The sequence below is a fragment of the Cyclopterus lumpus genome, chromosome 3 (assembly GCF_009769545.1).
Source record: "Cyclopterus lumpus isolate fCycLum1 chromosome 3, fCycLum1.pri, whole genome shotgun sequence".
Classification (NCBI taxonomy): Eukaryota; Metazoa; Chordata; class Actinopteri; order Perciformes; family Cyclopteridae; genus Cyclopterus; species Cyclopterus lumpus.
The window spans coordinates 6,791,879-6,863,967 of NC_046968.1; the positions used below are offsets into that span (position 1 = coordinate 6,791,879).

Genomic DNA, 72,089 nt, shown 5'->3' on the forward strand with positions numbered 1-72,089 from the left:
CGGATGCCAGGAAGACTCTTTTTTTCCCCTTTTTTTTTTTTTTTTTTACGATGACGCTCTGCCAGCTGAAAGAACTACAAAGTCAGTCAACTGGTCAGCCGACCTCACTGACGGATTAATTTTGCCATAATAATGAGACAGGTTTGTGTTGCAGCCGAGTTGAGTTTCAGCAACAACAGAGCGGCCGTCCAAGGTATGCGGTGCAGTCATTTCAGCCTGCACGGCCCGGAGACAAATGAGAACCATAACAGAAAGAGAACACTACGAACACTGAAACCTGACTCTGTGGCATACGGCAGAGCGGTCGATTTGGATTTCATATTTGGAAGTCAAATATGATGGGATGTTTCATTTACAAAAGACAAACTGTTTGGACCTGGAGTTTGAACTAGTGTGAGCTTTTCTGCCACAGATGTGTTGATTCACAACTCAAACACTCCTGTGCCTTCCCTATTCTTAGCCCATAGGGCAATCTCCCAACTGCAAAAGACTCTCCAGGGAAAAAGAGGGGGGGGGGGCATTTTATCTTTGATGCAGCCCCAACAGCAACAAGACATCGCCCTCACATGTTAAGATGCTCAACGGTTCTCGGCCTCGTGACTCGTGGTGGCCGTGATCCACATGCCTGTGGAGATCCACTAAAGCCCCCTTTGACATTCAAGATGATAAGGAGACGCGCACCCTCAGATCCTCGAGCAGACACTTTAGGATAGTCGTCGGTGCCCAGACGTGACGCAGGGGTTTCAAACCAGCATCTGTGGGGCCACATATAGCCCGGTGGCCACTCCAACCGTATAGACCCTTCTCTCCTGGGACTACGTTGTGCCCCCCCCCCCCCCCCCTCCCCCTCCCCCGTGCCCTCTTACTGTCCCGCTGTCCGTTCTGCTTTAAATCGGAGCCGTGTGTCCCCGCCCCCCAATATTCAAAGACACATTTGAAGCTGCCTGAGAAGGGTGTGGGACATTTAAAGACGCTGGTGGGATCACATGACTAGTAACAGCTGTCCTCTTCCCTCGCTTTTGGGCAAAAAGGTGAAGCTGAATCAGAGAATGAGCGCGGGGTAACACGCTTCTGATGCCGAGCAAACAAAACCTTTCCGTCTGTCATGAACTGGCTCAATTCTCCTCACGTCATTCATAAGGATCGCTGAGTCATATTGCGATGAATACCAACGCTGGAATGCTGCATTTTGCTCTGGAGCCGTATCAACTTACTGTATTGTTTACAGTGTTCTTGCAGGGCTTTTGCAAGTGGTGACTGCAATCTGCCATCTTTTTCCTGTTGTAAAAGTCACCGTCGGAGCGTAATCCTAAACGTATTCTCACATGAGACATACAGACATACATTTTAGTGCTTCTTGTTTATACCGACACATTCCAGTCTCAGCAGACGCCGTGTGTGACATCTCAATACAGGTGACGATTACCTGCGATAAAGCTCGCTGTGATTTTCTATTCGCTGTTCAAAATATATAGTCTCTTCCCCTTCACCTCGTGTGTCAAAATGTTTGTCATTTTTAAATCGACAGAATGTTTAAACTACTGATTTGTAATTCTTTTGCTACCTGAATAATAAATAATGCTGGCACGGCTGCCCAAAATGAGATGAAACCGGTCTAACGGCAGCTTCAGGGAAAGCTTGTCCTGAGTTGAACGAGCCAAACAAACACTGCATGTGTCCTAATTCAAATTGGCCGGCTTGATGTTTACGAGTGTGTGTGTGTGTGTGTGTGTGTGTGTGTGTGTGTGTGTGTGTGTGTGTGTGTGTGTGTGTGTGTGTGCGTGGAAATAACCAGCCATTGAATTGAGCATGTGACTTCTCTAAGGGATCACCAGTTGTTGTTGAATGTAGTTTCAGGCCCGCGATGAAAATAGACTCGCAAGTGTGTGCTTTTAAAGCTCCTAATAACTACCAGTGTCTGGGAATGCAGAGGACATGTGGTGGACAGGCAGTCAGCTGGCTGGTGTGCCGGACGCTCCTTTTCACGCTATGACGTGTAATGTAATGAGGAGCAGAGACGAGAGGGCGGATACCAGAGAAGTGATGTCATCTCGCGGGCTCGCGTGATGCCGGTATGATTTGATTTTTGATCACAGCGACCCCTGTACCGAAGTCCAGGTGCTTTACATTAACGTCTGTCAATTCATCCGTCCATGTTCTAAACCACCCTGATCTTTCTAAACCACCTGAACAACACCAGGAACGTATGTTTCTTGTAACGTTGATGATACATGACACATGTTGAATTACAAACCTTTTGGTTTTTCGTACATGAATGTGCGTTCCTCTCTTTGGACTTAACTGCGGTAATATTTGTTATATCAACAATGGTGAGTGCAACGTGAAAGATGTTATCAGACTTTGCAGTTCTCCTCCGTTCTACACTCCCATATTTTAAATGGAGTGTTTCTATACCTTTCATGATGACATACATTGATGACCGTTTTTTGGGGGTTTTTTTTGGGGCTCGACTTAAAAGCTAGTATGCTAATTATGACAACTTCACACAAATGTTGAATAGGATAAAATGGCGTGTTGCAAACTGCAACTGGACTGGTCGGCGCAGGCACACAGCGAGGCCGTAATTCTAGTCTCCACCAGGACTGCAGCGGTGTGGACATTTTGTCCCAGCTGTACCGCTGGCGGTAAGTCGATCCTCGGCAGATTTGTTTGTGCTAATGCATCTCATTTGAAGGCTTCATCTCTGCGGTGCTCGGGGATAGATTAACACCCGACGTTTCGCCTTTGATTTCCCTGTCTGTCCGCCCTACGCATCTTTAAACAGCCGAACAAACCCAAAGTTGTTTCGGGTTCGCTATAAAAGAAAATATCTGCTTACTCCAGTCCAGTGGGTCGGAAAGGCTGCTGTGAATATAAATGAGTAAGTCTGTGATGTGGAGCAGCGTCTCTCTAGAGGACGACTACCGTTATTGTGTGCAACACTCGAGAGAAGAAGAAGAATATATGCTCCGCGTGGGCAGATGATATTTGGCTCAAGCATGAATGCAGCTGCTCTGCTACTGAACATGCAAAACATGAAGCAGACGCCAATTGAACATTGAATTTGAGAGTGTAGGCCACTTTTTATACTGAATCTCAAAATATTGAATAGGATTGGAAACATTTTTCTAAACAAAATGGGAATAATTTGTAATGAGCCAAACGCCACGCAACCTTTTTTTGAACGTTGATTTTACCAGATGGTGAAAATGTGTTTTAACTGTATTGAGAATCGCAGTAAAGAAGTCAGCAGGATTTCGCTGACAGACTTGCAGCAATGTACATTATAATGTACATTGCTGCAAGTGCAGTGTTTGGGAAGTATCTGTGTGCTGTGGTTATTATTATTATTATTATTATTATGGTTTCCATTCTTGATAGCGGTTGGTTTTCCTTCCTTCTCTTTGACCGCATTTTAGACGAGGAGCAACCACAACCATAAACAGTCTGTGTTCTGCAAAACCTCAGCTTGTGATGTGTACAGATATTATTATACTGTATACCCAACAAGTAATGTTTGAAAGATTAAACTGGTCAGCTGGATTCTTTGTACATTTGTGAAGTAGGTACGTAGGAAGGAAGGAAGGTTGGTAGATAGGTGAGGAAGGTAGATACATGAATGATTGAATACTTGATTATTAGTTTATCCTTTAAAATATATATTTTGATATAAACAAGTAGCAGAAAACAACTGAAAGAACACATTTTGGTAACACTTTGGAAAAACCATTCATGAAATGCATAATAGTCAAGTTTATTAATCAAGAATAAAACCTGTATAACTGTGTTTATGAATTGCATACTAATGAGTGTTAATGTTGGAACAATGCTTTATAAATGACAAATTAAGTGTTTACTCATACGTAACTAATGCTGTGTAGTTATCATAAAGCGTTACCCACATGTTGTTTGCAGAAAGGCCCATAACCAACTACAGAAACTACATTTTCATTTCCAATGCAATGAGGGAAAGTAATCGGAAAATATGATGTGACTTTGTGAGGAAAAACACAGAATCCTTGTCTTTCGAAGCCGTAGGTTTTCTGTACATTCTAATTCTAAGATTTCAAACGGATATGCAAATCATTTTCACAACAAACTGCCGTATGGTGATTTACGAAGTGCTCTCTGCTCTCAGTAGTCAGCTCACCACCTTCTCTGGGGGAAATGCGGTTTCATAATGAATGTCAACTACAGGCCACTGGAAGCTGTGCCAAGGAGCTATTGATGTTGTTTACCAATACCAATTTTAATCACTACGGCTCTCCCCTGTGTTCTTCTCACCCGCAGGCCCTGAACAAGAAGGAGCACAGAGGCTGTGACAGCCCTGATGCTGACGCCTCCTACGTCCTCGCCCCCCACACTGAGGAGAAGTACAAGAAGATCAATGAAGAGTTCGACAACATGATGAAGAGTCATAAAATTGTGAGTTATGCCAAAAAAAAACACCCCTTGTAAGCCTTGCTTATTAATACCGGACGTCCGTTAAGACACTGTATGTAACCCATTGCCAGCTTCCCCACTGGATCTAAAATCCTATTGGTTTTGATTGGGATTCTTCCTCCCTTTCTTTCAGTTTCTATAGCACAACATGTTGCATGTATGTCGGTCAGTAGTTGATCGTATACTTGGCCTTTTGGTACCCGGTCAAACGAACACAAGAAGGCAAAATAAAAAGACCAAAACAGATTCTGGCTAATTCTTAAAAAAATGTATAGTTTCTGGGTATTGATCGAGATCAGTGATTGAGTTGTTTCTAATCTTTCACTCCCTTTCCAGTCCACGGGCCCTCCACAGCAGAACTTCATGCAAAGCATGACGTACAGCCCCGGTGCAGGAGGAGGAGGAGGAGGAGGAGGAGGAGGAGAAGCGACCTCCCAAGCTCTTGCTGCAGCCACGGCAGCTCTGGCCGACAGTGGGATCCTCTCCTCGCCTCACACACACCTCCACAGAATCATGAACCCTCCGCAAAGACCTCCCAGCACCGGGAACACAGGTGTGTGCGTGTGTGTGTGCGCTCAATGTTCCGGGGGAAGGCAGGTAACCGATGACACTGAACCATAGGAAACACAACAATTTGTGTATGTAAATTGAGAGGTTCACTTTTTGTCTGGAGGGTATTTAAGATTATGGGAGGAGCAACAACTGTGACCACAAATTACAGCAGGCAATTAGGACCGTGGTAGTTCCCGCAGGAATAATGACTTTAAAATCCTCGACCTCTTAATCGCACGTTGTCCTAAAGGGGCTTACTGTATATGTGAATTGTTTTCCTTCCAGTGAGGGACGTGGTCAAATTTAGCACTAGTTACGTTGGATACGTGTCGGTGGTTTGAGAGCACAAACTGGTGGGACAGAAGGCAAATATAACTGTGTGTGTGTGTGTGTGTGTGTGTGTGTGTGTGTGTGTGCGTGTGTGTGTGTGTGTGCGTGCGTCCTCAGGTGGCCTGCAGAGCAGTTCTGATATGTCTCTGCAAAACGGGTCTGGACCAGTCGGTATGTATTACTCAAGAGTCTCACAAACCCACTCTGACACAACTTTACCCTTGAGCCACACCATCACCGACAATATTTTATGCATGAATGCGTTACAATTTCATGCATGGCTTTGTCGTGTATTTCTGGGAACTCCTTAATTGCCAGTGCAGGTTAGATGCGGACCTGAACGATGAGAGATCTTTTATAGTGGCAAAACAATCTTCCTACCACGTGTCACGATGATTCTAGGGCCACAGCGACGGACCTGGTCAATCTGACCTTTAATAATAATACTTTGAATTCATATAGCGCTTTTCTAGACACTCAAAGACGCTTTACACAACGCATAGACAAACAGAACAAAACTAAATAGAAAGTCAAGGAGCAAACAAAACAAACAAACTTCTCAGGTAATAATAATAATAATAATGCATTTAATTTATATAGCGCTTTTCATAATACTCAAAGACACTTCACATAATTAAAACATCCTAAAAGCTAAAAATAAATAAATAAGAATAGCTAAAATACAGGTAAAACAAATAAATAGGGACTTTTGAGTCACTCGGACCCTGATAAGAAAGAAAACAAAAACAAACAATCACACATTAAAAGCAGTTCTGAACAGGTGGGTTTTGATTTGTGATTTGAATGAGGAAAGATCAGTGCAGTCTCGGATGAGTTTGGGGAGAGAGTTCCAGAGGGAGGGGGCAGATATGGAGAAGGCTCTGTCACCCCACGTCCGGTGCTTGGTCCTATGTGGGATGGACAGGAGATCGGCATCAGAGGAGCGGAGCCGACGGGATGGAGTGTGGTGGTGGAGCAGGTCGGTGAGGTAGGAGGGGGCCTGATTATGGAGGGCTTTGTGAGTGAGGAGAAGGATTTTGTATTGGATCCGTTGTGGGACGGGGAGCCAGTGAAGGCTCCGGAGAACAGGGGTGATGTGATCACAGGAACGGGAGTGGGTGAGCAGGCGAGCAGCAGAGTTCTGGATGTATTGGAGTTTTTTTTAGGATTTTGGAAGATGTGCCATAAAGAATACTATTGCAATAGTCAATTCTGGAGGTGATGAAGGCGTGGATTAAAGTTTCAGCAGCAGATGAGGAAAGTGATGAGCGGAGACGGGCGATGTTTTTTAGGTGGAAGAAGGAGGTTCTGGTGATTTGTTTGATGTGATGTTCAAATGAGAGGTTGCTGTCAAACATGACTCCGAGGTTGCGGATGTGAGGGGAGGGAGACAGAGTGGAGTTGTCAATGGTGAGGCAGAAGTTGTGACTGGTTTTGGTGAGAGATTTGGGGCCGATGATGATCATATCCGATTTATCACAGTTGAGTTTGAGAAAATTGGTTTGCATCCATGATTTAATGTCAGTGAGGCAGTTGGTCAGAGTGGAGTGAGTAGTAGTGGTAATGGCTTTTGTGGAGATGTAGAGCTGGACATCATCAGCGTAGCAGTGGAAGAGGAGACCGTGATGACGTATGATGTTTCCAAGAGGGAGCAGGTAGAGGATGAACCGAAGAGGACCAAGCACCAAACCCTGGGGGACGCCCTGAGACAGAGGAGCAGTGGAGGAGGTGCAGTTGTTGATGCTGCAGCTGAGAAGGCCCCCCAGGTCCGACGCTTGGTCCTGATGGTCTTCACCGGCGGGTTGGGGCTTGGAGTGGGAGGAGGTCTGAAAGGTAGGGAGGGGCTAGGTTGTGTTTAGGGCTTTGTAGGTGGTGAGTAATATCTTAAAGTCTATCCTGTATTTGACCGGGAGCATTGAAGGTTGCGTAGGACCGGGGTGATGTGTTCATAGAGCGGGTGGAGGTGAGCAGTGGAGCTGCTGAACATATTGTTTCCATGAGAACGCTATCTATCATCTTGTCTTGGACACGGTCTGAACTTAGCATCTTCCCTGATGGGGGGGGGGTGGGTTACCTGCTACAACCTCTCTTTCTATATATCTATCTATATCTTTGTATGACTGCCATTTGACGGTTGTGTTCATTGTCCAATAGATCATGCCCATTACTGTTTGTGGAAAACACTTTTTCATAACCATAAACAATCTAGTAGCATGCCTGACAATTATGTAAATGATTTATATTCACAATATTATACTGTTGCGTTTCATAGTGCACTCTTTTATTGTATTAGTGCTGAACACTTTAAAGAGTCAGTCCACCTGTGATCATCTAGCAGAAAAGAAGTCATGACAAAACATTAATAAGCCTGTAAGTCAAACCAGAAAAAAAATATAAAAATGCCACTGCAGTTTTCTTGTCTTGTGCAACCCACTTGTGCAGTCGTGCATAAGCTACTCAGCATCCAGGCTGATTACACTTTTCTTTTATCCACCACAAGCTCATTATATTATCTATCGCACACAGCAGGCCCTTGTACATGTTGTGAACTTCAATAAACAGAGAGCAATGCACACTCAGCCCCACCCAGTGCATATGTATCCTCCCGAGAAGGAAAGAGTCACACTTTGCTCATTATTTGCAATCTGAGGCTCGGATGACAGGGAAATGTATCATCATCAACCAAACACTTGAGCAAGAAATTATACCGAAGGTTGTTCTGTGGTTTCAGTTTAAATCCCGATGGAGGCCTCTGTGTTATTTCTCGGGTCCCGAGGTTCCTCGGTGTCATTTGTTCCTGGTTCACGTTCAGCTGTATTCGTCTTTTCTGTTGGATATTTAACCCTCGCACACAAACTACCCTGCCTGTCATCTTCGTGCTCTCCCTCCCAGTACAGCATGTCTCATAAGAACACTGCCGTTATGCAAGAGCCAGAACAGATCAATTATTCATTAATATCTCCTGTATAATATATAGGTGTACTTTCTTCATTCTCCACTCGGCATCTGGTAGTGGACAGGTTGATATAATGGATCTAACACATGGGATTGTAACTTCCCTCTCGTTTATAACGCACATTCCAAATCTTCAACTATTTTTAAATGTAGGTGCATTGGGCTATTGCACTAGACAAATAAAAAGGCTGTGAAAGGCTCTAAAATGTGACATACGGTTGAACAGATTGCACATACAGGGCTCCTGGTCCATATAGAAAAGCTCATATTTTCCAACAGTCAGTCCGTCAACCTGTCATTGAATTCTTATGGTAAGGTTGGGATTATCTTACCATCCCTTCTCAAATGTCCTTCCATGTTTCTGTGTTCAGTGAACGGTTTTGTGGGCTCGCCCGGTGGAGGCAAATCTCCATCTCCATCTCCTCTTCCACCACTTGGGAACAATATGGTCACGGCCAGCCGCAAGATAGACCTCCGAGTGGTCATCCCTCAGTCCAAAGGATTGATGCAAACGCTGGTAAGTGTGTGTGTGTGTGTGTGTGTGTGTGTGTGTGTGTGTGTGTGTGTGTGTTGTTCTTGTATTTAAGACCTCAACACAAGTCCTAATGGCAGGTAGTGATAGTTAATACATCTTTTGGCAGAAACACTCTTTTCGAGGCTGGTTGTTAATACAATAGCGCTTAAAACTACACTGTTTGATGTGTGGCCACTAGTGGGCAGCAAATCACAGAAACAAGTGGGACCATACTCAGCTACCACTTTATTAAAATATTGCATCTCTCTTCATATGCACAACTCTGTACATGGTTTGAGCCTTTTACTGCCCGAGTTTTGGTTTATCGGGAACCAGAATGGGACACACTGTTTTTGAAGCCTGAGGAATGTCGGCTGCAAACAAGAACAGAGTACACATATGATGCAGGTCGACACCATCTGGACCAGATGGTTGTTGAGTGTGCAAATTAAACAATTGTTATTGGCAAAGCATTGCTTGTTGGATTTCATCAATTGTCAGTGCTACAACCAGTATTCCTACTCATGAGCCACAGCCTCAAGTGACATGAGAGGGTGGAGCCAACTGAACGCTTAATACGACATTATTAGGTGACCAGAATATTACGATGAACTTTCACAAACTTTTTTTTGCCAGATTGAATTTGTCTCTATCCTAAATAATCTTATAAAGTAAAATGATGCATTTTGGCAAAAGATACACAAATCCTGGCACTGACAGTTAAATTAGTTTTGGAAGGCAACATGGTTGGACACACAAAAAGACTGACGATATTTCAAGTAGGCTGTCGACTCATCCATTCAAAAGGGAGTGCAGACTAGACTCTCTGTAACGAAACGGAACCACAAGAACTCAAATGCTAAAATGATATGCTGGTCCCCTCTATTCTTCTTTCAAATTGTGGCACTAATGAACCCTTGAAAAAGGGATTCTGGGATTAGATGCATGAAATCTAACCGAGTTGTCGTAGAAGGAGTCTCCCTTCAGATTGTGCATTCAGCAGCTATTGAAGGGATGGATTTGCCCTTAACTCCCTTACTGTTGCCCTCACCTCCCACACTATGTTAAAACATGATGTAACGATTAGCAAACAATGGGGGAACATTTGTTTTCCTTCTCTTGTCTTCACTTCTCTTATACTACGGCTGCATTACTCTGCTGTTTACATTTTGCAGCGATCCATCAGTGAAACGACAGCATTTATTATGTCTCCTGTTGATATCAAAAAACCATGTTAACATAATACTACAGTTTTTCTGTGTATATGAGGATACTTCTCTTTCACTTTTTGAGAATTTACACTTATTGAAAGCACTTAATATGCAACCTTTACAGCCTATTTATTAGATTACATTTGTATAAGATGCATTCAGGGATAATTATTAGTATTAATAAAATATGCTCTGACTTAATTCCAGGTGAATAAGTTATACATGAATACACACCCTTTCATACCATGTGTTAACAGAAATAAGTCAACATGTTGTACACATTTGTTAATCATCATAATTCCATAATTGCTGTTGATCACTGGATGACAAATAATGAATAGCCATCCTGTTTGCAGCTAGCAAGGCCTTTTTCACTTGTGTAAGAGTGTTACATGCCAGCTTTTAAGGGTTGACATGTGGCATGCAGTTGAAATATGCAACAAAACCATAAAAAACAGCATGCTAATATTTCCACAAGGTTCAAACCAGCAGAAGAGGCTGGTAGCTGCTCACAGGAGGACATGTGTTTGTTTCTGCTTTTCATTCACCGCAGTGAGAGATGTCGAGTTGTGGTCCGTTTGATCATTTTGAAACTGCCTTTCACTTCCTCCTTTCTGATGTGTGAACAGAACGCTCTGTGTGCTGTTTGTGTTGTGCACAAACGGGCAAGAACGACTCTCTTAATTAGCTTCTTTTTTTTTTTATTGTGTTTCTTTAAAGCAACATCCATAAATAACAGATTTTTTTCTCGGGCCTCGTGTTAATCATCATCATTACAGTGTTAGCCCAAACTTTCTATGCTACGGCATTTGTCTACCGTGGATAGGACAGGGAAATGTATATTTTTTTAAGCTTGTTAGTTTTAGGCATATATCAGTTGGTTAACCCACCATTTGTGCGTGTAGGCGTGCGTATAGCAGTGAATGACCTCATTCAGGGTGATGTCATTGCTGACATTATCAGGCTGGAACGGCAAACAGCCCAGAGAGTAACAACACACAACTTATGATGACTGTTAGAAATGTCTCAAGTTAAAAAGCAGATTTATCAAAGTATGCCCAACCAAATTGGGTTGTAACTTAATTTGAGACTGTGACTGATTCATAAAAGGAATTGCCTGCTAGTATTTTTTTTTTAAATAATTGTGAAAACACTGAATCAAATAAATGAGCACCGAGGTTGCAGCAGTAGAGCTGATCACAAGTCCTTAAGAAGACTGCGACCAGTTGAATCAACTGCCTTCTTCAAGAGCAGGACACTAAACACAAGTTGGGGGCATCCTGGGAAATAAATTAAATTCATTTAAGGATAGAATAAGTTGATGTTGCAGGTCAAAACAAAGTGGAACCAACAGATGGTATATTTGACATCATGCCTACAGTGTTTGAGGTTTGACTCTTTTTTTCCTTTTCTTTTTAAAAGGGAGATAGCTCTCATTCGCTTTAGATAAACTCCATTAAAACTGAGTTTATACTGACATCATGTGGTTGAAAAGGGACATCACAGCCACCCACTGTACAATAAAGCTGCAATTCAAGCACAGAAAAGCAACCGACAGAGAGAAGACCAGTTTCTTAGACTTGAATGAATAAACTGCTGTTCTATGTGTTTTTATGTAATTCCAGAATAACCAGAGGCAGAGTCAGTCCAGTCAGCCTCTGTCCACCCCGGTGGTCTCCATCAACACACCCAGTCTGCCTCACCAGAGTCTGGTCTACTGCGGAATCAGCTCTGCCTACGACAACGGTACCTAAAGATTATTAGAATTTGTACTGTGTTGCCGCTGACTTCCCCAAGGCATTGCAATGTCGCCGTGTTCCTTTATGTATTATTACACTTCATTTCATTTAATGGAACGGTTCGATCAGCTATTCTCAACCACTTTGTGTGCCGTCTTGCTCACATGTCGTCTCCTAGATTACTCCCTGAGCAGTGCGGAGCTGTCAGGCTTCAGCTGCCCTGCAGGCCCCTCTTTGGGCTCCATGGCGGCCTGGCAACAACACCAGCTGGGCTCACTGGGGTAAGTAACTGACACAGTCAGACATATATGCACAAAATAAATAAAGCACATGAGACGACAGAGATGTGATGTGACGAAGAGAGAGGCTTCTGACGTATGACATTTTGGTATTGCAGGACAAGAGATTGGCTACTGATCCTTAACTTAAAATCGCAATATGACACTGTGAACATCCTCTATTACAAATTAAAGCAACATGTAAAAGCCCAGGAGTATTTGGGGGATGTTGCATTATTGAAATCATGCTGATGGATTAATGTGCAAGTATTTTGGCCCATTTTAACTTAATAATATTATTATCATATTATTATTATTATACATTTGTGAAATCAAAACTCCTCTTATCTAATAAACAAAATGGAGTAAAAAGTCAAATATTTGCCTTTTGATTGCAGTAAAACTAAAACTTAAAGAAGAAGAAAATAACATGTGTCAATATTAGCCAACAAGATAAGAAAAGTGATCTCTTTTTTTTTTTTGTCGACCAACCTGTTAGTTTGACCAGCAGGTGGCGCCTTCACTCCACGGCCACAGCCTTAAAACACCCTCTTCCCTCTGTCCCCTCCTTCTGCAAAGGTCTGAAAGCCCCCATCTCTCCATCAACACCAACCACCACATCAGCATCAAAGCCGAGCCCATCTCCCCACCCCGCGACCACCTCAGCCAATCGGGCTACATGACCCAGGCCCGTGCCCCTCGTCCGCACCCACACTCGTCCGCCAGAGCCGAGATGGGGAGGTCTCCTGCAGACAGCATCGGCTCCTCCTGCAGCTCCCACGAGGGAGGCAGCGACCGGGAGGAGCAGCAGCAGCACCAGCAGCACCAGCGGCTGGACTTCCACACGCTCCCTGTGAGTCGGTCAGAGGGGGGAGAGAGTCCCACGGTCAAACGAATGAGGATGGACAACTGGGTGACATAGACCCCTGCAGTCACATGGCGATGCAGCACCGGGGCGAAACATAAGGAGGGACACTGTTATGCAAAAAGAAATTATTGACGTTTTCTGTTTTTTTTTTGTTAATTAGTGTGAAAAATCTGGATTCGTCAGAATCATTTCATCATCTTTCAGATAATCGTACTCAAAAAACAACGTGCCGTCCTTTTCAAATATAAATCATTCATGCCTCACAGACTTTCAATGTGGGTCCAATTGCAGTACAATCTGTCATTTTATTATCATCATCCAGTGGGAGTATAGTGTTGTCTTAGTCTCACGGCTTCAGGATTATGATGGCAAAGGAGTGACGTGCTTCTGGATGTCTCCCACTGGGTGTCACCCAGTTCATTTCTGATCTTCTCAGGGTTTAAAACATTGACTGAGTCTAACGTGAAAGCAATACTCCCTACCCGTCATCCCAGCGTCTCCTCTTTATGAAAACACGTATTTATATCAGCCAAAGCAGTATGCTGTTTGTATGTTGTTTGTGTGTGTGTTTTATATTGTGCACAGAGTAAGACAATGTTTCATTCAGAATTCAAAAAGTCAAAGCCATGGACACTTGTTCTGTATGTGCTACCCAACTATGTCGTTGTTGTTTTGTATATACTATCTTTAATATATATCACTTTTGGTGTAACTACGTATTGTTGGTCTGCCTGTTGTATCCGCCGTGGGTGAAAGATGACACCTCCAACTGATTTTACAAAAGTATATTTTTGTGGAGGATTCCAACATACGCAAGGTATTACCCTTTCTTTTCTCAACAAGTGTCTATTGATGTTTCACCTGTTTTGTGAAACCAACTGAAGGGAAATGCACAATGGGCAAAACAAATCTAGCTCTTTCCAGAATTATTTTACAGAAGGGACGTTTACTATAAAAGAGAAAGACGACCATAGGAACTAATAAAACATTCAGATTTTGTCCGACAGCCTCAGCAGGTTCGAGTCTGACCCAACTGATGAAGTCAGGTGAGGATACATTCAAGCAGGGCCATGGCAGGGGGCACAGAGAAAGAGGCAGCGCCATTTGGAAGGAGGCCAGGTTCAGGCCAGGGGCTGGATGCAGGAAGCAGGGGCAAGGGGTCAGGACCAAGGACCAGCTTCAGACAGACACGTCCCAGCAGCCTATAAGCCTATAGCAGCATATCAAGGGGCTCGACCAGGGCAAACCTGATTCAGCCCTAACTATAAGCACTATCAAACAGGAAAGTCTTAAGTCTATTCTTAAATGAGGTGACTGTGTCTGCCTCCCGGACTGAAAGTGGAAGCTGGTTCCATAAAAGAGGAGCTTGATAACTGAAGGCTCTTGCTCCCATCCTACTTTTTAGGAACCACAAGTAGCCTCGCATTTAGTGAGCGCAGCTCTCTAATGGGGCAATATGGTACTACAAGCTCCTTAAGATATGATGGTGCATCACCAATCAAGGCTTTGTAGGTGAGGAGAAGAATTTTAAATGTGATTCTTGATTTTACAGGGAGCCAGTGCAGAGCAGCTAATACAGGAGTAATGTGATCTCTTTTCTTAGTTTTTGTGAGTACACGAGCTGCAGCATTCTGGATCAATTGGAGGGACTGAAGAGATTTATTAGAGCAGCCTGATAATAAGGAGTTGCAATAATCGAGTCTAGAACAAACGTGTGAACCAGCTTTTCTGCATCGCTTTGAGATCATATGGCACAAGATAAAATCTGCTTCATTAATGACATAAGGAAGGTTGTGTCACATTACCAAGAGCAAACCACGCAAAGTAGAAATGTTGCACTTGTGTCATGTACGTTTGTACATAAGCTTACTTCCTCTGGTGTGTAATTAAAAGGTGCGATGAAGGAATTCAACTTATAGATGCAAACAAAATGACACTTGAACAGAAGTCCATACCTGAAGAGAATTCACAGGGTTGTGATGTGCATTGTTTTTATCATAACAATAATTGAAACATGAGAGTGCTCAAGGGATAGGTCGGAGAAGTAAAATTCCCAGAGCTTCTTGGAGATGGGATTTACTGAACAAGGTGTTGAGTGAACAGTCCAGCTTTGACACTGTGAAAATGGAACGTGTGGTTGAGGTGAGGAGTGCAAAAGCTGCAAGAAACCACAGTTCTGCAAACCACGACTTGAAGGAAGTCATGGTGCTTGCTTGGTGCATAAATGAATGCAAGAAAATAAAAGTTCCCGGTTGAGTGTCCATTTGGCCGTTTAGACACAGGAAGGAGGCATTGAATGCATCATACAGGGTTTTGATTGTTCGACTACAATCGCCTGCTGGAACTAATATTGTAGGATGTGTAGGCTACTCTGATGGCATCTGTATAAAATCCCACCTGGTTTCAGACACGTGCGTTGTGTGGTGCCCATCCAGAGGTAACATATGAAAGGAGTGGAGGAGGTCGAGGATTCATCAGTTTGACGTGAGAGGAGTCGTGTGCAACACCTGTCTGGTGGCTTTGTGGCTCTTTCAATGCACACGTATGAATGACGATCCACTCTATTGTGTGAACAGATATAGAGATAACTAATATAATATATTAATATATAATTATTTGTTTTCCTTTAAGCAGCACAGATGAGTCAGTGATTAAAAAGCACACATGTGAATGCCAACAGCAACAGGATTATACTAGTTCAGATAAAGAGAACAAACATGCAGACCAAGGCCTCATTCACTCAGCACACTGAGGTGGAGAAGTAGGGTGGAGGGATTACACGTACCAAGGTTAATGGGAAGGATGAGAGCGAAACAGCTGTTTGAGAAACGGATTAAATTCATGTGAGCCACAAAAGAGTGCTCTAGAAAAAAAGTCTGTTGTAGATTCACGCTGGACAATAGATGGCCTCGTGATTCAGCTTCACAGGGACACTTAGAGGTCCAAGCAAACATCACAGAAGAGATTTACATGATTGATCCGTTTTTGGTCCAATGTGTGTGTTTGTGTTTTTTCAACTGACATTTAAGTGAAATTGTGTGGATTCAAATCTATTTAAATGATCTTTCAGTAACTAGAAGTGACAGGATGTAAATGACTTATCATGACGGACTGCCAATGCACATACTTCCACTATTAACCTTCTTTTAAATTAAACTGTAGTTGGTAAAGATTGAACAAACGTGTGTACAAAATTAAATTAAATAAACATGCATTAGACTACTTGATGATAACTCTTAAAAGGTTTAGTGACGTGCAGTTTGTTTGACTGCTAAAACTATGTGCTGGATATCTTTAAAAACATAATTTGTTTAGCCGACTCGTATCACTCGACGAATTTGCCTATTTATTATCTCTCCTTTTCGCATCTTTTTTGGGGATTTTTATTGTGCGGCGCACGTGCTCGTGGGATTTTATTTTGAAAGTCTTAATCCAACCGCGCGCGCGTCTGGCTCGCGGCTTTCACGCGGACAGGAGGAAGTCCATATAAAGGGCTCGATGGTCGGAGCGACTGACATGGGTTTTTTTTCCTTTGGGGTTTTCTTTTTACCCCCGTGTTCAGCAGCCATGAGGTGAATGAGACACAGTAAAGCAGGAAAGAACAAGTCAGGACTGTCTTTGTTGTTCTTGAGGGAAGCAGGAAGGTTCCGGGCTTCGTTACCTGAGGGGGGTCTCTGACGCGGGGCTCGTCCGGTGCGCGTCCTCGCTGCCCGGAAACGTTTCCTCCGGCGGACAGGTGAGAACTCACTAGTTCTCGCGATGTCGCGTGAATGTCGCAGTTGTCCTGCTTCCTTGTGTATGGCCGGAGGCTGGTGTTTGTACAACTTGCTGTGTTTGCTTTCGCTAATCCATGCACCGAATTACAGATTTTTTTTTTTTAAGTTTCCATGTGGACAATAGTTGGTCGTCATTGCGGCATTAATATAAAACAAACAATACTTGTTTCAATAGAAGAGTGTTGGCTATTCCTGACCACCGGTCCGTCAGTATAACAAGGACGCAGCGAGACGTTACCACAGTAACGTTTGACGTCCGTTTTCTTTTTATGAACTGTGTTACATGTCGAAAGAAACATGCACTTAAGATGTTGAGGTCAAATATCACCATTAATCTTTTCCGATAAGGAGGATTACAACACACGCAAGGTCTTTTAAAAAAAAGACCTGGATGCAGATTTACACCTTCAGGGCACTTCAGACATGAGAGAGAGAGAGAGAGAGAGAGAGAGAGAAGAGAGAGAGAGAGAGAGAGAGAGAGAGAGAGAGAGAGAGAGAGAGAGAGAGAGAGAGAGAGAGAGAGAGAGAGAGAGAGAGAGAGAGAGAGAGAGAGAGAGAGAGAGAGAGAGAGAGAGAGAGAGAGAGAGAGAGAGAGAGAGAGAGAGAGAGAGAGAGAGAGAGAGAGAGAGAGAGAGAGAGAGAGAGAGAGAGAGAGAGAGAGAGAGAGAGAGAGAGAGAGAGAGAGAGAGAGAGAGAGAGAGAGAGAGAGAGACTTGCCTCGACAGAGCTGTGATGCAGTTGCTCAACTTGGCCCAACCAATTGAGAAAAGTAAAAGATCCCAGTTCTTTATTTCCTAATCAGTTTTGTTTGTGCTTATCTATTGAGGTCATTTTCAAATCCATCCACCTTCAGAAAACATAAATGCGTGTTCATTTATTAGGTCTCTAAAGTCAGTTTGCAAAGTTGTTTTCATGTTTAACGAAGGATTAACCCACTATTATTTTTTTTACAACGCCTTTTTCTGAAAATCTGTCTTTATTCGCATGGCGGTGACCTCATTTGGGGATGGAAGACGGGCACGGCGTTCTCCCAGTCATCAGTACATGTGTCGGCCTGCTCCAGCTGCTGCATCATCTTCCAACTCCCCTAATTGGTGGCAATACAATCCCAAATGCATATAGTCTCAGTGCATGTTCCAGCATCCCAGTAATGTGTATCACATTTGGATGCATGTCATATAATATAATTTTATTAAAATCGAGTTATAGACTTAAAAAAAATAATAATTCATATAGTATATGATTATGAATTAGAATGTGATTTGTTGTGTGTTTGTTCTCTTCTGTCCTCCATGCTGCCATGTTATGTATTACCGGCTCTTTCTATGATCAACAAATCCTATTTGTGTGCTTCTTTAAAAAACAACAAAGTACTTCAGAGTGATGGTCACGGCCATTTAGTGTTTTCCTTGGTAAGTCGTTTCATCCGTGGGTTCAAAGCCGTGTTTGTTTACGGCGCGACCCGTTGGACCCCTGCACCGCTTTGGTTCGTCCTGATCCACGAGACCCTCTTGCGTAGGAGACTCCTGATAAACGACTGAAACGCGACGCAAGGGAGGTCAGTGAGACAAGGTTGTCTGCGGAAAGGATGGATGCCTCGCCGGTGTCACCTTGACCTGGGCCGGCCTCTTTGCGTCACAGCCTTCACGAGTCCACAGATTGGGCTGGCAGAGGAAAGGGGGGTGATGTGCTCTGGAATGTGTGTTTAATTTGCCAATTAAACACACATTTAAAATCCGGATTTGATGAAAGTGCAGCTATCCACATTAACAAATTGGAGCAGAGGGCTCGTGTGACCGGCTGCCAACTGTGGGGTCAGAGCGTTCCCATTGTAACTGCGTAGTCCAGGTTAAGTCTCGCTGACCCCCCTCTAGCTCCCCCCCCCCCCCCCCCGCGCTGAGCTGCTGGCCACCCGGTTGTGTGTCTCCCTGCTGCATGCTTACACCAAGGCCCGGCTTTAACGGCAATGGACTGGCTCATTTTCTAGTCAATTCAAAGGTCCAGTAGTATTGTACACATGGTCACTGTGGTCATTTTGTGCTCCCATGATGCTCTCTGTTAATCCATAGCTGGTGTGAAAGTCCAGAACTGGGCTGTAAAGGACGTTGGGACTTTTCAGAGATTTATTGACGGGGGGAGGGGGTCTTTGACTGCAGTGTACAGAGCACTAAGCACTACAGTGTAGGTCGGTAAACAAAGTGTGCTTGAGAATAACGTAGTGTCATGGAGATGTTGGCTAGAACTGACAATATGTAAAACATTCGGATCAAACATCTGCCTCCAATACATAAGACGTATCTCCACTTTGCTTAGTTTCTTTTTCTATGGGTCATAAGTATAAATGTTAGTTCTATTGACCTCTGTTCCGTTAAAGTGCTTTAACACTACATCATTCACACACCGTATGCACAGCTACGGGAGCAATTTTAAGGGTTAAGTGTCTTGCCCAAGGACACATTGACATGGTCTAGCGGAGCCGGGGATCGAACCGCCAATCCTCTGATTGAAGGACGACCCTGCTCACCACTATGCCACAGTCAGCCCACAGTCGTTGATCCTAGTATACTATACATTGAATGTAAGATGCCCTGGGTGTAAGTAGTGAAACACCATCCCTTGCGGGCCCTTAAACCTGTCGGCAGTCATGCAGGTTAACTGGTTTGTCCGGGGCCGCCGCTAATGAAGGAGACATTCCATTGTATTATCCATTGTATTATTTTGAAATCGTAATTAAAGACTGGTGCTGCCTTCAGGGGCTCCTTTTTCTGAATTACTGTGGATTTGGGACGATTGCGCACAGTCACGCAGTTATTCAACATGGCAGTAGAAGAATGGTGGCTATATTTAAAGGTTATAATGTCTCAATTACCTGCTGTTGTCAAAATGGAATAAAAGGTTGAACAGAACATGACTGGTGCTTTTATGGAACACAGAAAGCTGTTGGTCGTAGCCGTGTGTTTCGGGTAGAGGTGATGTCTTCTCACTCGGGGCACAGCGTGAACAAGCTATGAAGGGCAACATTGGCACTTTGTAACCGCACAATGTGGACACGGTGAACTTACTGACGCACTCTGTCGACCCGGAGCAAACTATCATTTATTCCTCATTTCGTTTCTCCCCCGTCAAATATATACAATCTCCGACTAGAAGGAACACATCTGGCCCTTTTAAACAGCTGAATGCGGCCAAATGTTCACAAGCTCGTCACGAGCTGGGCCAGCCGTTGTTTGGCTCGGGTAGCAGAGAGTTTTGTTTTCAGCTTCACACACACACACACACACACACACACACACACACACACACACACACACACACACACACACACACACACACACACACACACACACACACACACACAGAGCAGCCGCTTTTCAATAGAACAGTTATTGGCTAGAGAAACTAGAATTTCTTTTGTTGATTTTGACAATTTCCACGTCCAGTGGCAGTAATAAAACAAAATGTAAGAAATACACTGGCAGACAGAAGGCCCTCCGCTACGATCAAATCCTTCAGTTGTGATTGGATCACAAAAGTAGGGCATATGGAGCACCTCCCTCCCTAGTGTTGTTTGCTCAGGGCGGAGCAGGAAGCGGGTGGAATTAATTAATCAAACCTCAGACATAATCTTTGGCAACGTGCACAAAGTTTTAACCAACTGAAATCAACACCCCCCAACCACAGGTCGCTGTGCTACCGACGAGCTCCAGGGAGATTTCATACGATCGCTTGTCACCCCGAATCACATTTAATTGGTCACATTCAGGAACGAGTTCAAGATGAGTCATCAAAAATTACAAAATACATATTCAATTTCACTGTAGCTTTAAAGTCCGAGGTAACTAAAAGCCACCACGCTTATTGTAGCCCTTTGAACACACGCTATCCTTTGACACACGAGTGGATCACGACAGACTTGTTTACTCTCAGTCCATCGGCACTAGAAGTCAGTGGCCGTCGTTCTTTTTTCCTCTCTCTCTCACCCTGTCAGCGATCCACAAAATCCTTGTATTTGGGTCAGGTTGGAAAATTCCAAATTTTGGAAATCCGAGTCTCTATATTCCTCATTTGGTTCAAACTAGATATGGAGAGAAAAGTGGTTGTAGAAACACTTCTGCCCACCTCTAACTGCTCACCTGAATCCCTTTCCGTGAAAAGCTCGATTACCTGCTGTCGTTGTTCACGTTGCACTTCGCTTCTCGGTGTCTGAGGTTCCCGTCTCGTTCCTTGATCTGCCACCTCGCCGCCTTCCTTCCTCCCCTTCCTCCCCTTCCTTGGACCAGCTGATAACCCGGTTAATGACGATACAAAGAGTGAGGCCGTGTAAGAGGCTTACTTACGCTTTACAAGATCAGGTTTTTGCCAGCAGCAGCTCTTGGGCAGCTACCGCCGCCGGAGATCATCGGCAGCGATGACGGCGTGAAGGCATCAAAGAAAAGGTTTTATTCACCAAAAAACAATTAGCGATGTTATTCAAATAATACGCCCGTTCTCCCAGTCGTGTGTTCACCTTACAGTCTCTGCGCAACAGCAAGATTGTAACGTATGAGAAGTTTACCTCCAGTCCTGCACATGCTCAGTGTGTGGTTGACGTGTCATTTCTTTTTTGATTGATAGCAGGTGGAGGTGTGTGCATGACTTAAAGAGCATTTGATGGACAGCTCCTTAATGAGGTTATGTAAGATCTGACTTTTCCCATCGAGATGGTGTGTGTGTGTGTGTGTGTGTGTGTGTGTGTGTGTGTGTGTCTTTCCCCACAGAGTGTGTGTGTGTGTGTCTTTCCCCACAGAGTGTGTGCGTGTTGCTCGCTAAGTAATGCATCTGTTATTTGTGGGTCCATAGTAAAGAAATTTACAAGGAGAGAATTGATGTTTGGATACATCTGATGAAAGAGTTGAATGACAACAATTATGTGACAATTATGCTTGATACAAAGGGGAGAGTAGTTCATGCACATCCTTTATTAATGTAATAAATCTAAATAAATCAATGTTAAAGTGTGACAACCTGAACACTGGAACAGAAGCATTGTTAACATAAGTAACCCTCGTGCTGAGCAAAAGAGAAATATCTGATGGTTTTTACGGATGATATCCTTGCAGTTTTAAGAGTTATTATAATTAAGAGTGTGTTCCAACTCTGCGTGCTGTAATCTGGTTGCTGCGGTTTGTTGCGTGTGCTGGGTTTCTGATAAGAACTCACAGTTGTCTTTTTAATGAGTGCATGAAATGGGAGTTTAAAGAGGTAAAGCGTCCTGCTGAAATCTTGACCCAGACAAATGAGTTCTTATTTTATCCAGAAGGCTCCTCACATCGATGCACGCAGTGGTCTCCGAGTCTGACATCAGCACCACGACAGACTGCAGGTATCCGAGCATCTGATCCAGAATTGAGACGTGTTGATTGCTGAGCGCTTCGATGTAAAGGTCACCGCTGAGTATTAGTGGAGGTGAAGATGGAAGCGTGTTGAGTGATGACCACATGTCTCAGGAACGTCTCGCAACAATTAAAGTACTTGAAGGAATCGTCACATGCGCCTATTTCCTTTCTTGGCTGGAGTTGGATGAGAAGAGGATCCGGTCTCATGCAGTTAACTTAGCTTAGCTTAGCTTAGCTTAGCATAAACAGCTAGCCTGGCCCTGCCCAACAGGAACCTCATGTGTACACGTTATATCTCGTTTGTCTCAAAGGGACCTCGGCTAACTGGTTGCAGGCTGTTAGCTTCACATTTAAAAGACAGATACTCGAGAAGACCATCTCGTCTAACTCCTTTCAAGAATTTAAGGTGAAAAAATCTTGGTAATTAGGAATGATATTTTTTTTGTTATTGTGTGACTTACTGTCTTCCTCCTGTGTGTTTTCTACCATAGCTGCCGGTGATGTCCAGATCTTAGAAGCCGACTGAAACACCCCCGCCCGTCATGGACTCCAAGAAGCCGGGCGTGCTGCGGCATATCCGCCAGAAGCTCGTCTTGCCCACCCTCCGGCGCGGCAAGACGAGCACAAGCGGGCATCTCGTTCATCTCGCTCACACCATGGACCATCGGATGAGCTCCTCCGCCCCCGACATACACAACATGAGGCAGCGGTCCGACTCTCCGTGCCACAGCAGCCCCTCCACGCCACTCGTCCAGTCTGCTCAAGGGCCGGGAGGAGGTGGGAGTGGTCTGGTGATGAGAGCAGCTGCCGGAGGGGAGTCATTCAACGGCCTCTGTGTGAAGGAGAAGGGCTCTCCAGAGAACGACTACAGACCCGGGAGCGGCATGGAGCCCGAGGAGCTGGCCCTGCCGGAGATGATGACCGTGTACAGCCCAGAACAAGTGGAAATGTCCCAGGACGGCTCACAGGTACGGACTCTGCATTTGAAATTGTGTTAAAAACAACAACGACAGCAGATCAGTCACACAAACATATTTATGTGATCTAACTAAGGTTTAAACTTCCAGACTTTGGCTTTGGATTCATTTTGAAGTTATGGTGTTTGTGAAATAATTTGACAGTGAAAATGACGGGAGAATAAGCTTGTATTGTATTTGTGTCCTGTGAGATGAAGTACGTGGCTGAGGGAACTGGCTGCTTTGTGTACATTGGTGGCAGGTGTATTTACACTAGACACAAAGTTTGACTTGGAGGAGGTGGAGTAAGCCAAGAGATTATTGTCAAATTAGAGGTGCCTCCAAAATCAATAGTCACTGGGCGAACTCTGTCCGTTTGTGTTGTCAGGCCAACGCACGGCCTCAGCATGGGGGCCCAACTGGCATGCTCACGCTTAGCACTCGCTCCAGCTCGGCCTGAGGGGGGATGCATTTCTGAGTTCACTGTTGAGGGCAGAGAAAAGATCAGTTAGAGGAAATCATCAATATTTAAGAGCGCCTATCTGAAATATCTCTTCTGACAACGTTCATGGCCGATGCGTCACGGTGTGGTGACCCACAGTTGTTAATTGATCACAGACTAAATAATATATGATGTTGTCATTCACGAGGTGTTAATGTCAGTGATCAACAGGTCGTATCAGCCACCTTTCCATAGAGCTTCATGATTTGGCCAATGCTCTCACATGGCCTGGAAAAATACATTTTCATGTTCTGCTCATTCTTTTTTGTAGTATATACATCTCTCTCTCTCCATTCATACACTGTAGACACAGCTACAGGGAACAATTCAGGGTTAAGTGTCTTGCTCAAGGACACATCGACTAGGGCGGGGATTGAACCGCAAACCCCCTGATTGAAAGATGGGCATGCTAACCACTGACCCACAGTCGCCATTCATGAATGATATTGGTTACGGTTTGGCCCAACTGCGTTTCTATCTCCAGCTCTAACGTGACGTGAGTCAGATCAATAATCTATATTGTTTTCAATAAATTAATGGAAGGAAACTAGGCCATTTGCTTATGGATGTCAGCAAATAGTGTCTGTTGTCTTTACTTGTGAGTCCTGTGATGACATGGCATTTGCTCCAGTACGCTCTTCAGTTAAGTACTCGTGACATGTTGACGTGGAGTTTATTTAGATGTTCCCCTCGTCAAGTTTAGGTTTATTTATTTGCACAATTCAAGCAATACAATTAAAAAAATAAACAAACATAATAGCGATAAATGAACATCACTGTGCAGGAAGAGGCAAAAAGCCAACTGGGCTTATTTGAAGCCTCCACCTAATATAATGTAAACAATATTTTACAAACATAAAATGGAACATGCATAAAAAGACAACAAAAGAAAAAGAAAGAAAAGAACTGTCTGACATGCTGATGGCAAATCGTGCAAAAAAACAACAAACTAAAAAGGTAAACATGGTAAACATCATTTGAGCAGCATATGAGCATAACTCCTGAATAAGATGTTGCAGCACTTTCTCAACACAACGGAGTGCTGTTCCTCTTGTTTCGAGTCAAAGGCTCAGGGTTGTAGTCGCTTCCCTTCTTTAGTTCTTTTGTGTAATGCTGTGCGGTCCCCAGGACACAGGAATGTTTAATAACCGTTCAGAGGATTTGTGCTGGTTTTAGAAATAATAATAATTAAAGAGTTCAGTTCCTGAAGCTTTAACAGTCATCAGACTCTTTTTTTTTTTTTCAGAGTACTCTTCATATATATCACGTGATGGATTTATGAAATGTGTTTTATCTTTGTCTCCGCAGTATAATAATCAGGATTTCAACGGTCACGGGGACAACCAACATGTAAGTGCCGCTCTTCCATTTGATTCTTTTGTTTTTGTTGTTGCGTATCGCCCATTGTGCTCTGGCTGACGCACACGGACACACACACGGACGCACACACACAAACACACACACACACACACTCACACACTCTTGTTTCAAAGTTTAAGTCTGGATTACTGTGTCGTGCTCAGGACATGGTGGGGCAGTAGGCGATGTGCGGTCCAGCGCTCGGCGTTGAGTCGTCCCCTGCTGAGCCGGGTGTTTATTCTCTGAACGATGGTTTGGTGGAGAGGCTTAATAAAGATTAAATAATCCAATGCCTGGCCATGAAGCATAGACGGCATTACAACTGCATGCAGCCTTCTGCACAGTGTGCCTTCTTTTATCTTGTATCCTAAGCAATAATAGAAACAACAGTAGAACTTAAAGACATAATGCAACAGGTGAATTCTGGTGTCATATGTCACAATGTTGTTGTTGTTGTTTTGGTTTCTCTAGCGAGAGCCAACGTGGACACTACAGATCATTTTACGTTATCGTTATAATAAACATACACACAATTACAACTTTACGACAGCTGACTGAGTTTACAGATTAGTTGCAGAAGAACATGAGACAAAGTTTGAAATGTGTCTGCAGCAACGATCACGAGCTGTCTAGCACTAAAAGTCTGGCCAGATTTGTAACCTTCTGCATACATTGTTTGATGGGGCACTTCCTTCCCTGTAGAAAAACATATTGTTCTTATTGAGGTATGGAGGGGTGTTAAAAAGAGTGCGGTTTTAGAATCTGCTCTGAAACCCGGGTAAGCTTGTTCAGAAAGTCTCGATCCAATGCAGTGCTCGCCGCACTGACACTAATGACGCTAATGTACCGTTTTTGTGTCCAGTGTGAGACGGGCAACGAGACCCAGATGTCGGAGAGCGTCAAGGACCACCACAGGTCCTTCCTGCTCACCATCAACCTGAAGGAAGGACACAACCTGGTCATCAGGGACCGCTGTGGTAAGAGCCTCTTAACACCATCACTGTCAGGCCTTCACTATCAACTCTACTAGCTTCATCATCTGTGTGGAGATGATGATGATGATGATGATGATGATGTTACACAACACGGATTTGCAAAGAAAGGACACAGGGCCCTTTTACAAAGGAAGAATACAGCAGCTCTTTCTTTGTGTATTCATGTCTGCATGTAGTCCGTATTCAAACAGCACTGAATCAACATTACTGAACAAGGAAGCTGTCTCCATGGAAACCATACGGTAGGACGCCCAATATGAGGAGTTCAGTCGCGGAATTATAATCACTTTACCTTCCTGTCATAAATCTGAAAATAGGTGTTTGGCGACAACAACATTTTTAACTTCTCTGCTTGTCGATCAACTGTTTCCACGTTGGTCTTCCTCTTCTATTCCGGTCCCCCTTTGACACTTGATTGACTTTTTTCTTTTTACATTTCGTCACCTATGTCATCATGTGCCGCGTACATTTCTGCCCCAGTGAGTAAGTAACCGAGAGCACAACGAGAATCAAGAAAGTACAATTTCTTCAAGAAAGCCAAACTACAAAATGCTTTACGTAAGTGCAATTCAAGTGATCATCATCATCATCATCATCATCATCATCATCATCATCGTCATCATTTCAAAATCGCCGCGTCCTGCTGTCTGACGCAACGCACTTTCCTTATTGCGGTCCGGTGGCCTAAATCTCCCAAACCGTTAAGCTCGTTTGGTGCCCAGCAGGGGGTTCGGTCTCCGTTTGTGTGTTTTTAGCCTCGGCTTGTTTACGGTGTCTCGTTTGATTACGCCCAACGTTATTGGCTCCAGGGACAACGCGGCCGAGTGTCGGGTTTGTCTGTGAAGCTCCAATGACAGCCGGGGAAGGATTCCACACTGCATATTTGGACCTGTCTGGGCCGCACCCTGCATTCGTCACAGCAGGCCTTTCACAAGAGGCATTTGTTGGGATTATCCTCTCTCGCATGGCGTTGTGTTCTCACAACCGGGCCCTGTGTGGAAAGATAATGCAGAAAAATGATTGTTGGAGGATGAAGGCGCAGGAGGATTTGGTTTCCCCTGTATTATTGTTAAGACCGTAGTCCTTTTCAAAAGCAGTGCATTAACAACGCTTATATTTCTGCTGTTTGATCAGATTATATAAACTGCCCGCGTAGCATACACTGACAGCGGTCTGTTGATGGGCATGATTCAGCTTTGTTGTCATTGTTTACCGCTTATGTCTATTTCTGTTTTATATTTCGAGGATTGAAAAAGTTCCTCTGATTCTGCCGGTCCATGAACTGTGATTGGTGGACTGCTGCCCTCAGGTGGTCGATTGCCAGAATAGCTAGAAAGTCACAAGATTGTACTGGCTTCCTTTTTCTTTCTTTTTTTTACAAGTGAAAAGGATTTAGGCCGAGCAGCATCAAATGTGAGATGTGAAAGTGTCCCATGTTGTCTTATCTACGTGTGACACAGTAGTCATGAGACACTCGTTGAACCCTCAGGTGGAGTTTTCAGCTGCTGTCACAGTGGAAGCCGAAATGTGATTGGCTATTGATTCAGGAAGCTGTGGCCCCATCGGTTGGGGTGGAAAGAAACCACATCCTCCACACAGACACATCAGAGAGATGACACGATGGGCAGGCTGGTCCTCCCTTTTACTGGAAACCTGCACATTTACTCAGAAGTGAAGAAGCCAGGGTAACGAAAAGAGACAGACACCTGTTAAAAGTGAAGATCTTAAAGCCTATATATATATTCAGTATAATATGATATATACATTTCTGTACACATGACATCTATTGAATCTGTCCATCTGGGGAGAGGGATCCTCCTCTGTTGCTCTCCTGAAGGTTTCTTCCCTTTTTTCCCTGTCAAAGGTTATTTTTGGGGTTTTTTTCCTGATCCGATGTGAGGTCAAAGGACAGGGATGTCGTATGTGTACAGATTGTAAAGCCCTCTGAGGCAAATTTGTAATTTGTGATATTGGGCTATACAAAATAAACTGAATTGAATTGAATTGAATCTTATATAAATATCATACATATACAATATAAATATCATGAATATCATATAATACAAATATATATATATATATATATATATATATATATATATATATATATATATATATATATATATATATATATATATAAAAATAAATAAATAATTTGCATTGAAAAATTGACAAAAATAAGTCTGTTAACCCCTCAGTAGCACCCAAGCCAATCCTCACTGCCCACAAGCCCTGTGACAGGGTTAGGAATGATACTAGCACCAAGCCATAATCCTCACTGACCATGGGTCATACATACATATATATATATATATATATATATATATATATATATATATATATATATATATATATATATATATATATATATTTTGAAAGGAACACTTCTCAAAAAGCAATTCAATTAAGTCCCCGTGCCCACACCTTTGTTCCAGTTAACTTTTTTGTTTCTGATCCCATAACTCAACCACAAGTTGTAAGGCCTAAACAAAGGCCAGCCACACAAACTGAATGTAAACCAAGCAGGACGTGTGCAGCCTCAAACCCAAACTCACTGAGAACTATCAGAATGATATTGTAAATGTTACGCAAAGACAAAATGACATCGCTGCTCTGCTGGTTCAGCAAAGTCTGTGCTCTGTCCTTCCTGTACGAACTATTCCTGTGTTTGATGGAGACCCTACATGTATGTGTGTGTGTGTGTGTATATTAACGAGTGTTACCTGCTTACATTCAGGTTTACATGTAAGTCCAGGTAGTTACAGAATGTGTCTGTCTGTAGTTGTTAACGAGTGTTACCTGCTTACATTCAGGTTTACCTGTAAGTCCAGGTAGTTACAGAATGTGTCTGTCTGTAGTTGTTAACGAGTGTTACCTGCTTACATTCAGGTTTACCTGTAAGTCCAGGTAGTTACAGAATGTGTCTGTCTGTAGTTGTTAACGAGTGTTACCTGCTTACATTCAGGTTTACCTGTAAGTCCAGGTAGTTACAGAATGTGTCTGTCTGTAGTTGTTGACGAGTGTTACCTGCTTACATTCAGGTTTACTTGAGGCAAATGAAAGGGAAGTTAGAAACTGTCTCCAGTGAGTGAGAGAGTGATTGATTGAATTCGTAATACAAGAAATAACTATCGACATCTCTCTATTCTTTGCATTATATATTATTATTATATTTGTTCCATTGAAGGGTGTATTTGACACTGAACTAGTTCATCTTTATCTCAGTGATCGTGTCCAAATTAGCATAAAATATCACTATGACCCTGAAATGCTGTCTCTTGTGTTATCGCACTCCTTCTGATTGAACCAATCTATGAACTGTCTGAAACAATGGATATCAGGGGGCCCAAGAAAAATGTGCACACATTCACGAAAGTGATGCTCCCCTTGGGGCTTAGCCCCCCTTTCTTTGAATCCTACAAACGCCCCTGACAGATAGTGATGTCCTAAATTCTGTCAACCTGTCACTATCGCTTCTTTTAGGTCTGATTAATCAAATCAGATCCTTATTAGTATTATTATTATTCAGTCTGAATTACCAGCTGCAGCGGGGTCTGTTAGTCAATGTGTTAACCCCGAGTAGCAGATCTCCATCACCAAAACCAGCAGGAGGGTTCAGTAAATAATCCACGCTGCATTGTGTTCTATCAATCGTCGCCAGGTACCAGCGACCCGTACGTGAAATTCAAATTGGACGGGAAGACGATCCACAAAAGCAAAGTGGTTTACAAGGACCTCAACCCCAAATGGAATGAGACCTTCTCCCTGCCTGTGAAGGACCTGAACCACAACCTGTACATCAGGGTAACTAAAAGTTCATCATTTTACCGCAGGAGAGGGGTGCCGTTGTTTTCGCCTTGCGGGGAGAGTCCTGCATCCGAGGTGCTAACTATGTGGGCGCAGCCTCAGAGCCATGCGTGCATCAGGGAAGTCCAATGCACGGCCCTGTATCACAATGGAGGACTCCATGATGCTCTCTGCATGAACTCTCTCTCTCTCTCTCTCTCTCTCTCTCTCTTGGTGTTTTGCAGGTGTACGACCGTGATCTGACCTCTGATGACTTCATGGGCTCTGCCAGCATCGCCCTCAGTGATCTGGAGATAGACAAGTGAGCGGCTCAGTGAGAGCACTGGAAGCAGTCAGAGGGTGCATTGTGTGGCTTGTAATCTGATACTGGGTTCTTGAGTTTGAAGAAGCAAAAAAAAGGATCAGTATTTTTCTCTCATAACATAACAAATATTTTTAGAAATATTCCTTAATCTATCATTATGTAACCATAATATATACTTAGTGGGACAGATTGCAGTTGACAAATAAACTCCTCGGTGCTCTCTAGTGGACAAATAAAGTAGTGTAATCCAAAATATAGTAATATACTGCCTTTTCTTATTATTTATTGGCTGAAATATACGCTAATAACTATAATTCTGGTATAAGCTATCAACCAATGTATTATTTGACTGTATAATTCAATTTAAAGTTTGTAATAAACCAGTTGTTTTACAAACCCTTTTGGTTTGTGTGTATTGGTGCGTTCTGGAGAACCGCTCATCCAAACAACTTCACACCGTCCTTGAGTCCTGAGCAGTACACATGCCAAGTGTTATGTCTTCTTTTTTGACAGAGAGTTCTTCATTTTTGTTAGATTTATTTTCTATTTCAATCAAAGATTCAGATTGTTTTATTTTGTCTCCAAGATGTTGACTTGTTTGTTTTTCACCAGAAAATAGCAAAGATTAGAAAAAGATTACAACTCTCCCCCCTCCCCCCTGAAATGTGTTGTTCTGCTTTCTCATCCAGTAACTTTAATTTAAGATTAAACCGTCTCCTTTTCTTTCAGGCACAGCGAGATGTCTTTGCCCTTGAACGACCCGAACAGCCTGGAGGAGGACATGGGCAACGTGCTACTGGACATCAATCTGTCACTCCGAGACGGAGACGGCAAAAGGCACATTGTAAATATATAACAGAGAGGACACTTGTCCTGCAATGTATTTATTGCACATGCGTGGCTTTTCCCAGCGTTTCTGTCCATGCCCTAACCCTTTTTGTTTTGTTGTTAACATGCATGCTCCTGTCGGCAGCGGTGGCCTCAAAAAAGAAGTCTTACGGTATGCTGGAGGGAACACACGAGAACAATATAAAGTCACATCTGCTTCGTTTGGTCCTCATTCTACAGTCTGATGGAAAGGAGAGAGCAACGTTTTGTTCAGTTATTTTGTCTCTTTGCACAAGAGGGCAGCAAATCACCACGTTGTCGTTTTAAAGAAATGTCTATAGCACCAAATAAAATCTGACAATTATCTCTAGTAATTGTCAGATTAAACATTCAGTGGTCACTGAGGTACTGTATAGCTAAAGCATATCAAATACTGAGTAGAACTACATCTTGACTCATTTAACCGAGTACTTTTGGTACACTACAGCTGCTGCCGCAAATACTTTTATAGGAAATTCATTTGCCTTTTTAAAGGAAGACTAAGTGTCTGTTGAGTCATTTAAGGGGGAACAGTCACATCTGAAACATAGAAGCAGAGTCACATAAAGCATAAACTCGAGCAGTGCGTATTCTCTGCATCACATGACCGAATGGATCAAACGGACGATAAATGGAAATCATACCAGACCAAGTGAGCCCTGAGCGTATTGCATTTAGCACTGATATGTATTATTGCTTATGAGTTCAACTTTTCATTCACAAGAAGGATATGTTATTTTTTCATTTTTTTAAAACATTAACTAGTGTCGCTTGAAAGAAATTCAATGACATATGTGTGACCCTTGGTCCAGGAGGAACCAATGGGCTTGGTGCCACAGAGAGGCCAGGGAAGAAGTATTGAGACTGTAGCATCGTTGACGATGCAAACAAATACAAAATAAAAATATTGTCAGGAATATCTATAAAATGATTGTGGTGGTTGTGCGTTCTCACTGGAGAGGTGTCTTCACCCACAGAGCAGCTGCTGAAGGCTTTATTTGGTCTCCTGGAACCGACGCGGCTGCACGTTGTATTGATTGAGTTTGCGGCCGCGTGGTCGTGCGTTTTGGGAGGTGGCGCGGTTTGTCGTTACTGAACCCGTTGCACCTCACACATCATCGGCCACTGACGCCAACTGTGCTCTGCCACGTGCGGCCCTGTTAATTGAAACACGACTTTTCTGCCGACGCATGTGACAGAACGGATTCAGACGGGGCCATCACTGCCGGCTGTATCTGCCTTTAATTGAATCTGGGTTAAATATATCTCCCTATAGTGTGGCGTCTTCATGTAAGCTTTCAGCTAATTATCTGACAATATGGCTCCCTTTTATATCTGGAAGAAAGACACTGCTCTGCATTGTAGCGACGGCAGGCTTTACTCTAATCTCTCAGGGAACTGAAGGGACAATTCGGCTCTCTTTTCACTGGAGGAGGAGGATAATGCTGCTTCATTCAGCTGTCTCTCCAATGGAAAAAATTAAAAATTAAAAAAGCACCGATTCGGATCATCGTCGCTCTCCGATAGTAGCTTTGTGTTTTACCGGTGGCAATCCCCATTTTATTTACTGCACTGGTTTGTGTTTTGTTCCCCCGTCTCTGCATGATGCATGCACGCGTCGTGATAAGAGATGAGATAATGGATTGGTACATAAGCATCCTGGTGTTGCATATGAATGTTCTATGTGCCTTCTGAATCTCTTTAACCCCCTTTCCCCCCCCCCCCCCCCCCCCCCCCGTGTTCCAAATCCCAGTCGGGAGCCCATCTTCCTCATAGCCTTCGTCATTCGGAGACACAGAAGAGTCAGCTGTGGACCTCCGTTGTGTCGGTGATTCTGGTCGAGGGTCAGGGACTGCCGATGGACACTCATGGAGGTCAGCTCTATGTTAGCTTCAGACTGGGAGACCAGAGACACAAAAGCAAGGTACTGGATGAAGGACTAATGCTTTTCATCTCCTCCCCCCCCTCCTCCTCTCGAATTGTCCTTGTTCTTAAACCCCTCTCCACCCCTCCACCCCGCCCACTCTCTTTTCTTCTCCTCACACTAACTCCTCTGCTCCTTTTCTCCTCCTCTCCAATCCGAAACACTTTTCTTTATTACTTAACCTTTACTTCTCCAATCCTCCCCCCCCCTCACACTCTCTTGTATAATCATGCTATTCTGTAAATGCATTTGGTCCCAACATGCAAAGTGATTGGGACGTTTAAAATAAAATTTAAAATCAGAAATCTTTTTTACGGATGTATTTATCAGTACAATTTACCTATTTTATGCGATATATCATATGTATTTAGTTTTTGCATTTCCATTTGCCATACTGTTCAGAGTGACATTAATACGGCGGAAGAATAAACGGTTCAAAAGTGCAAAAATCAATTCTCTCAATAATAGGTTCTAAATGTGTTATGTACTATGATGCATAAAATAACAGGGAGAATAGGGTATCAACATGCCGTGACTGTGTTATCTGCATTTGAATGGGCTGCTCAATGGGCTGCGCATGGGAATGAGAAATATAATGTTGTTTTCATTCAGAATCAATGCAAAGTGTCCAACCCTCAGTGGAAAGAGAAGTTCACCTTTAACCAGTTCCCGGACAGGCCAGACAACCTGGAGGTGGAGCTCTGGTCCAAGGATGGACGAAGGCACGAGGAGTGTTTGGGAACGTGAGTCTGCCCTCTGAACCCGTGTGCTGCCCGTGTGTCTCAGTGATCTGTCGCATGTCGAGTGTCCCGCCCTCATAATGTAGCAACGGCCCACTGAGCCCCACCGTGCAGCAGTGAGCAGCGCGAGAAGGATTAAGTGTGTGTGTGTGTGTGTGTGTGTGTGTGTGTGTGTGTGTGTGTGTGTGTGTGTGTGTGTGTGTGTGTGTGTGTGTGTGTGTGTGTGTGTGTGTGTGTGTGTGTGTGTGTGTGTGTGTGTGTGTGTGTGTGTGTGTGTGTGTGTGTGTGTGTAAAATCACACAGATCGATAGTCACCTCTTAAATTGCCAACATTGCCCAATGATCTGGCTCGTGACTATACGAGTACATCGGGGTGTCTCTCCCTCTATCTGTGTGTGTGTGTGTGTGCGCGCCGCAGTATGTGAAGGCCTGTGTTTGTGTGTGCAGGTATGGCGTTGACCTATCCAGGATGCCATTCAATCAGAGGCAGCTGATCACATACACCCTGGACCAGGGGAGTGGGCACTTGGTCCTCCTGGTCACACTGTACACGTGCAGCAGCGCCTCCATCTCTGACCTCTGTGCCGCGCCGCTCGATGAACCTCAAGCACATCAGACCCAGCTGGACAACTATGTCAGTACCTGCGCTGCTGTTTGTATTCTATCTGTACGGTGTGGCTGCATCTCTTCACCACCTATTTCTCCCCAGTTTGGAAGTGTCGGCGTATCTGACACTTCCTACTGGATCGTTAGCAGCCGCGACAAGGCGTTTCTTCACCTAGTGGGTCTGTGTGTGAGTCATGATGGTGGAATGTGTTCACGTATCTGTCCGTCTCTGGATGGTGTGGAGTTGAGAGCGAGGTGAAGGCAGAGTTTGAAGATGGGTGTTGGTCTGAGCAAGGGAAGGGGAAAGCCCCTCCTTCCCCCCCCCCCCCCCCCCCCCATACACACACTTTACGCCCCTTGCTCGATTGGATGTCGCGGCTTATGTGATCCCATCACAAGAAGGTCTGTCGCTATCAGGAGAATCTCTTTCCTCTATTTAGAATCTGTGTCAGTCTGAAGATTGTTAATTAAGGCAAGTGAAAGCCCACTGTGGCAATCTGTGATAATGAAGTGAACATTTAATCCAAAACAATGTAGTTATTGTCTGAAGCTGATAAAACGTGCTTTGATTTTACAAATGGGCGAGGGGGGGGGGGGGGTTTAACTTTAAAATATATTTTTTTTCTTTAACGACATTTAAGTTTACGCTGCTCCCAGGGTTACTGCTGTACTCTCCATGTTGAGAGGCCAAGAGATGGCAGCATCTGCCAGGCAATGTGCTGGGAGTCGGTAACAAAGATGTGTGCTTTTTTTTAGGGTCGAGCTGACGGTTTAGACATCCGGTCTCACGAGGCTAGGCGGTCATGTACTGGGAAGGTCTGTTGTGTTGTCTGTGATCCGACGGGAACCCCGCGATAAACCGTGCTTCATGATGTACGGATGGTCTGTGGTCATAGATACCGTTATCAAAAGCTGCACTTAAATCCTGGGGGTTGTCTCCAAACTAAAAATCTTTTTAATTTTACCATCAATCATCTTTCCAAATCAAAACATAGATATTACTAAGCGTTTCTTATCTTGTCATATCATGCCTGTCTTGCAGCCGCTGGTTTGAGTTCATGCCAAAAAAAGTATGAGAAGAAGAACTTGCTTGGTGACTAGAAACGTGCCCGAGAAGGATAATCGATCACGGCAATGCAATTAGGAGCAAGGCCTGTTTTCAGAACATATGTCTTGTTTGTGTATTGAAGTTAAATATTGACTTTCCAAGTCCGCCACCGAAGAAAAAAAAAAATCCAGAATCACTGGATGACGTCTGTGGAGCAAAATGCTGTTTTCTACAAAAATATCTTCTTAATGTTCCAAAAACATACTATAGCATGCAAAAGCACTGCTTTTTGTTGACTCGCTCTCAAATCTCAGATGGCATAGATTCCCCGAAAAATATTTTTCAGTGACCCAACAACACTTACCATATCTTCTTTAAATTAATTTCTTTAAGATTAGCAGCGTGTCTGTTTGAGGTGGGAAACATCTGCATTAAATGCTGTGGATTTATCTTCGAATGTCCAAATGATATGGATTACATGGCTAATGTGTACACATGTACAGACTCTGTTAATATATGTTCTTTATGTTGTGAATCAAACATGTAATACATTTTAAATCTAATGGAAAGCTGGGCCGAGAAACACACGGTTAGTTTTTAAATGTAAATATCTTGATCTTGGTTTTCGTATTGCAGTTTTTAAATTTTTTTATTTCCAGGATTCCCAAACATTGTTTTGAACAAGTCTTTTTTTCTCACTGCTGCACTTAAAAGAAAAGAAAGTCTGGCTCTTGTATCTTATGGTTATTTTCTTTTTTAATGAAGAAAATGGAGTACCGTGCAGGCTTTTAGTGGCAGTAGGTGCTCTCTGATGTTTTCTATTTTATGTTAATGTGTCCAAACGCCCCTCCCACCCCCCCACGCTTTCCTGACTGTCCCCCACAGAGTTTGAAAAGGTCCCTGAAAAATCTCCGCGATGTTGGTTTCCTTCAAATCAAAGTTATCAAGGCTACAGATTTGCTGGCTGCGGATTTAAACGGTACGCCACACATTCTGATTTATTTCTTTGTTCTTTTGTTCCATTAAACGGGACAGAGGGAGCCGAGTGTGAAAGTGTTTTATTTTTTTCTTCTGCTGTTGTGTTCTGCAGGCAAGAGTGATCCCTACTGTGTGTTGGAGCTGGGGAACGACAGACTGCAGACCCACACAGTCTACAAGAACCTCCAACCGGAGTGGAATAAAGTCTTCACATTGTCAGTTTGAGTCTCTCTCTTTTTCCACATTTTCTCATCAACACACACACACACACACACACACACACACACACACACACACACACACAACGTGATGTTAATGTTCTGTTTTAATCACAAAATATGAAAAGCAATCCTGGAACATTGTGGCCACCGTTTGTGCTGGTTTGTGAGGAGTATCTGGCCTCCTGGTTTGTCTCCTCAGCCCTGTCAAAGACATTCATGATGTTCTGGTGGTGACCATCTTTGACGACGATGGAGACAAGGCGCCAGACTTCCTGGGGAAAGTTGCCATTCCCCTGCTCACGGTACTCACTACCTCACTGGCCGACAATCAGACTCATCTATTTACACTCTGCGTCTAAATTAAAGTGAAGAGGGCAATGACACTGCGGCGCGTTGAAGACTCGCTAAGACGTAATGCAGCATGACTGACGGTCAGGTTCATGGATGAGTTCAGCACCTGACGCCCTTTCTGTCCCGCAGATCCACAAGGGACAGCCGATCACCTTCCCGCTGAAGAAAGCGGACTTCGATGGGCTGTTTAAGGGGTCCGTCACTCTGGAAATGGAGGTTATTTTTAACCCTGTAAGTAAAAGTTCAGCCTGCAATGAGGACATGAGTGCACGGCGGCTGTGAAGCAGAGGCCCCCATTCTGTCTGCTTCTCATTGCTTCATGATTTTTCTTTCTTCTTCTTCTTGTCCTTCTTCTTATCAGGTCAGAGCCGGTATAAGAACCTTCCAACCAAAGGAAAAGAGATTCATGGAGGATAATCCCAAATTTTCCAAAAAGGTTTGATGCAGCTCCGATACCTTTTTATTTATGAAACAGGATTGGGGAATAATCATTTGCCATTAAGTCAAAAACATACATTTGGTAGCACACATACATGGTACTTATAGATTTAAAGTGATTTTTTTTGTTCCTCCGGAGCAGCGTACAAAGGGTAGAATATCCATCAACTCCATTAGTGCTGGATCCATTCTTTGATAAATCAATTAGTTGAATATATGATATAAATGTTCGGCACGTGTGCTGCTTTACTTTGTCTTCTGATAGTGAATTGAATATTTTTGGAGAAAAAAAACAAGAGGTCTAAAGAAGTTGGAACTTTTTGACATTTTATTCACCAAACAATGAATAATTGTATGAGCAGATTAATTGCTAATGAAAAATGATTGTTTGCAGCTCTAAACTCCATAGTGTCAAATGTTACAATGGACGACCTTTCTAAAGAGTTAAAAGAGTGTAAGACAGGATGTATGGTGGGGGAACGTCTTATTAACCATCTGATCTACCCTGACGACTTAGTGGTCCTGCCCCCTTACAGCGCTGGTTTACAACAATTGCTCAGAGTCTGCTCAAGATATGGGGTGCACTATGATATCAAGTTCAACGCTAAAAAGAGTGTTATCATGATAGCTAAAACCAAGGAGGATCAGAAGCTACATTTTCCTTCCTTTTTTTTGGGAGACCAGGAGCTAAATGTGGTGCAGCAAGTCAGATATTTGGGTCACATCATCAGGAACGACCTCAGTGATGATGACGATGAGCAGCGGCAGTGTTGCAAACTTTATGCACAAGCCAACATGCTGGCACGTAAATTTCATATGTGTACAGAAGATGTTAAAACTGCTCTCTTCAGAGCCTACTGTACTCCTCTATACAGCCCACCTGTGGTGCAGTTATAGTAAAGCGAAAATGAAAAAGATTCAGGTGGCATTTAATGATGCTTTCAGAATCTTGCTCAAGCTTCCCAGATGGACGAGTGCAAGTCAGATGTTTGTGACTCGTAATGTTCACACTTTACATGCTAATTATAAAAGTCTTAACTGAGCCAACACAGAGTGATACAAGGTATTTTTCCTGTTTCTGGAAAGTGTTTGTATGTTTTTAAACCACAAGTGACTTTTTAACTGCAGTAATTGTACCTATGTCCCTGTATTGTATTGTATTGTATTGTATTTTATATATTGTTGTTGTATTGTTTGTTGCTTTATGGACTCATGAGTCTGGAATAAAATAAATATATTACAAGCAACCAATGGTAAAGAGGGCGAGGGTCAGAGGTCGCTGCACTTTTGACGATAATCATGTGATGCTTGGATAATTGAAACTTCAAAAAAAGGGAAAAAAAGAGCTAAGAGAGAGAAAGAAGTAGAAGACAAGTTGTCCATGTTTATTATCAATTGACTCTTTATGAACATAAAAAAAAAATGCACATTGTTAATGAACATTTTGAACATTTTCCTTTTTTAGTTTCCCCTGAAAACCAAACGCCTGCACTTTGCCTGAATTAGTTGAATTGAGCTTTAATTGACCCCAACTGTGACTGAGTTTGTGTCCGCTGTTCTGCTACATTAGTTTGATATACAGTGTGCAAGACAGGGTGCGAGACAGGGTGCCTGACTGTCTGTACTTCCCACAAAGACTCATTGTTGTCAGACAAAACATCGCTCGCGAACGCCAACATTGGCTTACACACTGAGCACTCGGATCGTAATGTGCGGGGTTTCCTTTCTGTTTTCATGTTGAAAGTCTTGGTTGACCAAATCAGGTCAAATTACTGACATTTCTTGCCCCCTGACCACAATGGCTCATGCATGCCAGCTACTCGACTATGGCACTAGCTGCCTGGACGTTCCCTTTTTTAAAAACAACAACAATGTTTTACCTATACGCGATGAAATCACTTTTATACACATTCCAAACATAACTACTGCAATATGTCTGTGTATCTTTTCCAGGTGCTGGGCAGGAACGTGACGCGTGTTCAGAACCTGTTCAAGGACGTCACGTCGTCTGGGCAGTACATCAAAAGCTGCTTCCAGTGGGAGAGCGTTCAGAGGAGCCTGCTAGCCTTCCTGGTGAAGTGCTTATCAACATGCTATCTGCATTACCCTCCGTGTTCCCTCCGAGCTGCGGAAGACGACCGCAGTCTGGCTATCCCCTACTTGAACTCTCCCAGCGAGATTATTAATCAATGCGGCGTTTGGGCTCAGCAGAAAACGCCGACTCGACCCCGTCTCTGCGCTGGAGCGGACGCTCTCGGTGTTTGTGTGTGTGTGTGTCGTGGATCCAGAGTTAAGCCTCAGTTGGAGAGAGTGGAGTCCCAGTGGAGTCGAGATAGAGTCTATTTTTGTTCTCCTTCCCTGCCAACTCATTAACCCTTCGTCCAATCTGCGCACGGTTTGATTTAGACACCATTATGCAGACAGAAGTCCAATTAAAAGGCTCTTCAGAGATAAGGCTTATTCTCCATCCTCCCATTGTTGGATACAAGTGTTCAGCAAATGCGGAGACAGACGCACGGGCGAAGCCTCTCAGCCCCTTGTCTTTAAACTGTAAAGTGGAGTGGGCGCTGATCTTTTTGACATCGTTCTCTCCCAGATCATAGCTCGATTTGAAATGGCACACAGCAAGTTGTGCATTAACTATGCAGGCAATCAAGGTCATGCAAAGTTCTTTTTGTTTTTGCGACCAGCGTCCTGTAGATGGCACTAAAGTTTTGCAAAGACTAGTAAAAGAGATACTGTACACCAGCCAATAGTACAGTTTGTTCAATTTGCTGTGAGGAACACGGCTGCTATCTGGACAGAAGCCGCGTGTTAGCTTTGAGTCGCTCATTTAGTTTTGGAGTTTTGGATCTCTTGGACCTGTAGAAACTGTGTCGTCCAGGCCGGGGTCAGTGTGCTGTCATCACAAAGTGCCTACAAGGGAAGTATTTACACTATAGTTAATATAATGTAGTTCTCAATATAGAACCCAATCCCTCCCTCTTGTATATAAATAGTTCAATATTAGGGATAATATTGTGGTTTTGCTTGACAGATCACACACACACACACACACACACACAATCATACAAGCATGAACAAGCGCACAATGTGCACACACGTCCTCCCACTGCATCTCAGTGTTTGAGAGACAGTGCCATCTGTACTCGTGTTTTCACACTAACGCGCCCTGCCATTTCAAGCCTCAGTGAGGAGAAATAAATGCCTGCTTAATATCTCCACATGAGAGTTGTTGAAGCGACGCTTCGCTCTCCGTGACGGGACACATGCAACATCTGCCGATTGTCAGACTCCAAGCGTACGGGGCTATCCCCTCTCCCCGTTGACCTATAATGTACCACCAACGTGAAAGGGGGGCGGGACTTGCTGTTTAACTTTTCCTTCTTTTGACTGTGACTTAAAACCTTTTTTTTTTAAAATACAGCATCAGTCATCTGTAAGACATATTTGATGTCATTACAAATATTGTGGACAAACTTCGTATACAGGGGGAGGTAACCCCAACAAAAGCACTATTTCCCATTGTAACTCATGCAGGGGTTTTGCTGCTGCAGCCTCATACGATGGTTCACTGCCTTTATGACTCTTGTCCACTTTGAGCATCATCCCATAGTTATCCAGAATAATCAGAAGCTGCCGTTCAGCAAGAGTTCTATGGCTTTAAAGCAATGAATGTGGTCCTGGATTAACGCCGTGCCATGCGAACCCTTCCCCGAGCATTAGTGTGGAAATCCCGTTGATTTCTGACTATGCGTTACCCTCCAGTTCAGTAGCTCTAGGTTAATTCCCCCCTCCCCCCCCCCCCCCCCCCCCCACCCCCCACCCCCAGTCTGTGATCTGGATTGTATTTCCAGAGCTCTTTTTGCTGTCGAAGACTGTGTAATGCCTCTCGATCTGAAATGGGCTGCAGTTATCGCAATCTTTATGGGCTGGGTATACATTTCCACCAAAGCGTGACTTGGCTTTCCCTCTGTCCCGGCTCTCCCAGTCATTACAAAGTCCTCTCTACTAAAACATAACCCTTTCATTGAGGAATTGGTTTCATGTCCTCTCCCAGGCCCGGTTTTGGCGTGTGATAACAGACAAGAGCATGCTTGGCTTTTTGCACATTAAAGCCGATGTTGGTATTGGCGCTGGTGAATGGGGGTGGGGGGGGTTGGGATCTGCCATCTTTTATGTCAGTTGGTGCCTCAGAGGAGAGCGATGTCTTTACCAGATGTTCACTTCTATTTTTATTAGCGTATAAAAACCTGTAAACCCTTCCCCACGCCTTGTGGCGCTCTGCCATTTTGGCCGGCGCTGCCTCCCCGGCAGGATTATGTTATCGGTCCATTTATCTGTGCCAGTGAGCTGTCGGAAGCTTTTTTTTTGGTATGTGTCCGTGTCCCTCTTATCCATTTTACCTGAGCCCCGCACAGGTGGAATGTCCATCGCCAGTGCCATTACGGATGTTAATGACATATTTGCACACAGACTCCCCGTGGCTGCAGTCCATCGCGTGGTTGGCTTTAATGTACACGGGATGAGAGGGAGGCAGATCAATTAGACGTGTGTGGTTAATGTCAATGCATATACAGGGGGTGGAGGCAGAGTCGGTCCAGCTGAGCGGTTAGGAGGCCCTGCACAGCGTAAGCAAAATACCAGAAAATGTACGGAGGAAGCAAGGCTTTGATAGTGGCAGGGTAGCCTTCATCAGCTTGACCACTGCTAATTAAATCGATAGCAGATTGGATCAACCTTTACCTAGCGGGGACTCTGGAACTATAGAAAATGTCTTTGGTTGTGACTTAATGAAGAGCAGCCTGTTTCATACTGCCACCCCCCCCCTTGTGTCCGACCTCACTGATATCTGACCGCTGTGGCCCTGTGCCTGCAGGTGTTCGTGGTGACGGTGTGGAACTTGGAGTTTTACATGCTGCCCCTCTGCCTGGTGCTGCTCATCGCGTGGAACTACCTAAAGATCCGGACCGGTTGGGCCAGTCAGGACTTGGTGAGTCCAGAGCCGCCTCGTCCGTCTTCTTCTCCATCGGCCAAGTGACCTGCTGGTTCTTTTTTTTCTTTTTTTTCTTTTTTTATTTAGTAGAAAAACAGCCACCTCTGCCACATTTTGTTCTCCTAATTAAACGCTGGTTTGTTTCCATAGCAACCAGATGCACAAGGCTACATAATAATACAATAACACATAATACATAAGCATAGAAAACGCACTGAATAGACTAATGTGTCATATCATTATAGACTAAGCTAATTTGCCCTTACTATCACTGCTATTTTCTTTAATTTCTTATGTGAAAGTCTGCTTCCCATATTGTCCTGAATCCTGCCTCCTCCTCGCCGTAATTGGTCTGTTGCCCTCTTCTCGTTGTGACTGGTCAAATTAGACAAAGTTGTAAGCACTCTGCTTTGAAAAGGTCACAATTCACAGTGCAGTTTTTAATTAAATTTTTCCCCCCACTGAGACGGTCTCCGTTTCACAGAAGAAAAGGATGTTGCATCTGGTCTGTGCTCGATGTGGAGTGGCAGCTGTATTTACTGTACACGCTTAGACACAGACTATAGGTTATAGCAAATTACATACACAGCGCACTGTTCAGACAACAGTGCGCTTTATTGTGTCGTGAAGTATGTGAAATATGTGCTGGTTTACAACCATGTAGGGCCGCGACTGTAATGATTATTTTCATCAGCGATTAATCCGCTGGTTATTTTTTTTCCATTAATTAGTAAGTTATTAAATCTACAATCATTTTTAAAACAATGATAAATAAGTTTTATCTTCGATTGTTAAAATTGTTGGCGGTCAATTTTGCCAATCATCGAATCCATTCGGCGTTAATGAATATGCTGCAGAGCCGTTACTACAGAATATTGAACCGTTTACAGCAGCAAACGGGCGACATCACGAGACACTGAAAAATGATTTGACACTGCCAGACGATAATGGGGTGTGAGTAGCTGCAGCCGAAGACGAGGCGGTGAGAGAGAACGAGAGCTTAACGGTGCTAAAACTGACGGGGAAACTGCAGAGTTCTCCGTGGGTTTGTCACTTTGAGCAACAAACACCCTCTAACACACAAGTGATCACGTGAGCCGCCGTCAATATCAATAACATCGATCATCGACGCGCTGGCCCATCCTGGTAGAGCGGCGCGAGTTGTCCTGCAGCCGCCTTGGCTTGTTGGGAACAAAGCCGACACGGCCCGTCAGTCAGCTGTCCTGCAGAGTGTTTTTGGAGGCTGACCTCGGGGTCACCGCAGATCCCTGCACTTTGTCAGATGACGACCCCGTGAGCACACGGGAGTTAATACCGAGTCAAAGTGAGAGTGTAGACATCTCGACTCGACAAATACACTTTGTTTTCAATTTTTTTTTCAGCACATGGATTTGGGGGATGAAGATGAGGATGATGAGAAGGTATGTATACACGTTTTTTGGGGTTGATTTAAAAAAAAAAAAAAAAAATGTTAACAGTTATTTGTTGACTAAGCATCTGTATTTCTATATACCGATAAATAGAGAAGAAGTTGGCTTCATTTGGACATGTTGACAAAGGTGTCTGCCTATGATCTATGATTTTATCTATAAGCTCTTTATTCAGTACTAAATCCTCTGAAGCATTGTGGTTCCTGCCAGCCACGAATTTGTATTTTCTCTTTTTTTACTTAGCGAAAGGCATTTGGGCTTAATGAAGACCTCACCAGCTCGTTTCCACATGTCACAACACATTCATATGCTAATGGCGGGGTGGGGGGAAAAGGTTCTGCTGCATTTGGGAAAGTCCCTGAGCTTAACGCACCATATAATACCATCAATATGGAACTAATGACAGCACTTAGACATGCTTTTTCAAAGCTCATTTTGAAAGTTGGTGTCGAATGTGTGACAATGCTTTGAGGCAATGAAATATTCCTTCAGAATGACAAGCCGTTTTATTGTGGCCGTTTTGGGCTGGCCGGCGTCGCCCCGATGCAAAGTGGTTCTCATACTGGTTTCAGTGGGAACGTGACCCTGGAAATGGCTGAAGTGGTTCAGGGCAGTGAGGATATTTGACTGAAGGTGAAACTAAATTGTCTTCCATGTGGTTTCTGAGCCTGATAGCCACTGTGCATGTGGGACAGCCCAGGTCTGATCCCCTCTGCAGCTCTTTTCCCAGGCTCGTCTCCTAGGAAGCAAACGTATATCGCAGCAGAGATCACACGGTGACAAAGACCATGGCTTTGGCCGGTAAACAATCCCCTGATAACCAGCCGATCCCAGCGCCCTTCCTTTGGTCCCCTAACCCTCGCTCCGTCTCCCTGTGTTTGATGTGGACATGTGGCGGCGTCTCCATCCCATCGTCTGTCTCTCGCTCCAGAGATCTGCAGAGAGTCTGGTCTCCTCGCTTTACTTTGAAGCCGTTCTGCCCTCCTGGGATCTGGACTAGCCTGAGAACCCCGTCTCTTTCTCTGAAGAGCATTCACTTGAAAAATAATGTTTCAAAAGTAAAGTATCTGCCTTCACGTTGACGTTTTGCAGACGCTCTTATCCTCAGAGGCATTTCCAGTCTTTCAGTGTGTTTGCCGTCTTCCTCAGAGACACTTGGATAGGCATTATTATTATTATTATTATTATTGTTAAGTCTGTTTAGGATGAAATTTGTGGCCTTGAGAGAGCATTTACAGCTTTATCTGGTATTTACATTTACAGCTTTATATTGATATTGGAGACATTTTCCAATATCTCATCTCTGACCATATAAAGCTGTAAAAGCTCTGTTGTTGTACAGTCGAGCTGACAAATTACTACAAACCAATTAAAATAGAGATATTCATGCGAATCACATTTGATCTACTTCATATTTTTATTTATTCAGTGTGATAAATAACACTTTAACCCTTTATTTCACAAAGGGTTTATTTTTGTTTCTGGAAGTAGCTATGACCAAATCATCTTTGTAATACAATTACATTGATGTAAACTAACAAAAGTGCTTTTTAAAAATTGTTTGTACTTGTATTGGCGTTTTACCTCCTTTTATAATCTGTGTTATTTGGTATTGATGATACTTTCATGAGTAATTTAATGAGCTGCGTGTCTGACAGTGTGTCACCAGGTATTATAGAAACAATCTTTTTTTAACCAGCACAAACCTTTCATTCAATTCATGAAGGCACAACCTTTTTTATTTATTTAAATTCTTTAAGGTGTACTTTTTTTGAAATTCTAATACAATTATCTGCTGAAAATGATCTAATCTCCCCTCAATACAATTCCCCACCACTACATACCAAAATAGCAACAAGGAGAAGTCAACGCACCTTTCTGAACTTTCTGTTGTGGACTATATTTGTGTTTTTTGTTTTTCTGCTGAAGGAGTCGGAGAAAAAAGGGCTGATAGAGAAAATCCACATGGTCCAAGACACCATCGTCATCGTTCAAAACGTAATGGACGAGGTGGCCTCCTTTGGGGAGAGGATTAAAAAGTACGAATTTCAGCTCGCCATATTTATGTGTATTTCAGCTCGAGGCATCAAGTGTTTAATGGATTGCAATCATAAAATCTTCTTAAAATGTACCATTTCCTGAATATTTAAATCGTTCTGTCATTATTCAACATCAAATGAAAAAAAGGTCGTCATTAGAGGGGCCTCAATTCCATGTTCTTATCACGCTGGGCTGTATTTGATGTGCAGAAAGTAATTGGTGTCTTTATTCGGCAGCACGTTCAACTGGTCGGTGCCGTTCCTGTCCGGCCTGGCTTTCCTGACCTTTGTCATTGCAACAATCCTCACATACTACATCCCTTTGCGCTATGTCATTTTGATATGGGGTGAGTCTCCCTGTCTGTGTTTCGTACGGATGGTTGTCTTCATTTCATTTTGAGTGCATCATTCCATCTGTCCGCGGACTAGTCTAGTCCCCATTTGTACTTTGGGTAAAAGTAAAAGAAGGATTAGAAAGGCACAAGCTGTAGTCTTGGACAGCGTGATTCTCCTCCGCCGGTATTTGTTTGTGTGGAAACAAAGAGCGCAGCCACAAGAGACTAGTGCTAATGATATGTTGGTGTGAATTTCTGTTTTAGGTATCAATAAATTCACCAAGAAATTACGGAAGCCGTACGGCATTGACAACAATGAGGTGCTTGATTTCCTGATGAGGATGCCTTCAGATGTGCAAAAGGTAAGCCCCCGCTGGATCACCCGGCCAGGAAGCCCCAAATCCCAGAGCCCGCGAGCTTTGCATTCTGCTAAAACAACTCCCAGGCATTCATCACCCGTGTCTGTATAATTAGCTTCAGCTGTATAATTATGTAGCCCCGTATAATTTCTGTTGTGTTTCGGTGGTGATACATCCCTGGTGGAGGTCTGCTGCCTGGCTGCCTCGCAGGGCAGGCTGTTCCCAGGCCGGGACAGGAGACGCTGCTGGTGTCTCCTGTATGAACCCCCCCCCACACCATCAGTCTGCTCCTCCAACGCACATCCACCCAGAAATACCCACTAAATAAGTTTGAGACGATTTTCTAGAATATTTTTACGGCACCGTAATAGTAAAAGAATAAAACACTTTGTCATAAAGGTGGCAGGATCTCTTCCCTTTCATGTGTGGCCTCTCCTCTTCCTTTATTTCCTCTGTGTCTTCTCTCTTTTTACCCGCAGTCGTCTCTCCTGCTCGCCCTCGCCCTCTCTTTCGTTCTCCCCCTCTCCCCCTCTCCTTTTCTCTCTAAGCTGTTTGACCCCATTTGCCCCCCCCCCCCCCCCCCCCCCCCCCCCGCTCCTCCCCTCCTCGGATGCCCTTGGGCCTCTGAGTTTAGTGACTGTGACTCTCTTTAGTTTCTCAGCTGACCACTGTTATTCTGTCCGTGCAATAACCATGGTCACCCAGCTCGGTAGCGGCAGTCCTTTTTTAATTCCTCATTGAAAATGGTACATGTTTTTGCAATAAATAAATAAAAGCAGCGCAAGTTGAACCAAAAAAGTGCTGCCTCATTGGTGTCCTCTCCGAGTGACTCTGTTTCTTATCTCCTAATAGGTTCACTACAGTGAGGTGAGAGACAGCAAGAAGAAGAAACGCGTGTAGGCGTCCTACTCCAAAACCATTTCCAGAGGATGTGCCCGTCTCGGGGGGGGGGGGGGGGGGGTTGTAGGTTTGAATCCTAACCCGCTGTCCGCCGCTCGGCACCGCTCGTATCCACCAGCGCCTAAAGACTCTCCGACCAAAGAAGTCCATACGGAGGGACCGCGCAGAGATTACGCAAGAGCAACTTGTAATATTGTTTTGGAAGATGTTGTTTGTACAGATAACTGTTTAAGCCAATCAACTCAGGCCCAGGTTGTGTGTGTCCTCCTTGAAACCAGCTGAAATATCCATTTGTGTTATACTGAATGTATATGTCACATTTGTGTGTATATTTTTTTACCTTATCTACATTGACAGAAGTCAATACTTTTATCCAGTATTTGAAAAGAAAGATGAAAGACATTTCATTATGGATGCTTTAATGTCATCACAAGGCGTTTTAATACAAATCGGGGGGGAGGCATCTTGAAGTACAAGGTATTTGCGAATTTTTGAACATTATGATGAATTGATGTAACAATTATTGTGCCTTTTGTCCATACAGCAACAGAAGTTGGTAGCAAATAATATGCACCGTATTCTTCTATTTCTTACATTATCCTTTTAAAGAGCTATGTGCATACAATATTGACTGCCTGATGCAAAGATGAGTGCCTACATTAAATTTTTACTTTTCATTTATACTGCGTGGAGGGTGCTTGTATTTGACTCTTTGCTTGCAAGTGGGATGGGACCAGTTGTACACTGTTAACTGTATTTATTATTGACAATCACTGATGAAGACTTTGTATCTCATTTTCTAGCAGCAATAAATGCACACAATCACAATTTACAATATTTTCCGCCCCTGTGTCTCATCTCTGTGCCGCGTCTCCTTTGAATTCCCCTTCACACACTGTCCTCCTCCTCCCCGTGTTGCAGGATTGTGGGCGTCTAGCGGGCACTTTTTTTAATTTTTTTTTCCAAGCCCCGTCTCTTCATTAGGCTTTCATGAAGCGAGGCTGCGCGAGACCTCACCGGCACCCCGGCCTCCCCGCTGTGCCGACGGGCCCTTGGGCGCCGCCGCGAGCAGGAGGACCTCGGCGACCTCCCCTCAGCTGCTGTGACGAGATGCCCGCAGCCAGCATCCTATCAGGCACGGCAGACAGACACTTCTCCGGTACCGGGCTGCACACACCGCTCGGGAGCAGCCACGAGCAACAACAGCCGCACCAATTTAGGGATTGGAGAATAGGAATAGTTAAGATGTTGGCGTTCAGAGTAATACCCTGGGATTTATGGCTTGTAAGTCAGAGCGCGTGGGCTCTCAGTCAGCAGCCTCTTGAATGAGAAATTAGAGGAAAACTGCTCTCCTGCAATACAAAAGCCCATCATTTTTGTGTCAAATGCTATACAAATGTATTGACTGGATTAGAGACCAAAGATGTCAGCATTCGGAGTTGTCTATTAATTGAGAAATACTTAGAATAACATGAATCACATCTCCAGAGAAATAAACTAAACATTGTAATATACAAATATGTGTAAACCATATACGATAATTTGATGATTTGTCTTGAGGACGGAGGGTATGGATAATGTGGCAGACGATGACCTGTGTATCTCTTCATCTAGTTATAATGTTGACTTCAATGGTATTCAATATTAATAACCCGCTGTCAAGGACACAGGAAGGACATCTCAATCTGACACCTATAGGCTCAGCATGAATATGTATAGGCAGCCAGACGCCTCAGAATTACCAAGTAAAATCACGGTTCACACGTGGGGACTAACGTGATGTGGCACATGCATTCTGATGAGCCACAAATAGAGCGGCTGATCGGTCTCAAAAGACTTGTTATAACTCAATATCGGACCTGAGAATGCCCGTGTGTGTGTGTGGGGGGGGGGGGGCATGAAGGGCTCTAATGGGCAACATAGTGTTTAACTGGTTACCAGCATAAAACATTGCTATTGAGCAATGCAGGCAGCGGGTTCCACACTGTCAGCCTGATGGGTTGGTTGCTTACTTTTGCTGTTGATAATGTCTTGTTAGCAACTGTTAATCTGCTAATGAGTTTTAATAAAGTACACAGCGTTTCCGTCTGCTTTGTTGTGATTGAAAAGAAGCAGAATATAAGCATATTTCCCAAGTGTTCTGTTGTCGTATACACACACAAAATGTGTTGTCCACATCGTTCTAACGTCTCTGGGATCATAAGTGTGTATAAGTGTTGATCATAAGATCTCGTCATAAGTTTCTGATGTTCTAAAATGTTTCATCCTCGTTAAACAAGCGCCACTCTCCGTAATGAGCTTGGCTTTGACCGTGTGACCAGCTCACATGCACCCCACCGCTCCCCAGAGGGTGGACAGTCCTTCAGGGAGTCGGGGTCCAGCCAGGTAAATCACAGGCGCAGTGTGTACTCGCCGGGCTGCTGCCCAGAGGCCGCGGGGCGACTGTGTTTCCCCGGAGCAGGCCGATACCGAAGCCCTTGATCCAGAAGAGCCCGAGGCTGATTGACAGAGCAAAATGCGGAAGGATTTTGTGAGAGAGACTCCGATAATAAGTTGGCCCTTTTGTTGGTGTTTTGTTTGGCTTCGCTTCAGACGCCTCTTCACTCTTACTAATTTGTAATCAACAATCTTTCTTTCCACTGTCGTGAGTGTCCGGCATGAATCTATAAAGAGTTCCCAGAAAGTGCATATTGACTTGTATAGTTAAGGCCTACAGGGCAACACACTTCAAAATGCCCTTTGAGAAACGATTGCAGGGTTATTTTATAGTTGCTGCTATATTTAAACCTTTTGAAGGCAATATTGGTCCATTCCTCTGTTTACAGTTATTATATCAAAGTAAATGTGAAGAGAGGAGTTAGTGGAGAACTTCACCAATAGATAGCTGTATTGTGCAGCGGGCCCTGACCTTATTTGTCAGACGTAGCATAGCCCCGCCACAGCCCTGTAGAAGACACCTCCCGTTTTGTTCCAAATGTATTCATTTCCATTTTAAAACTGGATTTTATGAAACTATTGATGATATAAAAGTGGATATTGTCGCAATATTTCTTTCATTGAACTGAACTGTCAATATTTCGTTTTGGCTAATCTTGCATTTTGTAAGCTGGACGTTAGTTTTAGCTAACTTTGATCAACCATGTATCATTAACTATTAAGTATTTGTTTAATGTTTAGCCTATCCGTTGCTTTTAGATAGCTCGTCTGCATGCTTGCTAATCATTTTCAAACATTCTTCAATGCAAGACATTTCGTTTTTTTATTGAGTCGTTTGTGTTTCCAGATGCTCATTGGAATCTGGAAGGTAGTCTAACCCCTTTAGGGCCAGATAAACAGTGTCCGTGTTAAATTATACATAGTTCCAAACTCATAGTTTAAATGAAACTGGTTGAGAATTAATTGTGGAGGTTTTATTTAGTGCACCTTATTGTGTTAGTGTATGCAATAAATGTGTTAGCTGATTTGCATAAGTAACAAATAGATAAATGACCAACACAATAAAAAATGTAACACATGTTTTCTGTTTTATTACAAATTCATTGACTCAATTTTATATTTTACTTTCTGTTTATCGCACAATATTAGGCTATAACAGAAACTTGCTTTCAGAAATTAACATTTTAATCAGATACGTTGTTATTAGCACCCGTAATGATCCTCACGATGTCCCAGCAGGACATGCCCTGCCTCTGGCTGGTGTGGACGTTGGGGTTGGGGAGGGGGGTGATGGGGTCCTTCCCGTACTGGATGGAGAAGGATGTTCTCCCGTAGTGCATGATGGGGGAGTCGTCGTAGGGAGTGTTCAGGTTGTTGGCCATCAGCCGGTTGATCTGGGTGCTGGATGATGTTCGAGGTCAGAATACTGGTGGTGATGTCGACGGTGTCTTCTTCTTCTTCTTCTTCTTCTTCTTCTTCCTCCTGGAGAAGAAGTGCCTGAGAGATGCCCAGCAGCAGCAGGCTGGTAGAGGGAGTCGTCTTCGGGCTCGGTCTGGAGGAGCTGCTGTGGAGAAACTCCTTGAAGCTTGATGTCTGACTGAGTTCAGTCGGTCTTTATTCTCTCCTCTACAGGTGTGTCTGCAGGAGGATTATGGGTTGAGGTCTACACTGCTAGGCCTGAAAAACCTTCTGAAGGGAGGAATCTATAGACAAACCTACTTTTTAAACAAAGCATCTAATCCCCCATAAGTACCCCAACCCCCTTTATCCTCTTTGTGGGCCACATTGCTCTTCAGCTACACTAATGGCGCTCGTTTACAAATGGCTTTTTAGCAACCTTCACCAAAGTTAGCAACCTTTACCAAAGTAAATATGTTAAAATGAAACGTGTGTGACCCAAAAACATTTTTTTCACTCTGTGATGACCTGCGTAATTGAAATCCCGTGTGCGCATTTTATGACAAGCTGTTGAAGTTGTAGCCAAAGCTGCGTGTCCCTCTGTGAGGATGATAGACGGCTGATTGAAACTCTTGCATATGTAGAAGATGGTAATAGGTTCCTGTGGGACAAGTTGCTGTGGACGTGTCTGAGACTGCGCTCTCGTCGGAAAAAGAAAAAGAAGAATACTAAATTGTATGAAATAGTCAAAGCTATTGTACAAAAACCATCGTGACAATGCCAGTAACAACATTTACTGATGCATGCATGCTAATTTATTTAGCATTTTCACTTAATCAGTTTTATATCAGTTTGATGCAACTGTAGTAATCCTTTCCAGTTTCCTACTTTTCCTCGTGTTTTTCTTCATTTAAAAAGGCCGGATAAAAAGCATTCCTTTCAGTCTTGAAAACAGCTTGATTCCGTAATACCTTTTAAAACCCAATGATATATTTGTTAATTGGTGTTCAACTAGGTACCCAGGATGTGATATGTCCTCCTATCACAAGAAAATATGGACTCTAATTTGTTCAATTTGATTATGGTATACAAACCGACTACACCTCCCTTGAATCCTGGCTTCATATAAAGTGTAAAGATGAATCGTGAAAAGAATGTGTGTTTTCTCTCAAACCCCCACCATCCCCTCCCCCTCAATCTCATCAGCCACCGTGATTAAGGTTTGGCATTGGGGATTGTGCTGTCTTTTTGGAGAGATATTTCAGCTGCATTTCTGACACTCTGAAAGGAGAGGAAGATAAAGGAGGCGTCGGGGGAAAAAACTCCTTCCCGTTGTGTGAGTCCTAGAGAGGGCCTTGAACCCTGCCATTCACGCCTTTCTCTCCATCAGCTGAGTCTAATTGCCAGAGAGGACAGGAGACCCCAGGCCCGATCGTTCCTTATCCTCTTTAGCGCTTTCAGGCGAGTGAAAGGCGAGCTTCTGCTTTTGATCTTTTCTCTGATTTGCTTTTTCTTCTCTGTCATCCCTACCATCCTCTCCTCAGGAGTGACACCAGCTCCTTTCACTGCCTGCCCCCGTCTCCATCTGCCCAAAATAATGACCAAGGCCCAGGCATTATTAAACAGAGGTGGAGAAGGGAGGTCAGCACTGGGAGAGGGAGAGGGAGAGGGAGGTCTGGATGGGGACTCCAAACTTGTCTAAGGAGGGGTGCCCCTATTCCAAATCTACTCCGTAGCCTCTCTGTGTTCCCCTAGATTCATCCCTTACAGTTTTCATGGCCTTAGCCTGGAGAAAGCCCATTCTTTAACAGACTACGGACGTGAAGGCCCGTCCTTTCCCAGAGGCGCTGCCACAATGAGACCCCAGACTGCTTGAGACAATGGGGCCTGTGTGATCTCTCAGCCAGACTCAGGATGAGACGATGCCTTGCCTGCCAGTCCCATGGGAGGGTAGACCCAGTGGTCATTGTTGACAGCTAATGGACGGCATCTTTCCACTGGCAGGCCCCCCTGCAGACTGTGTCATTTTAGGTTGCTTAATAACAACACTCAGGCTGGACGGACTGAGGAATTCTATCAAGACCAGCAGTTTGTTTGCAGATGAAAATCATTCCCCTCACAAATCTGAAAAGCTAACACTGGGGGGTGATTGGATGAATGCAGCCGGCGAGCAAAGACTGCATTCAGCGGGGGAAATTCAATATAACTTGTGAAAAGAGAAACTGGTCATATGTCTGAAAAGACCAGAATTAGAATCACTTCTTTCAGCAGGAACAATACAAATACAGGCATTTGTTTTTCTATACCAGAGCAGAGACAAACTGATCACTATGGCCTTACAAGACAAACAAGGTCCGAACAGTGTTGGAGATCCTGGAAGAGCCGCCGCCTCTCTGATCACCACGCTAGGTTCCCATATTTATACTGTATATATAGGCTAAACTTGTGTACGTTTCATATTGTAATTATTGATATGCGTGACCTCTTTCTCGGCACCATAGGGCACTCGTAATGCTGTTGAAGCCATTGTCATGGATACAAACGGTGAAGTGGACTGTGTTGTTGTCGTTCCTTGGTGCACTTTTCAGACTGTTCATCATAAACACGGAGTGTGCTGAAGAGGACATATTACGAGTCTGAAGGGCAAATATGTGGCATAATTTCTATAATGTGTGGCCAAAAATACCAATAAAGCAGAATACAGCAAGTCAAAGTATTGCAATCGACATCAGCATGTATATAATAGCATTTGTTAGACTTATTGTATTGAGCATTCATTGTAACTTTATAAGATAATAACCAATGATGTTTGCAGGGATCAGGCTAAATGATGATGTTTTCTTCCGCATGAAATTACGAGGCATGCTTATTATACTCTACTGACTTGTTTGACGTATTATAGTATTAATATCCGATACTATGACTTTTTGACATGCTACACATCCCTTTTTTGGGGACTTTCTACAATATGCTGTACAATGACTTTTCTATTACCTATTGTGACACAGTACTACTACCGGTACTAGTTTCAAAATACTATACTATACTTCTTTATGACTTTTTCAACATAGGACATTTTGATTACTTTTTTAAACACCCTATAATGATGTGTATGACTTTTTCGAAATACGAAACTATGACTTTCTTTAAATATTACACCATGACTTTTTTACCAAATGCTATACTATGACCCAGATGTACAACCATAACCAGAGGTTGACGCGTTGAGCCCTACTGGTGTAAGGTTTTCAAATAGAAATAAAGCACAGGAAGAGGGCAGACGAATTGGTGGTCCCGTGGGTGACTTCTTTCTGCTCTCTCTATTTCTTTCTGCTCTCTCTCTATCTCTCTCCATTAAGGTGCCAACTTTCTCCCTGCCTAGCAGCTGCACAAGCTGGGCTCAGTCGCCGATTAGTGCCGTGGTGGTTAAGAGTCCGGGAGATTCAGACAGACGTGGTGGTCCACGTGGCATTGCTCGAGCTGTGTGTGTTATTAGATGTGGTGATCTCCTCTGCTCTAGCCGTGTGTGCTGTTGTTGGTAGCATGAGCCATTAGTTAACTTATTCCTGCTGTTAATTAGTTTTGCTTTCAAAAAAATGCTCTGATGTTTTCATCACTTTTCCAAACAAACTATACTGTGACGTTTTTAAGGCTTTTTTCAACATACTGAACTATGATTTGTTATGGCCTTTTTTGATGACTATAAGATGACCTTTTATGGTTTTATTCAACATACTATAATGTGATATTTTTGACATACTATAATATTACTTTTTCATTACTTTCTTTTGACATACTATATATAGTATAACCTTTTCGACATACTATAGTATCACTCTTTTTGTAAGTAGTTTTGACATACTATGTTATGGTTTGGTCTATCATCACTTTTATCAACGCATAAAGCTATTGCTTTTTCATAACCTTCTTCAATCTACTTTAAAAATAATTGTATGACCTTTTTCGACATACTATGACATTTTCACTACTTTTCTCAAATTACTTTTCTGTGACTTTTTTCGACTTCCTATATTTTTTGAATACACCATACGATGAGGTTTCAACATACGTTATGAATTTTATTTAATTGATGTTGACACATGATAGTTTTTTTCTTCTGACAAAATACAATACGACATTGAATTACTTTTAAGGACTTTTATTGACACACAATACTGACAAATAAAGTAAAGAAAAAACAATAATACACTTTTGTAGAAATTCTAGTTATATTTGTAATTAGCATTGTCACCGGAAAGTGTATAACAAACTAATGTAAACTAGATCCTGGTCTACATACTCCAATACTCGGTGGCAGTATGCACCCATAAGCTGGCAGTGCAATCCACAATGAAGAAGTAAACATTTGAAAGAGGATAATTGCATAATGTTCATGAATAAAATGACAAAGATACGCAGGACAAACTTGAAGACTCTTTATAGTTCCCATGGACCATGTGAAATATCGCACTCAGCAGAGAACACACTGAACTGAAATGCACTTGTCATAGAAAATATATATATGAATATAAAGTGCATATTGTATTCTCATTGTGTCACTGAACACTAAAAGCACTAAAATGCACTTGCCACAACTTCATTCAAAAATAAAATACATAGTGTATTGTTTTCCTATTGTACACTATACAGCCGCATGCTTGAGAGACACCATGTTGTGATTTTGACAGATCATGTGACAGGTCGGGAGGTCACTGGCCTTATCTTAGACGGCTTTAGGCAACGACATCTAGTGTTACGCACGCGGAGGAGAAGGCTGTTTGACACACACTGGGACAATTTAAAGGTTTTAAATTTAAAATAGTATTTTAAAATATATATATATATATATATATATATATATATATATATATATATATATATATATATATATCGTGATAGTAAGCTATATCAATATAGTGACTTTGTTATTGTACACATAACTGTTGCCGCTCTAGAAACAATAATTACATATATTTTAAATATAAATTTGAATCCTGCTCTGAATTAAAAAAAAATGTAACCTCTGTATATATTTTAAAAGCAATTGTTTATTCATGCAGAAAAGCAAAGTATTGATAAGAGTAGCTCCTAGTTGTATTAAAATCCTAAAGATAAGTCTCTCTACCTGAAGGCCACCGTAGTTTTCCAACACGCTTGGAAAGGGAGGTGTGATCAGAGGGGTTACCACTAGATGCCAATACATCTTACTCATGGGGCCTTTCAATTACTGAACAATCAGATAGGCCATTACTAGTACATTTCCGTCTCCTAAAATTAGTTAATTTTCATTACAAGAGCAACGTTACAGTATAACAGCAGTTATTAATGAGGCAGGAAATAGGCCATAATTTGCTGTAAATCAAAACTCTGTCAAAACTAATAAAACTGGTGCACAACAGGTTACAAATGAATTGATTAATTACCACGAGAAACAATATTTAAGCAAGAAATGAACGTGTTAGCAACAGAACAATGTCTGTGCAGTAACTTACTAATTATTATCACACAGCCAGGGAAATAAGACGACCATTAGCGAAACATATTAGTCATTTAAGCACCTTATCTCAATAAATTCATTGTTGAACTCAATTTTACAATAATTGTGATGATCATACTTTTGTATCCGCCACTCTTGTCGCTTTTACTAAGTGGTCATCCACAAGTGGCATTGATTTGACAAGAACAGTAGGAAATTTAAAACAAAAGAGATATAAATCGACTTACTGACGTCACCTGATACATGGTTGAGTGTGAGAGACTGTAAGGGCTTGAAATTTTGCTGGAACATATCATATAAAAAAATATCACGTATAATTGTGGGTATTTATTTACATGTTTTACTCCCTGATTTGTGGCTCTTTCCTCACAAGATGAGAGGTGATTTCAAATAATCGATTTACTCGTTTTTGTTTTTCATTGACACAATGAAATGAGTGATGAATACATCTGTGTGATATAATATCTGCTTCCATTCCTCTGACTTCATATGTCTTTAATTCTTAATGTTTCCGAGTAAATGTAATTTGCCAGGCTGAACGCCCATGTGCCGTCCTCTCTGTTTACGTCTCAATGCTTCCTCTGGTAACCCCATGTTTGACGTCACATTGCTATGAATTATGGGTAATTCCCTCGGGCAAAGTCTGCATCTAATGCTGATTTACGGAGAGGATTCATGAAGGGTTCAAAATGTCTGCCAGAGATCCCTCAAACACTCGACAATCTGACAGTGGGACAGTCCTAAACCCTCACGGACTTAGCGGGAGTGCGCCTCAACGTCTATGAGTGCGTGAGGGTGATTGGGTCTGTGTTGGTTTGACCTCTGACCTCCATGTGACGTCTTCGTTGTCTTCTTCTTGTTCTTGTTCTTCTCTTTCTTGTCCTTCCTCTAAGGTGCACCCCGCCACACACTGTATCGGAGAGTGTCGTACGTGTAGTATGAGCTCATTGTCCCTTCATGAGGTCGGCCTAAATAAAGTAATAGTTAATTTATGATAGTATTAATAGTTAAAGAAAAACCAACCAACCAACCAACCAGACTAAAGAAAACTTGAGCACTGCCTCGGCTTTTTGTTTTCCAAAGTACATATCTTTGATATCTTTCATCACAGTTGCTGTTTGGACTATTGTATTTCATAGTTTGTGTCCTGCATTACGTCTTTATGAAGCAGATTCATAAAGGACAGTTGTACCAAAAACGGATTGCAGTTTGTGAGAGAGCACCCAGCTTGTGTACCGCGCCCAGTTTACAGTTCATAGTAATCCATCCAATATTTAAGACATTTCAGTTTGACCAACTTATCAACATTCAAAGAGCAATACTGCTAAGAATTATTTTCTTAAGAAAACAAATAAGAAAATAATTCTGTGGAGTTGTTCTTTAGGGTATCAAAAGGATATTTAAATGTATATTTTAATGCATCTGACAGTACACAAATATGTATTAATTAGATGATATCTACATCGTAGATAACACGTTAACCAACTGAACCCAGTGGGATGCCCTGGAAATACCTCCTTGAAATATCTCTGAGTTTAGAAAGAGAGAATTTCTTGTCTTGTCTTAACTACTGTCAAGTGCCGGAGGCATGAACGTGTTTATTTTCATGTGCCGCCTGCTGAAAGGATATAGTTGTATTTTTTTCTTTCTGTATTTCTTTTCGTTTTCCCTCTTTTTTTATTGATTTCTTTCATATGTGTTGGAGTGAGAGGCTCAGGGTAGAGTGTGATGGATCCTGGAGTGCACGAGGAGGAGAGGAGAGGGAGGGAGGGAGAGGGCAGAGTGTTAGGTCAGGCTGATAGAGATGTCAGCGCTGCTTCAGTAATCTTGTGACGCCCAAGAGAGCGGCAGAATAAAAAATAAAACAAATAGGGAGGGGATCGGGACGGCTGAAAGACTCGCGGCTCGGTGACAGCAGAAGCAGAGACCACCCCAACAACAGCATCAGGGGATGCTGGGAGGGCTGCAGGGGCTGGGATGGGGGCTGGGGGGAGTGTGAGGTAGTGAAGCCGGAGGGGGGAGCTGATCTTCCGTTACACATTATGGCTGATAGTTAACCCTCTTCCCCACAACAATGTGTTAGAAAGAGAGAGAGTGGTGAGCCAGTTGCCAACGCAGTGCTGGATTTAAGCCTTGTCTACCTCATTTAACATCTCCATCAGGCTGAGTTATTTGTTGTGGGGCCGACTTTAATGTGCCGAATGAAAAACACTAGTACACACAGCGGTAGGGATGCCACAGGAGATCTCTCAAAAATAAATGAAAAACATTTCTCATACACAGGCTTTTTTCAATTTTCCTGGAATTTGAAATATACCTCATCAGGTAAATAGTTTTTGGACAACACATATAAACGTTTTCATGCTCTCCTAATACGCACTCACTATGTTGCCCGTGTGGTGTGCTCTCACAAACATTCAATCTAGCAACAGAAACTAAGCCATGTTGTTTAGTAGGCTGTAAAAGTGGAGCTCGGGGAGTCCGGCGTTCTGTTTAATGGGTGACCCCATTAATGAAATATGATTCAGGCGAGAGATGGATATCTGCAGTGAAATATCTCTCCCTGCTCACTGGCTGCAGCCCAGACGTCGCCTTCTGCTCGCTCTTGCTACAAAGCGCGATTTGCGGTGTTTGGCCTTTTGTCTGGGACAATTATGTTCACCATTAACCAGCGTTCGTCTGATATCTTTCACGGTAATCTGAGGTGATGCTGGAGATGGTGCTAAGAGATTTTGTGGCGATAGTGTGAGCTATACGGGGGGCAATTAATGCCACAGCGAAGCAGAAGTTGGACACTGACGAGTCTCGTTTAGCTTTTTTTTCTTTTTTTCTATTTTTTGGAATATATGCAGTGCAGGTGTGACGGAAGATAGTAGCACACTTGATCCAAAAGAATATTTACCAACAGCAACAGGGACAAACCAGCTTCTCAGATATGAAATAGCGGATAGCACACAGGTGTGCTCTTGACTGTATTTGATATGGACATCACAGTGGCATTAGAATCTGCACAATAACTAGATGCACTGTGTTAAGGGTTTGTAGCCAAACGCTAATTTACAACACCTGTCCACAGGAGGCTTTTTCTTTAGAGAGAAAATAAGTAAATGCATACACAGATACATACACAAAGTACAAGTGTGTTTACAGGGGTGTTAGGTGTGAGAACAATGTTGTTTCTCTTTTAACCATTATTTAATACCTCTATTAAAATCATTAAAATGGTGTTCTATTTTCAATTCTGTTGCTATACACTTCCATGCATTTGCTCCTTGTGGAAGTCTGTCCCTGGGAAGCATCGCAGGTAGAATTTTAAGGAAAACTCAGACGCCTCTTCCTCCGACTGTGTTCCAAAATAGAAGACCTCAAGGGATAGACATCATATTCTCAAAGTAGATTTAGAATGAATACATTATAAATAGTATAGAAATATTAATGTGGGAATAATAATTTAGAAAAGTGTAGAAATAGCAATTTAATATGGAGAGAATGATTAAATTAATTACTACTAAGTAGAAAAGGTTAAGGACAGAAAGAGTGAAGACGCCTCTGTATCTATGTACTGTACCCATAAATAGATAAAACACTGTTAAAGAAAGGGTTTTAATTATTAGATCCCCAAAAAAACCTCTCTTTTCAATGAAAATCTATCAAAGCCACCCCCTCTTCTAAAATAAATAAAGTCCCTTTCTCTATGCCCATACACCAGAGAGCAGCAATTGCATGGCCAATCTTCAATGGAGTGCAATACAACAGGATAGGTAATATCATTTGCCATCTTTTGAAGAAGCGCTGTCCGCTATGCGTATATATGCACCATTCATATAGGTCCTCCCACGCTCCGGCCGGACCGTGTTGGTCTGAGATTTCCCTATTTATTTCAATGACACTACCAAATTGGCCCAACAATGCAGGCGACACTGTCGACAATACACAGGTCCTGTGTCCTGCAAAGAAGTCGACGCTGGCATAACTTTAGCCTCAGAGCAATGCGGCGCCATCTGCCAAACGCGCCGCATCGGCCAATCAAACACAGGCTGGCCTCATTCCCGTCGATAGCTCTGTAACTGGACCAGGGTCGTTTTGCCGTTTACCTCGTCGCCGTGGAGATGGAGGATAGAACGATGGCAGTTAAAGGTAACTTCTCAGAGTTGTCAAATCGTGCCTCATAGTAATATGAACTACTGTGAAGCGTTTCGGTGTCAGATAACCCTTCAAGGTCATGGATGTGTAGCACCAACTGGACTTCCTGGATTTAGGTTATGGATTTGGTTTCAGAGGTGGGAAGAAAACTAATGAACTCAGACGTTCTTCAACCAAAATAGATAACTAAATGAATAAAGTCTAAATGATGTATCCGGCAGTTATATACTTTTATACCAATATAGTCAAAGTAATCATGAAATGAAGATGACAAAATTGCTACGCTTTCCAGAAAATAGTGAAAAAATATTTGAAAGCCCAATAGTTACATTTATTTTCATGACATATATATATATATATATATATATATATTTCATAATATATTTGTTTTCATATTATATATATAAACAGTCTGACAAATCTGCTTATGGACCTTTTTTATTACCATTGTTAACTGCTGCATTAACAAACAGGAAATACAAATTGGTCCATTTAGAACGCTCATAATGAAAAGTTTGAAAAGGTTTATACAAAAAGACATCGCTCATGTAATCGTATAAAATATCTGTAATCGCCTCAGACAAATGCATGAGCATTTATTACACAGTCGTTCTCATTAAGTGAGTAAATCAAACTGCACCTGTAAAGGTGTTGAGGGACCTACATTCTCGTGCGTCTCTGTGGCATGACTAACACCTCATACGTGGGCAGCATTCCCTCCGCCCTCTTTGTCCGCGCTGCAGAGAGGCCCATCAGTGGCCGGGCTAAGATGATGACTTATTGATAGGAAGGGATGCTGGGTGCCCCCTGCATATTAGCATGAAGCCAGCTGGTCGCAGCGCCTCTGCTTCACCACCCGGAGCATTGATGAGGCAATTACCTGTACTGGGCCTGTGCACACATTGCTGTCAGTTTATATCTTTATTCTTCCATTTTACTCTGTCTGTAATATTTAAGTCCTAAATTAACAAAACGTCAAGGCAATTTATATGCTACCAAAATAAAAAAAATGAGCAGAAAGAAAGAAAGGTGAATAGAAAAGTAGTGCAGATGCAGCCAGCCAACATTTTGAAATCTCATTCTCAACTCACATTGTCAAGATGTCATCATATTGTTATCGATATGTTGCAGAAGCTGACATTGGTTGTGTGCGCTTTTGTCTGACAATGTAATAATAATGAGATAAATCTGTAACACTGACAAAATAAATGGCTATGTATTTACATAAAAATGTTTTTAGCCTTACATATACAGTGCTGCTTCATCTTTCCCCTCCTTCATAATGATAACACATTTAAAAAAAACTCAGCACATCTAAGCAATGGAGAGTTCCCACATGTTACCCAGTTGACATCCATGTACTCTGAGATGAAAAACATTTCTAACGGGGCCAAAGAAATAAGTCTGCCGCATCAAGGGAGCTTGGGAGAGGCGAGGGAGGGGACACGGTTTGTGAGATTCCCAGCATGTCCACAGATGACAGTCCTTCGCCGAGGGCTGGCCGACGCAGCGACATTGTGCGCCTGTCATAGCTGCCCTTCAACAGCAGATGAAGCTGTCAGCAGGACGATGACTTTATTCTGACAGCCGCTCCACCCTCTCTCTTCAGAGCGTTGCAAATAAATATGTTGGGTCTCAAAGCTGCCACGGCAGACGTTGGACAGTGGGTCAGGGGGCCAAACGGGGAGCAAAAGCATTCCCTTCCCCTCGTAACCTGTTCTCAATGAGCCTGGTCACCTCGCCAGGGCACTCATTCAGCGTGAGCCATCCAAAGGGCCCCGGGGCCCCAGATCTCACACACTGCCTGCCGGGGGAGTTGTGGGGGTCTCTCTCTCTCTCTCTTTCTCTCTCTCCTTATGACAGCCATCACTCTCTCTCTCTCTCTCTCTCTCTCTCTCTCTCTCTCTATGGATCTCAGTGTTTGCCAAGCTGGAGAGCCAAAAATATCCCCAGCAGAGAGGAACAGCGAGCGCACCAGCAGTTCAAACCATTTATGACAGAATGTGATTCAGTCTGATGAGGATGAAATGACTCCCCCCCCCCCCCCCCCCCCACACACCCACTGAGTCAGAGTCTGAAAAGAAATATTTATTCATAAACTTTCTCTTGATGATGAAGTGGACATTTCATCATCAGAGCAACATGCAGGTGAAAGAGAAGCGCTGCTTCCTTGTTTGAATGGAGCTGTCTGCAGGATTGGAGGCCTCTCTTCCTTTTCCCCTTTCTTCCTTCTCCTCTCACTTCCGTTTTGTTCTTCCTCTTGCGTAATCCACTGTTTTCAACTCACTTCATCTTCATTTTGCAAACTAACTAAATGTAATACACACGTATATATTTGCAGCAATTCGTACAAAGGGACTATTTCCATACGTTGAACTAAATATTTCACCTCTAATGCTGTTTAACTTTATTATGTCGCATAATAGAGATTCACATATATCACTGAAGTAAAAATAATTGAACAAAATTGTGTATTGAGGTCTAAAAGACAGGTATGGCACTATCTTCGTTATCCATCATCAATAAATGACACAGTTGAGTTCAATGCGTTACTTCATTTCTCAGTGTCACTGTTTCAGGGTGTTGGAGAAGCAACGTACAGAGATGAGTTGAAGTCCTGATGGAGGGGAAGAAAAGTGAAGAAATGACGTCCTGATGAAGGAAATATTGATCTGAGGTTTTCTGACATTTAATCCATTCGATAGCTGCAAGTACACATTCTGTTTTTTTACTTTAATCTCAGCCCAATCCAAGTTCCCAAACTATATTTGGTCATGTAATGTTCTGTTTTCTGAGCCGGTTGTGTTCTCTGAAATGCATTCCTTCACACACGGCCACCAAGGTACCGGTAAGCCTTTGTCAAAAGCAACGAGGAATGTGAAGGTCTAATGCACAGAATAATATCAGATATATACATATATTTCTGCAAAAGGCATTACTCTTTTTTTCCTAAAGATTGTTTTCGGGGTGTTTGGAGTTTCATTTGAATTGACAGAACCACTTAAAACCATATCTCCCACCATGTGTATCCATGCAAGCCAAAGGCACAATGAAGCAAAAGAAGGGTTCTTTTAACATTATGTCGGCAATGTATATATTTGAACTCTTTTGCTATTTTACAGATAGGCTGTGCGATAAAAAACAAATCCTGGAACCCGCTAGTGTAAGCACAGCACATTTCACTACTCTGTTGTTATATAACAGATTACAGCCTCCCATTACATAACACATCTAAATGGAGAGACTCTCTATGCACGCTAGCAAAATGCAAAACTGATGTTGGTTTTTGAGTTGAGATTCATCTCGTCCATTTGTAGCACATCGTGGGACTTTTTTTGACAATATCGTGAATATATTGTTTCCAAATGAAACATGTTAAGTGTCCTGTTACTGAGAGAAAGCCAGTGGCACAGAAACTCAAGATCCAGATGTACTTTGAACCCAAAGACTCTGCTCTGACTTATTAAAGGTAAAAAAATCCACGCTGTTAATGCTCTTATTGAAGCTATCACTCTAAATAAGGCCTACAAAGCCAATGTAATGTATGTAAACTAATGGAATGCAATTACAATTCAGCTCAATGCCTCGGTTTTGCATATTTAGAGATGCAGCGTTTGAGCGTTGAACTGATTTACCCCGCTCACTGAAGTGACCATTACATTTGCCCTCAAGGCTGCACTGAACAAGGATTCAGGAATCCAAATGTCTCCTTAGAAACACTTAGATAAGTGGCTGCGCCGAGAGAAGAGTGCCATCTATATTAAACACTGGAGTCGCTCCCCCATGAACCCAAATAACAGTCTGATATCAACGTGGTCTCTCTGCACGGCGAACAAGTTCCAATCCAAAAATGCGTTTACATTTTAAACTGCCTTTTAAATAAAAAGAAAATTTTTTAAAAAACGAGTGCATGGATTATGTGCATTATAACCTTTGTGCGAGATGCATGCTCTCTGAGATTGAATATCTGCCAATGGCTTCCTATGAATGGAGGATGAGCCATGATATCTGTGACCATAAGGGCAGAACAAAGCTTAAGGGAAATCTAAATCCTTCATGATCACAATTGAGAAGAGTCTCCAAGTGAGTTTGAGTCATTCTTGTTATGGCTTTTGTTTTGTTTTCATAAAGAGAGGCTGAGCCAGCCGAGGCTCTCACAAACTTGTTGGAGTTTTAGGAAACTAAGTTCTCTGCAGTTTAAGGCTGGCAATATGCAAAGCTGAACACATTAGCGTTTGCTTTCAGAGCCCCAGCCCCCCACACCACATGTCTCGGATCCATTGCCATGTGGTCCTTAAAACAGAGAGAGAAACAAAAAGTGACAACTTGTGAATTAAAACAAGCTAAACTTGAAGAATTCCAATGATCCTCTGTCATCCAGTTGCCCAGACCGGCAAGAATACGAACAACCAGTAGTCAGGAGACCGAGAGGTCATAGGTCACAGCACACAGACAATATTCCTGTGACCCATGAACGATCATTGATGATTAAGAGGTGCAGAGAAGGAAGTCAACCTCTTTCTGTCTTTGTTGGGAACAATGCTACGCAATAGGCAACAGCAAACACAGGAGACGAGTGCACTGGAAATCCTTTGTGATAAGTCACCTCATTTCACCATTGCATCACTGCCCCCTGTCAATGAGATATTTATTTGGTAGTTTCATGTTCAACATCTGCCCTAAGATGTTGGATATGTTTGTTTTCTCCTATAACATCAATTGACTTCTGTCTGTCTTCATAGAAAAGCAGAGCGCTAACCTTAAAGTGCAGAAGAGAAGAAAAAGAAGAAGAAGTCATGAAGAAAGTCGTCGTTCTTGCAACGAAGTACAACGGGTGGATAAAGTGTGAGGCGAGAGCTCTTATATATATTAGGATTAGAGTTAGATGAATAATTTAAGCATTTAGGAACACCATGCAGGAGAGCCAGCAACCTGCAGTGTCGCTAGTTTATTAGGTTCACGTAGCTATAAGTCCATCTCTGTGAAGCTTATACTGCATACAGTCAGTTGTTGTTGAAACTGATGATGTGGTGGCTGTAGTTTGTGATACGGTTGAATTCTGATTTCATACTGTAAGATAGTTCAGCCTCCAACATAGAAATGTGGTGGACTATGAACTGTCTGCAAAGAGCCCCCTCCAAACGGTCATGAGATCAAACTGAGGCGTCGTGGGACGATGGTTGGCCAGGAAAGGAGAGAAAAACAAGGTTCTGGTCTTTTGTTTTTTAAGGGGGGATTTTTCTCTTTTTTTCTTTGAGATAATTGTATTTATTTGGCCATCAAACAGTTACTTCAATGAGAAGTTTCACGGTGAAATGTCGTGCTGCTAACAACTCACAGGCATCTGAAAAAGGTTGGGAGCCACTGCCGGAATCTTTTTTTGGTATTATTGTTATTGTATTTTATCATTTCATTGTTTGTATTTTGTACGTTTTGTCATGTAAAATCTTCATTTGAAAAGCAACCGGTAACTAAAGCTGCCAGAACAATGTCGTGTTGTAAAAATATCTAAGAAAAATAAGAAGAAAATTAAATTAAATTATATATAAAGATATATATATAGATAGATGTATTGATATATATATATATATATATATATATATATAAAGATATATATAGATAGATGTATTGATATATATATATATATATAGAGAGAGAGAGAGAGAGAGAGAGAGAGAGAGAGAGAGAGAGAGAGAGAGAAATAGAGATGATATTCAGGAACCACTTTCCTTCATAAAAGAAGTTACAGTGTAAACCATTCAGCTGCCTTGTATCTTAACACTGATTGCTTCCAATGTTATAAATTGGACAATCTTCCTGTATTTGTACATTTTGAATGACCGGCCATTCATTTGATACTTTGACATTTACTCTTTTATTTTTCTCTCGGGTCTCATCTGACTTTGCCATAACGGCGTGGCATTATTTTTCTTCATCCCAGTGTGATTTTTGCCTTGCCCCATGCCTTTTGAATCATAACAATATCCACCCCCCCCCCAAAGAAAAATTTGGCAAACAGGCAGATTTACATCTTAATGGATCTTAGCAACAGCAGAGGCCCTCACATAACTGTGCTTTTCAGAGTCACATGCACTGCTGCAACAGCAAGTTTTAACATATATGTATGTGTAAATATATATGTGACTCTCTCTGTCTATGTATGTATGTATGCATGTATGCATGTATGCATGTATGTATGTATATATATACATACTTGTATATATACATACATATATGTATGTGTACATATATATATGTGACTATCTCTCTCTATGTATGTATGTATGTATATGTATATACATACATGTATATATAAACATATATGTATGTGTACACTCACTCTATGTATATATACGTATATATGTATATATACGTATATATGTACCATGTATATATATACATACATAGAGAGTCACATATATGTTATATCTACATATACATGTATATATAACTACATTTATATGTATATATATATAAACATATATGTACACATACATGTATGTTTATATCTACATAAATATGTATATATACATGTATATGTTTATATATATATATAAACATATATGTACACATACATGTTTATATCTACATACATATATATATATACTATTTCACATTGTCTATCTAATCTATCTGTGTAATGACAAATCCCTGATAGTGATGTATTAGTGGGGGATTAGCATGACTTTCGCCCTGCTTTCTGTGCATAAAAAAAAAGAAAAAGTAAAAGCTTTAATCTAGGCTCTCTGACCGGGGGGGCGGGGCATCCGGGCCGGCCCAATGAGGTGCCCCGGTGTCTGTATCGTGTCCCCGCCCACTGGCGGTGTCTCCTGCGGTGGCGGTGTGTGGAGGCCCGGCCCAGCAGCAGACGCCGTGACAGACGTGCCCCTGGGATTCCACCTGTCAGCCGCAAACGCACTAATCGACAGGCCTCGCATAAGATGAACTCTCCGCCACCCCTCTGTCAAATCTTCATCTTCTCATTCGTCTGACAGACTCCCTCTGCAACCCCCCACCCACCACACACACACACACACACACACACACACACACCCTCTTCATATCCAGCCCAGACTCCGCCCATCCACCAGCCTGTGCATAAAGCACGCCAACATCGAGCCTGCTGCGCCTCAAACCCAGATTCATTCTCTCGTGCAAAAAGACGAACATTGGTTTGTGTTTGCTGTCAGGAATAATGCAAAACTCTTCTGTGCAGCTTCTTAACACTCTTAAACACCCTCCTCCTCCTCCTCCTCCTCCTCTATATACACACACACACACACACACTCACACACACACACACACACACACACACACACACACACACACGCCACCTCTCTGCCTTTCAGCTTTAATGTGACAGAGGTGGGCTTTAATGTTCGGTAGTAATTGGGTAGGAGAGGGAGAGACTGTTCGGGAGGAGGAGGAGGAGGAGGAGGAGGAAGGGTCATGGTCAGGTTTCTCATGGAGGTTATTCTGCATCTGTCTCTTAGCAACGACAGCCCGTTCTTTGTACAGTCCTTGAGTTGATTGGTGCGCCGTGTTTTCTTTTTTCTTCTTCTTGTTCTCTCTCCTCCTCGGCAGGCCGGCCTTCCTCCCACATTCGCCGCTTTTAAGAATTTGTTTTTCGCGAGCATCAGATGGGCTCGCTGAGGCGTGGCTCTCCGTGGCTGAGTGTCATGTGCATTATTCACGTGAGGAGAGGAAGAGAAACATTTCAAACAAACAAAAAATAAATCGATTCTTGCCAGCGAGCATTTTGAGATTCGTGTTGACTTAGTAGATGATTAATATTCACCTTTTTTTCATTCATTTTTGTTAATGTCATGGTTTTGGAGGCGCGCTGCTGGAGCCCATCACATCCCCCGGAGCATCTCTACACTATCAGATCCCCCTTTCTCTCGAGCCCCGTGTAAGGAAAAGGGCAGCCCGGGGGTCAAAGGTCGGTGGAAGGAGCCGGGGGAACCTCTTGATTCACACCGTCAGCTTGAAGACATCAGAGCAGGGAGCCGGAGTGGCGTGATGTCACTGCTACACATGCAGGATTAAAAGGGCAATGTGGGGACAAGGAGGAGAAATAAAAGAAGAAAAGAGCTTGGGCTCCTTTCCCAGCAGCTTGGATTCACCCACGTACAGACAGACAGACAGAGACAAGAGACAGACAGACAGACAGACAGACAGACGGACAGACAGACAGACAGACAGAGACAAGAGACAGACAGACAGACAGACAGACGGACAGACAGACAGACAGACAGACAGACAGAGACAAGAGACAGACAGACAGACAGACAGAGACAAGAGACAGACAGACAGACAGACAGACAGAGACAAGAGACAGACAGACAGACAGACAGACAGAGACAAGAGACAGACAGACAGACAGACAGACGGACAGACAGACAGACAGACAGACAGACAGAGACAAGAGACAGACAGACAGACAGACAGACAGAGACAAGAGACAGACAGACAGAGACAAGAGACAGACAGACAGACAGAGACAAGAGACAGACAGACAGACAGACAGAGACAAGAGACAGACAGACAGACAGACAGACAGGCAGACAGACAGACAGACAGACAGACAGACAGACATATTGACAGATCGACAGGCAAACATGAGAGACATATATATGGATATATACCTATAGATACATTGATTGATTGACATAGATTAATAGATACAGACGGATAGATAGATATGTAGAGATAGATAATAGATGGATAGATAGATACGGACGGATATATATATATATATGATAGATAGATTATAGATATATGATAGATAGATATAAAGTCACAGACAATATAATCCAACAAGTTATTAAATGACCAAAACAATGTAATTAGTAATTGTCAAACGGAGCTGTTGATCGCCGTAGCAGAGCAGAAGAGTTCTCTTTGATCTGATGAGGTTTCATGTGAAACGGCCCTTTCCGCACAAATTGTGAAATTGCTTCTCAGATCTTTTAGCCTGCAGGTCCGTTTATTGCCAGCTTCAGACCGACGGAGCTTCATTTCAGCCAGGAAAGTGCGTCCCCCTTATTTTCTTCTCCTACTGGATCTCACAATAACGCCACGTTCAGATCAAGGAAGGGGCATCCGTCCAACTGCGCATGGGCTGAGTGAACTGGTTTTGACTTGAACGATATTGAAGGCGGTTGTTGTGTGTCGAGTCTTTGGTGGTGGGGCTGAGGAGGCTGGGGAGGCTCAGGGGGCTCAGGAGGCTGGGGAGGCTGAGGAGGCTCAGGAGGCTGAGGAGGCTCAGGAGGCTGGGGAGGCTGAGGAGGCTCAGGAGGCTCAGGAGGCTGAGGAGGCTGAGGAGGCTGAGGAGGCTCAGGAGGCTGAGGAGGCTGAGGAGGCTGAGGAGGCTCGGGGTTTGGGAGGAAATAACCTCATGTGTCTCTGGTTGTTAAAGGGGTTGGCTCAGGCCACTGCACATATCATATAGCCTCCTTCATGCAGGCAACTATTTCCTGAACAGGACGACGTTCAGGACGGCGGCGCTTTGTAACCTCCACATTCATCGCAATAAAAGCGTAAAATGAGAAATCGATAAATAGTTCGAGTGAGGCATTATATACCTCAGCCAGCAAATAATCAATGAATTCATAAATAAATGGGAACAGGTCAGGATTATACAACTAAATGAAAGACTATCGGACACATTAAAAAAAGGCATGCAATCAAATGTTATCCCACTGTAAAAAATAAATAAATAAAAAGATCAAATGATTTATGGAGAATAAATACCATGAAGTATTTCTTCCTTCGGCCTAAGCGCTCACACACACGCAGCCTATAGGTGAATGTATTATTTATTATCATTTATATTAGCTTGTTGTTTTCCCCACTCTGAAACTAACGCTGCTTTTGTTTTATAATCAGTAACTCAAAAACAAATACAAATTATCTGAATTATGTTTTTTAAATGCTTTATGGATATTAGGTTGTTTTTTTTCATTCCGACTTAACAACAGAAACTTTAGAGGAAAAAAAGGAGAAAATACATCGTTCATAAATAAAGACCAACAAAAAAAAGAAGTTCCCTTTTCGGACGGTAAACAAGAGCAGCTGCTGGCGGAGGATCGAACTAAGTTTATATAACGAAGCGTTAGTGTAACATTATTATCAATACATATAGTTATACAATTAACACTTAATTGACTATTTAGCTTATATATTATAGATACACATATTTATTGTATAGCCTATTTAAAGAATGCCACATTTGAGCCAACTCTTGGTCGAACAACAACACACAAACACTTCAATTATGAGCGGAGCATCTCTAGAGAATCTGTACTTATTGATATATTATATATGTTTCCCATTAGACCTATTAACAGACACGTGTCCTACAGTGAGCCGTTCGCCTTGAAAGACGAGGAAAAATAAATAAAAACAAATAAAAACTGACGATGTGGATTTTCAGAGAAACGTTCAACTGCACGACAACAACATATTGTTTCTAGTATTTTTATATCTGCAAAATTGCATCATCGCTCCACAAAAGCCAAAGATGCACGAACTTGATAAAAGTGACGTGTTTAAAAAAATATATATATATATTGTGCAGATGATATTTGAAGAAGTTATTCCCATTTCACTTCTATCCAAATTGATCTCAAGCTTCTTTTTTTTCGTAAATCTCCTGAATTTCATTTCAAGTATCGATAGTTTACAAATAGGTTGAAGAGTGACAAAAATGGCTTTAGTCATTGAAACGGCTCCAAAAGCCAACTGTTATTCGCGTCACAAATTACAGGAGTGCAGCCACGTAGCAGCAATTAAACAGTACTTATTTAATAACGTGCAGTTGTAAATGCCATCATTTTTATATTGGCGGAAGAAAAACAATCCGCCACAACTTTGCTGCCAAAGCTAAAACTTCCAACACGGAATACAAAGAGCAGTACACTAAGTGTATTCATTAGGCTTCGTGTATATTATTGATCATTGCAGAATTATTTTCGGAAAAGTAATTCAGCAAAAATATTTGTTTCACCATTTTTAAATATATATAAATACTTATTTATTTTGAGGGGGGGGGGGGGGGGGGGGGGGGTAATACACGGGATAAACACTATTGCTATTAAGTGTATTGTATTACTTGACCACTCTGACTCTAGATTGAATTCAAGCCTCTAGATTGAATAGTTTAGTCCACACTTGACACAATGAAGAACGACGAGGAGAAGAGAAGAAAAAAAAGAAGAAGAAAAAAATCTGATTGGCCACACATTTCCAATCCTGCAAGCTGGTTGGCTGAGCGTCGCTGCCATATTCATGACATGGACCAATGCGGGCAATATGCGGAAGAGAGTGGACATCCATTTGAGTAACGGTGCCGCACTTTCTGCTGCTCAAGAAGTCGCACTCCGAGCTCAACGCGGCTCTCCCTCCTCCATTGCAC

General features: G+C 42.8%; 2 protein-coding genes across 5 annotated transcripts in view; both read left to right on the forward strand.

Annotated features, from left to right (window-relative positions):
- The window catches only part of LOC117750187 (myocyte-specific enhancer factor 2A-like), a 34,476-nt gene extending 20,931 nt beyond the window's left edge, over positions 1-13,545 (forward strand). For both annotated transcript variants that reach the window (XM_034561239.1, XM_034561247.1), the window contains 7 exons: positions 4,291-4,425; positions 4,780-4,996; positions 5,443-5,496; positions 8,652-8,797; positions 11,631-11,751; positions 11,923-12,025; positions 12,602-13,545. In XM_034561239.1, coding sequence (XP_034417130.1) covers positions 4,291-4,425; positions 4,780-4,996; positions 5,443-5,496; positions 8,652-8,797; positions 11,631-11,751; positions 11,923-12,025; positions 12,602-12,944 — 1,119 coding nt within the window. In that variant the 3' untranslated portion in view covers positions 12,945-13,545. The remainder of the gene's footprint in view (positions 1-4,290; positions 4,426-4,779; positions 4,997-5,442; positions 5,497-8,651; positions 8,798-11,630; positions 11,752-11,922; positions 12,026-12,601) is intronic.
- Positions 13,546-16,354: 2,809 nt separating this feature from the next.
- mctp2b (multiple C2 domains, transmembrane 2b) lies at positions 16,355-48,029 on the forward strand. Of its 3 annotated transcripts, none has more exons than XM_034561209.1 (23): positions 16,370-16,626; positions 22,533-23,009; positions 24,808-24,849; positions 25,721-25,835; positions 29,515-29,657; positions 29,885-29,961; positions 30,694-30,808; positions 30,938-30,964; positions 32,585-32,755; positions 33,368-33,498; positions 33,943-34,129; positions 36,035-36,128; positions 36,240-36,342; positions 36,548-36,650; positions 36,829-36,930; positions 37,061-37,135; positions 39,091-39,210; positions 42,017-42,130; positions 43,516-43,554; positions 45,493-45,602; positions 45,840-45,949; positions 46,202-46,299; positions 47,149-48,009. In XM_034561209.1, the coding sequence occupies exons 2-23, from the start codon at positions 22,584-22,586 to the stop codon at positions 47,194-47,196; spliced, it is 2,550 nt and encodes an 849-aa protein (XP_034417100.1). In that variant the 5' UTR covers positions 16,370-16,626; positions 22,533-22,583; the 3' UTR covers positions 47,197-48,009. The 3 variants fall into 3 exon arrangements, with proteins under 3 accessions (XP_034417117.1, XP_034417100.1, XP_034417108.1); XM_034561217.1 differs by lacking the exon at positions 16,370-16,626 and adding an exon at positions 22,357-22,447; XM_034561226.1 differs by lacking the exon at positions 30,938-30,964 and having other exon boundaries at positions 16,355-16,626; positions 47,149-48,029.
- Positions 48,030-72,089: the final 24,060 nt, after the last annotated feature.

Excerpts from the sequence above, each read along its gene's own strand:
- mctp2b (XM_034561209.1), top strand. The coding sequence starts at position 22,584 with ATGGACTCCAAGAAGCCGGGCGTGCTGCGGCATATCCGCCAGAAGCTC. Across the intron at positions 29,658-29,884 it reads ACCACAACCTGTACATCAGG|GTGTACGACCGTGATCTGAC; the intron begins GTAACTAAAAGT and ends GGTGTTTTGCAG. Across the intron at positions 30,965-32,584 it reads CTCAAAAAAGAAGTCTTACG|TCGGGAGCCCATCTTCCTCA; the intron begins GTATGCTGGAGG and ends TCCAAATCCCAG.